This window comes from Falco punctatus (assembly GCF_963210335.1).
Source record: "Falco punctatus genome assembly, chromosome: 1".
In the NCBI taxonomy this organism is placed as follows: Eukaryota; Metazoa; Chordata; class Aves; order Falconiformes; family Falconidae; genus Falco; species Falco punctatus.
The window spans coordinates 18428025-18488972 of NC_137580.1; the positions used below are offsets into that span (position 1 = coordinate 18428025).

A 60948-nucleotide genomic window follows, 5' to 3' on the forward strand; every position below is an offset into this window, starting at 1 on the left:
TGTATTTCGTGTTTTCTTGGTGCCCCCGCAGTGTTGGCGTTGGTCTCTGCGCCGGCTCCTGCAGCGCTGCTCCCGAGGGGGGCCCCCCTGAGGGCTGTGCCCCCCGACGTGCCCCACTGCAGCTGCCATGGGGGCACCTTCCTCGGGGGGGGGGGGGCACCTTCCTCGAGGAGCGGGGCGTGGGCCGCGCGCGGGGCCCCCTGGCTGTCCCCGCGGCTGCCCCCGGCTTCCTCGGCGGCCGGGGCGGCTCCCAGCGGCGTTTCTGCGGTGGCCGCCGCCACCCTACGGGCAGCGCTGTCCCCCAGCGCGGGGGGCTGCTCCGGCCTGACCCAGCCCCCGCTGTGGGCGCCGGCTGTGGCTGTGGGCGCTCCGCAGCCTGGCGGGGCTCCGGCCTCCCTCTTCCTGTCGCCGCTGGGGAGCACCGTCCCGCCTCGGGTGAGTGTTGCTGGGGCCGGGACAGCGCGGGCTGCTGGCGGAGGCCGGGGGGTCCCGGGGCCGGGGGCAGCGGGGGCAGCCCCGTCCCGCCCTCGCGTGGCCCCGCTCCCGGCGCGGGTCGGGCAGCGGCGGCCCCCGAGGCTCCGGCGGCGATCGCGGCCGAGAGTCCCTGGAGGATTGGGGGGCGGGGGGGCTCTCTGGAGGGGGTCGCCTGGAGCGGGGCGTTCTGAGGGAGGGGGATGTCGCTGAAGGAGGTCTCTTCCCCTGAGGGATGTCCTGGAGAGGGGTCGGTGCCTTCCATGCCCGGCCGGGAACGTTGCTCCTGGGATGCCCAGCCACGGCTCCTCGCGGGAGGCTGCCCCAGTAAAGCCTGGCTTACGGTCCGGTAGAGACCCCCTACTCATGCTGTCCGGCAGCGGCTTGCGCAGGGCAGGGTGCCCCTCTCCAGCTCCCGGGGGCGGCGCGGGGGGGGGGGCTGCCCCTGCCCGGTGCCGCATCGCGCCCTGGGTGCTCGAACCGCACGGTGGCCGCGGGGGTTTCACCCTTCGCAATGGGGCTGGGCACTGCGGGGCTCGGAACCGGAGCGGGAGTCCTGCGGTTCTGGGACTTAAAACCAGATTAAGTCCTGCATTTTCAGACCCTGAAAATGGACCAAGTCCTGTGGGTTTGGGCCTTGGGGAGGGGGGAACCCCCAAACCCCTACATGCTGTGTTTTGGGAACTAGAAATGCAAACTGCGTCTGGTGAGTCTGTTGTTGAAAACAGAAAAATGCTGCGGGTTTAGGGCCTTGAAAAGGAGCTCTAGGGGCTGGTCACGGGTCTCCATAGCAGCGGCAGAGCCCTGTTTCTGAAACTCGGGAAGTCCTGCCTTCTCAGCACTTGAAAAGGGAGGCTAAGTACTTGCTGAAACTTAGATGCGTGATACACGCTGCGGGTTTGGTTTTGGTTGTTTTTTTCTGAGTCCACAAAAAACAGCTGAATTCCTCTGTTTTTCAAGGCTCAGAGCCACAGGGTGAACACTGCATTTCTGAAGCTCAGAGAAAGACTACATTCTGTGTTTTCAGTGCTTGAAAATGCAGGCTAAGTCATGTGTTTCTGGGACACAGGAAAAAAAACCCCAAATCGGCCAAGTGCTGTATTTTTGGCACTTGGAAATGGAGGCTTAGTTGGCCGTTTTCAGCCCCCAAAATGGAGGCTCAGGGAAGGACTTTTGGCAGGCAGGTACAAGACAGAGGAGGGCGGTGGGGAGGGTGTTAGGGCCAGGAAGAAGTGGGGCAGGGTTTATGGATCTGTGCTAGAGGTGAGGGTCTGGTCGCGTTGTTCCCCAAATTTAGGGATGCCGGCATGTATGAGGCCAAACTCAATGTCTGAGATAGGAAAGATGTGCTTTTCCCAGCTCTTTATTCGAGGTTTGTACCACCACTGGAACAGTTATAAAGTTAATATTTAGACGATGTAGAATTGTGACAGTGATTGATTTATGACCTTGCCAAAAGCTCAGATTGCTGGTAACAAGAGGGAGCATCAATTAAAAAGAGCATCTAGCAGCTGGAGTGTTTGGGCTGGAGCTGCAGTGTCAAGTTGTCTCGGAACTGCAGCTGAAATTACCTGTAACTGAAACAAGCCTGAACATCCATTGACTGGAAGTTCTTGCAGCTGGAGCCGCTCTGTGCAGTTGAAGCTTCTATGAGCTGTAACAACCTGAAACCAAAACAAGCCCAAGTGTCCACCAGCCAGAGCTGTAAGAAGCAGAAGCACTAGGACAACGCTAGTGTTGTCATGGTTTAACTCCAGCTGGCAGCCAAGTACCATGCAGCTGCTTGTTCATTCCTCCCCTGCCCCCAGTGGGATGGGGAGGAGAGTCAGGAAAAAGGTAAAATGGGTTGAGATAAGAACAATTTAATAATTGACATGAAATATAATTGTGATGAGAAGGAAAGAGAGGAATAAACAAAACAAGTGATGCACAATACAATTGCTTACCACCTGCTGACCGATGCCCAGCCAGTCCCTAAGCAGCAATCAGCCCACCCTGGCCAACATCCTGGTTTATATACTGAACATGATGTTCCATGGCCTGGAATACCCCTTTGGCCAGTTCAGGCCAGCTGTCCTGGCTGTGTCCCCTCCCAATTTCTTGTGCCCCTCCAGCTCTTGCTGGCAGGGACTGAGAAACTGAAAAGTCCTTGACTTAGTATGAACACTACTTAGCAGTAACTAAAAACATCAGTGTGCTATCAATGTTATTCTCATACTAAACCCAAACCACAGCATCGTACCAGCTAGTGAGAAGAAAATTAAGTTTATCATGGCTGAAACAAAGACAAGCATCTACTAGCTAGGGTGACAATCAGCCAGATCCATATTGAGGCAGGTGTAAGCAGGGTTGTCCCCAACAAGGAATCAGGAGCAGCAGGGAGCTTTTTGGGGGGTTATATCCATGCTACATGTCTGTCTCCTCCCAGTCCCATTCCCCAGGGCAGAAGCGAGGTTGGGGTCCTCATGTAAACCGCGGGGTTTAACATGTCTACACAAAAAAGGTGTAGAAGTAACAACTACCCAAGATGAGTTTCTCTGCCAGAGCTGCTCTGCAGATCTCCTGGACAGATAGACCCTTGCTGGGGACACCCGAATTACTCCCAACTTTGTGACGTGGATTGTCTGTGACAACAGGCTTTTCCATTGTTCCCACTCCTGGCAGCTGTTCAGTGAGTTTCAACACCTCAAATAATACATAGAGGTGTGCATATAGATAAGTGATCATAATAGTGGTCATTTATAGTAACTTGTAATAAATTCACAGAAACAAAGCCCAGCATGTCCTTATGTACTATAGCATCCTGCAAGCCCGGTGCCATGACCTTCACATACCCACAGACCACGTCCCCCTCATCGGTTGTGGCAGTGACACCTGCACAGCCTGAGCAGCAGGGACAGGGAAACATACCCCAGGCTGGTGTCACCCAGTTTGACCCAGCCTATCTGTGCCCACCCCACAGCTCCTGCACAGAGGGGGTCCCCGGCAGGGCTAGTCGTGTGCCCCAAAACCACCCCCAGAGAAAGGGAAAACAGCCCGGGGCAGCTCCACACAGTGCTCAGCACCAGCCAGCCCAGGGGGATTCATCTGCAGACACCCACAGTGACACCCCATGCCAGTGCGGCGGACCTCCTGCCACCCCATGCAGCCCAGGGGCAGGCACCACAGCCCCCAGCAGCACTCAGGCCTGCTGCCCAGCCGTGCCAGCAGCAACAACAAATGCCGCCACTGATGGCAGGGTTTTCCTGAGCAACAGCCAGGCAGCCCCAGCGTGCCTGATCCTGCTGGACGTGGCTGTGGGTGCAGCACAACCAGCCTCCCACCCCAACAGCACAGCACGGCACCTCTCCGGTGGTGTGTCCTTGGAGACCTCCATGCCCTGGGTTGTGCTGGGCATCTCCCGCCCTAGCCAGCAGCAAGGGACCTGTGGCGCCCAGCCCTGATGGTACAGGCAGGTGTGGAGCTCTTTGGCTGCCGCTTGAGGTGCTCACTGGGCATTGCCTGCAGCTCCTGTGCCCCCTGATGCTCCTTGCACAAGGTGGGTACTGGTGGCCCTCACCCAGGCTGAAGGGTGGCTGTACCATCACAGCATCACCTGCATGGACAAGAGCCCTGTCATGACACAAGGGCAAAGCTGTGGCAAGAAGGACCCAGCTCAGCACCAGGATGGTTTCCCTAGTGGAGAAACCCCCAGCTTGGGGTCCATCCCTACCCCACACAGCCTCACTGCTCCTTGTAGTGTCCCTGGCTGGCCACAGGGCTTAGGGGACAAAGACACCCATTGGAAGGGGATGGGGTGACTTGAGGTGCAGGTCTCCAATGCGGGGCAAAGAAAAAAGAGGAAGATAATAGTAAAAGCCTCTGCATAAGTGTAAGAACTGTTGATCTCAGTTAAAAAGTTAAAATACAAATCTTGAGTTTGTTTTAAAAGAAAAAAATACACCTGGCAGGTAACAAGCATGGGCAGAGGACTGGGGAAGAGTTGTCCGCAGTATCTTAGCTAAAGGATTGCATCAACTCAAGGAAAAAAATTGGTTACCACAGGCTGTTAACATCACCCCAAAGGGCTCAGGACCAGGGACCCTCTCCTGGCCATTGCTTACTCCGCATGCAGCTGCAGGGCACAGGGACTGCTGCTGGGGCAGGCCCAGCTCTGACAGGGGCTTCATGCCACCGAGGTGCCTCACTTGGGGGGTGTCATGGGGCACGTCCATGTCCCTCGACTTCCCTGGGACATGCTGCTGCCCTGATCGGTCCCAGTGGTGCACAGCCCGAGGGATGCAGTGCTCCTGGGGCAGGGCAGCTGCAGAGCCCTGGCACGCAGCACTGGAACAGCGAGCAGCCAGTGTCTCCTCCTGCTCTACCCTGCAGGGATCCCATGGGAGAAAGATCCCTGTGGAAAAATAAGCGTGTCATACATCTCCTTGACGTGAAGTGGGTGAAAAACCTGGAGCGTTTCCCCGAGCCATGCCCCAGCGACTGCCTGGCAGGGACAGGCTCTGCCGGGAGCGGCACAGGGTGGCCTGTCCCCCAGCCCGCAGGGCAAGCAGCCCGGTGCCCTTGAAACAGAGCAAGGTCTTAAAAAGCTTAGTCAGGATGAGTTTGGTACAGTGCTCTGGGTGATGCTCCGTTTGTGTTGAGAAAGGAATGTACTCTGAATAATTAGAAAAGATATGGTGGGCACCTGAAGGAGATAAGGAGACCATGAGTCAGGAAATTGTTGAGCGAAGAAAGTTGAAGGGTTTACTCCACCTAGATCCCACCTATTATGAATAGAACGATTAGGTGTCAGAATCAAATGAATATGTATGTAAAGATGTAACCTCTCACGAAAACTCTAAATTCCCTAACTTTTCACTGAAAACGTTGGAGCTAGTTTGTCCGGTGCGAATCGGCTAGCTCCCCAACGTTGCACGAAGTAAGTGCCTTTGCTGCTTAAAGACAAAATTCGTCTCTGAGCAGTTACTCTGTGCCGTTTTGGCATCCCCCTGGGCAGCCCCGGCCAGGGCCGCTCACCCCATGCCATTGCTGGGGGTGTCCCCAGCCGGCAGCCAGGCGTACGCCAGCACCGCTGCCACCGAGGCTTCCCAGGGTGGCCTCAGCACCCCCGGCCCCGGCGGTGCCACGGCCACCTGCCCGCCTGCAGCGGTGCCCAGCGGGGTGGTGCTGGGGGCTGCGGCAGCGCCAGTGACAGCAGAGCAGGAGCCGCAGGAGCCCAGAAGCCCCCTGCCCATTGACGTGCGGAGTCGAACCTTACAACTGGAGGAGAGTTACAAAGCAGGTATGTTTATTGCGGCGCCGGGTGCCCGGGGGATCGCTCCGGGTATTTATTATACAAAATCATGGATATACATAAGGTTTCCGAAAATTCAGGATCTCCTCCCTCTGGCGCCTTTTCAAGATGTACTTTTCACCTTCTTGGGCAGTTGCCTGAAGCTCCTGTTTATCTTTGCATATATTAGCAGTCGTTGTTGTTTAGTTTCTGCTATCTTAAAACATCTGCCAGCTAACGATTGCTTCCTTATTGCCCACTCTAAACATGTCAAGCTGATACGCGCCCGCTGGGCTGGTTTTAATCTGTATCAGCATGATCCCCGAGCGGGGATCCACCCTTTTTCGGGGTAGGATCTTTTGAGTAGGAAGTCACTGATCTACTACTACCACCATTATTTTACCCTAAGTTTGTTTTCTTTTAGCAGTTAGCACGTCCTGGTCAGAAGGCTCGTTATGTGTATTGTTGTTGAGCTCATCTACATCGGTACTAACCGTCCCTTCTCGAAGCGCAGTGCTAAGCTCGCACCTCTCTCACTCTTTCTCAGGTCTTAATGTTTCTGTTATCTGTGCAGCTTGTCTGCAGCAGTTTTAGGTTTTTTCACTATATCACCATGCGTGTCCCATGGCAGGGGACACCCAGGAGATGCGGCCCAGCCTCCTGTCCCCCGTCTCTTGTGCCCCCTCAGCCCGCACCGTCCGGACGTGTATCCCCAGCTCCAACATCACGCACCCTCGGGCAGCATGCGGCCCTCTAGGCTTGGGGAGATCCCCCCCCATACCCGTGTCCCCAGGGCAGGGCAGGGCAACGAAGAGGACTTCTGTGGCGGCGGTGGGATAGCAGCCCCGGCACTGGTGCCCTGCGGGCTGGACGCGGCCGGGAACGGCTCCGCCCGGCCAGGGGAGACAAAACCGAGCGGAGCTGCTGGGGAGGGAGAACTGGAACGCGACCCCCGCACAGGCAGAGCGCTGCGGGCGGCGCTTCAATGACCAGGGCGGGGCGGAGCCCCCCGCTGCCGGCGCTGCGCACCCGCGGGGCCGGGCCGCCCGCTCCCGCCGGGGCCGCTCGGGCGCTGCCGGGGGGCTCCTGCCTCACGCTCGGGGGCGGCGGGCGCGCCTGTAGGTAGCTTCCCAGCAGCCGGGGGGGGGGGCTGGGTGCGCTGGGGGGGGGGCGGGCGGCGCGGGGTGTGTGTGTGTGTGGGGGGCGCGTGTGAGTGTGGGGGGGCCCGGGCGGCGCGTGGGTGTGTGTGAGAGAGTGTGAGTGTGAGGGCGCGTGTTATAGTTGAATTGAAATAACTAGAGCCCGAAATAAATTCTAAGTACTCATTTAAGGCAGGAAAGCAAAACCGGCGCTGGGCGGCCGGGGAGTCGCAGCTCCATCCAGGCTCGCAAGTTCCGACAAGTAACACAGCGCTTTTATGCTCAGCTTCAAGGCCGGTTTTAAGCAAACAGTTGTGCTCAGGCCCGTAGCAAGAAGCTGTATATTACAAAACTAAACTATTTTTGCACTAAGGTCTAAACAAAGGCAAAAGTTGTCATAGTAACATGAGATTATGGTTTAACATTTGCCTTGGAGAAAGTACGTCTTGCAATCTCATGGTTAAGTCTTTTCTCGCCAGACAGAACGTTCTCAAGTCTGTTGCAGCAAGATCATTCTTTTTGTTAAAACCCCATTTGATCAGCAAATTACCCTTAGTTACACTGTGGGGGTGTGTGTGTGTGTGTGTGGGTGTGTGTGAGTACGTGAGTGAGTGGGGGGGGCGTGGGCGGTGTGTGGGGCAGCCCGGGCGGCGTGCGTGTGTGTGAGTGTGAGGGCACGCGTGCGTCTGTGAGGGGGGGCCCGGGCGGCGTGTGTGTCTCTGTGTGTGTGTGGGGGGGAGCCCGGGTGCTGCGTGTGAGGGACCCTCGGTGCCGTCGGGGCTGCTGCAAGGAGACGCAGGCGCGTGTGGTGCGGACCTCGGCGCTCTCAGGCGTGGTGAGTCCTGCGGTGGTTCTGGGGCTTCGTGAGCTGGACAATTCAATAATTACCTGGGTAGGGTGGGATGGTCGTGAAGTTCTGGTGGCTGTAAGGTAATGACTACAAAGCGGGGGTGGGGTGGGTGTCGCGAGGCTGGGAGCTCCTGGAAGCACTGCTGTGCCCGCGGGAGCCGTGCCCAGAGGGGTGGGGGCGCTTCAGGCAGGGGACGTGGGGCTCCGGGCAGCGCTGAGTCAGGGTGCTGCAGTGCCCTCAGCAGAAGAGCAGGCCTGGTGCCTGAGGAAAGCGGGTGCTTCCAAAAGGCAGTAGGGCAGCAGTGGTTGACGTGCATTTTGGTAGCTCCTTGCCAGGGTCCCCTTGCCCCTTCCTAGCTATGGAGGCCTCGGTGGGGCTGTAGTGCTGGCTGGGGAGGGCTGCAGGGGGCTGTTCTGCCCCGTAACTCCAGAGCAGAGTGACGAGCCGTCCTGCCCTGCAAGCCTTGGGGTGGCTGCTTTGGCTTTGTATTGGCAAGCACATGGCCAGCTCTGAATCATCTGGGCAACAGTGCTGGGGGACCCAGAGCCTCCTGCAAAGCAGATGTCCTCCTTGGCAGGTGCAGGGCTCCCTGCTCACAGGCCTAGAAAACAGAGTGAGATGGCATCTCAGCCAGGTGTGGTGTGGCACGGCAGTGCTGGTACCTGCACATCAACTGCTATCAAGGTGTCCCCTCCTCCAGACTGTTGCCATCAGTGAAGTTTCTGGTGCTTTGTGGGAGCAGGGCTGTAGGGGGTTACGGTTTAGCATTGGTTAGTGCTGGAGCCACGGGTTACTGGGTTGCCTGGCCATCAAGACGTACAGGCCAAAGCACAGCTGGGTTTTAGTCCTGTTGGGCATGTGCACAGGGGTGTGTGCGCGCGTGTGTGTGCTGGCGGTGTCGGCTGCAGGAGCACAGCCTGGCATAAACTTGCTGGGACACAGCTTCCTCCTTCAAAAATAAACAAATTCTTAGGCACGTCTGGGTCAGCAGAGTGAACTTATGGGCTCTGTGTTTTAGGGTGGTGTGGTACCTGCAACTTGGTAGCAGACACCCTCTCGGGGCCTGCATGTGAGCTTCCAGTCCCACTGGGAGTTGGCCATTTTGCTCTTAATGCTGAGGCTCTCCAGGGAAGGTACTTCATGATGGAGCTGTGGGTTCCTGCTGAGCCTTGCTGGGGCTGTGGTGAAGGCTCCTGGCTATTGACAGCCCAAGCCTGGGGTCCCCTGGAGCAGACGTTTCTGGATAGGTCCCCACTTTGCCTGTCAGACTTAGAGCCCATTTTGCTCTGCCCTCGGGCTGCTGCAGTCAGTTGGGTCTTCAGAGTCTCTGTGCAACCCGTTTCCCACCTGCTGTGCTGAGAGGGATGATGGTGACGCACATGCATACTCAAATGCCACCTTGGTATTGAAATTTTACTCTGACTGAAGGCTTGGAGGAAGTTTTCCCTCCTGTGGTCACTCACCTGAGTGAGCCAAAGGGCACAGTCAGCAGCCAGCCTTGGGGGGTCAGAGGCTCCTGCGAATGTTTTGGAGGGAGAGATGGTTTAGTCCGGTGCCTGTGCTGGCCAGGGCTGCTGGGGCTGGGCTCCCGCAGCTTTCCCCACCTGTGGCAGCCCACGGCGGGGGAGCAGGTGGGACCTCGGGGTGACCCGCAGGCACGTAATCTGACCTGGATTAAGGGAAAATGTGCGCTTTCCTTCTACTGATGGCAGCCCCTGTCCAGCTCGAAAGGTATGCAAGATCTGTGAACTAAATGCTTAAAAACACGCAGGGAAGAGCCTTATTTCCTTCACTTTCTCATAGCTCCTTGCTTGTTCCTATGCAGGATAGGGCGCTGCTGCAGAGGAACGATGGTGCTAGAGTGCTTGGCCTGTGAACTGGCAAGGTGAATGTAAGAAAAATTAAATGGGGTGTTTTTATGTAAAAATCGCCTTGAGTGGATGCATGTGGTTGAAACCCTGGGGAAATCACATCAGAACACAGAACACTTGTGTCGATTTAAAAAAGAAGACAATTAAAGGAAATGAGGGGGCCTCTGGCCTTAAGCTGGGTTCCGGGAGGCTGTAGGCTTCCTGGTGCGGCAGAGGTGCCCAGCACTGTTGGGTGCTGAAGCTAGGTAGGCAGCAGGGGGACAGGATGGGCATCAGGCAAGAAGCTGTGGTACATGCCTGGCAGCTGTGGGTGGGAGAGCCCTGGGGAGCTTGGGGCCCCATGTGTGCTTCATGCTTTACCATGGCGTTTTGGGTATCCTGGGTGTCACTGAGGAGGCTTTTGGGTGAGCCGTTTGTCACTGAGGGGGGTTGTGGATACCCTCTGTGTCATTTGGGGAAGCTATGGATGCTCTGCCTGTCGCTGAGGGGCGTGCTCAGCATCACTCCTGTCGCTAGGGTGGTTTGGGGATGTCCCATGTGTCACTTATGGGGATGTCATGGGCATGTGTCATGGCATTTGCCCTTTGGCCACCTGTGAAGTCCTTTGGCACGTTGAGCGCTGAGTGCTCTGGCCTCGGGGCAGCCTGGGGCAAGTCTGAGGCTCCTTCCATGCTCACAGCTAGGACTGCGTCCCTGGGTGGGGGCTGCATCCCCGGGTGAGCGCTGCACTGAGCTAGCTCTCTTTGTTCTCTGGAAAGTCATCATTGTCCCTGCCTTTGCCTTTGTACATGTTAGTGTGAGCGAGTGAGCTCGTCCTTTCGGCCTCCGATCAAGTTGCCGTAGCTTAGTTTGAGTTTCCCAGGAGAGGAAGAAGGGCTCTGCAGCCACAGGGGCGAGTGGAGGGTGAGTCTGGGCTTGTCCCTTCTTTCCCTGGAGAGAGTGAAGCCACCCAACAGGAGTGTGGGAGCAGTGACCTGCCTGTAGTCAGGGCCTGGGTCTCCATCTGTGTGGCCACCTGCCCCATCTTTGGGGGGTGTGTTGCTTGCTTGGCAGGGGGTGCTTGGAGGGACCCCATGTGATCGGGTGGGTATCTTTGGCCTCAGTGTTCACAGGCATGGGGCCAAGATGTGTGGGACTGGGTGAGCCCTCCCTGTCATCGGGGCTGGGGTTCTGGCTGGCTGCTGGGGGGTGTTCCTGTCACTGGGGGGGAAGGATGAGCTCTTTGGCCCCTTGTGTGTCTACCTGTAGGCAGGCTGTGGGTCTGGGAGCCTTGGTGCTCTACCGGCAGCTCTTGTGGGGTGATTGCCGTGTTTGTGGGCGTCCAGGTCAGGGTGCCCCCAAAGTGGAGAGAAGGAGCCTTTGGGATGAGTGCTGCCCGTAACGCGGGGCCCAGCCAGTGCCCTACGGTCCTGGGCATTTGCAGTCCTGTAAGCAGGGGTGCAGCCTCTGTGGCCGCTGCCTTGCAGCTGCAGCTCCGTTTGCCCAGGCTGCCTGCCTCAGAGCCCAGCCAGTTCCAGTGCGGTCCAGAACACTGCCGTGCATCGCTTCGGTGAGAAAAGCTGATGGGTACGGGGGTGGGCTGGTGGCTTGTAATGCTGTGGGGGTCAGAGTCCTGCTGTCCTTCACGCAGAGGCACAGAGCTCTGCGTCCTGTGCAGCAGCTGTTGCAAGAGAAGGAAAGGTCATTGCATGGAACTGTGAGGCAAGGGTGAGCACGACATGTTCTTCATGGGTACCCAGTAAAATGCTGTGGGTTTGGAGCTCAGAAAAAAACCCTGAAGTGCTGTGGTTTTGGGCTAAAAATGTAGACCAAGTCTTGCATTGTCATTGTTTGAAAACAGAGATTAAGCGCTGTGTGTTGGGAGCCCTAAAACAAGCTCTGGGAGCTGGTTTGGGGGCTCAAAAGCACAGCCCTGTGTTTCTGAAGCTCTGAAGGCCGAGTCCTGCATTTTCACTGCTTGAAAACAGACCAAGTGCTGTGTTTTGGGGGCTCAAAACCAGGTAGCGAGCATTACATTTCTGAAGCTTAGAGAAAGACTACATCATGTGTTTTCATAACTTGAAAATGCAGACCAAGTTTTGCTTTTCTGGGACTCAGGGAAAAAAACCTAGAAGTGCTGCATTTTTGGGACTTGGAAATGGAGGTTGTGTGCTGTTTTCAGCCCCCAAAATGGAAGCCTGGGGGGAACTTTGGGCAGGCGGGTGGGTGGGAGACAAGAGTGTGGGAGGGCACTGGGGGACAGGTGGGCAGGGTACATGGAGGGGGTGGGAGTATGGTTGCATTGGTCCCTGAAGTTAAGGAGGCCGGTGCGCACAAGGCACCGCTCAACATCTGAGCTAGTGTCTGGGAGGAAAGATGCTTTTTTCTAACTCTTTATTCAAGGTTTGTACAATGACTGGAATAGTTATTAAATAATTAGTCAATATTTAGACAACATACAATTATGACCATTAATATTTTAAGTTACGACAGTGACTGATTTACAACCTTGCCAAAAGCCCAGATTGCTGCAATTAGCTTGTAACAAGAAGGAGCAGCAATTAACACGCCAGAATATCCAACAGTAAGAGTGTATATGAGCTTGAGCTGAAGCACCCATCAGCTGGAGCTGTAAGGTGCAGAAGCACCTCTTCCTGGAGCATCCAGTAGCCAGAGTTGCTGTGTAGAGCTGGAGTTTCAAGAAGCAGGAGTTGAAATAACCTAGGGCTTCAAATAACATGAGCAGTAACGTGCTGGAGCATCCATCAGCATGAACTGTAAGAAGCAGGAGCATCTCTTATTCCAAGTGTCCAGTGGCTGGAGGCGGAGCTTCAACAAAGTGGAGGTGGAATGAGCTGGAGCTGAAACTAAAACAAGCTGAGCAGCCATCAGCTAGAGTGATAAGATGCAGGCCCTGAAATGACTTGGAGCTTCACGTTATTTGAGCTGGTGTCCATCATTTGGAGCTGGAGCAAACTGGAGGATCTTATAGCTGAAGCTGCTGTATAGAGCTGGAGCTGAAATTATCTGAAACTGATACAAGCCCGAGTGTCCATCGGCCAGAGCTGTGATGAGCAGCAGCAGTTAAGAAGCAGAAGCATCTCTTATGCCAACTGTGCAGTACCCAAGCTGGAATGTAGAGCTGGAGCTTCAAGAAAACAGCTGTAAGAAGCGGGAGCTGAAGTAAGTTGGAGCTTCAAATAACGTGAGCTGGAACAAGCTGCAATATAGAGCTGGAATTACCTGAAACCGAAACAAGCTAGAGCATCCATCAGCCAGAACTGGATGAAGCAGGAGCATCTCTTACCCTGAGGGTCCAGTAGCCAGTGCTGGAATGAACTGGAGCTGAAGCTGAAACAAGCCCGAGCAGCCATCAGCTGGGGCTGTAAGGCGGCAGAACTGCCATGCAAAAGCTGGAGCTTCAACAACCTGGACCTGAAATTACCTTAAACTGAAAGAAGCCAGAGCTACAGGCAACTGAAGTGTCCAGTAGCTGAAATTGAAATTACCTGAACCTGAAATGAGCAGCGGCAGCATCCTCATTACAAAACATGTAGAAGCCGGAACCAAAACTGCAAGAAGCAGGAATTGAAATTAGTTTGGGCTTTGTGAGTAATAATATGCTGGACTGTCCATCAACAAGAGCTGTAACAAGCAGGAGCATCTCTTATCTGGAGTGTCCAGTTGTGCTAGAGCTGCCGTACAGCTGCAGTGCCCACTAGCTGGGGCTGCAACAAGCTGTGGCACCCATCAGCCGCAACTGCACTCTCAGCATGTTAGAGCAGAGGAGTATCTGCTCTCCGCAGCCTCTAATAGCCAGAGCTGAGGTAACCAGCAGCTGTAACAGGAAGGAGTGCCTATAAGCAGGAATGTCTCCTGCCTGGAGCTGAAATTACCTGGAGTCAGGGTGTCCATCAACCAGATCCATACTTTGAGGTGGGTGCAGGTAGGAGCTCTTCACAGCCAGGAGCAGCAGGGAGGTGAGTTGTCCTTCTGCAAGCGAGGAGCCTGGCCTGGCCTCTTCCCCCCAGCTCTCCCAGGCAGCCATGCTGTGAGGGGGCACAGGCTGGAGCGCACAGGTAAGGCGGTGTCATTGATACCGAAAAATCGGAGACAGTGTTAGAAAGCAGGCATGCTTTATTTTTGGTGCTGGGTGCGCAGGGGATAAGTTCCACCCAATGTGCATACAGACTTTGCTCTTTATCTTTATATGGCCGATCTATACAGATTAATGCCATATCTGAGACGCTATTGGCATACTCATTATAGTTCCAAGAACTATACTTATCATATCTAGACTCTTACTACACATGTGGCCTAATGGGTCAGAGGTCCTTTGGTGGTTATTTGGGACATCTTCATCCTTTCTTCATCCTCTTCTTCATCTTCCTCTTCTTCTTCCCCTTTTGATGACTTTGTGTCTGGCCCTGCATCAGCACTCTTGGCTCATGTCTTGGTTTTGGACTAGTTCTTATCTACATAGCGAACTACAGAATGCATCATTCTACTAGTAGCTAAAGTACATAATATGCTGTTGTACAGCTCAGCCATGTCATGAATACATTAATTGCAACATTTACAGTTAAGCACACTGATAAAATTCCTCTGGTATCAATCCCCCCCTTTTCTTTTGATGATTTGTGTAAAACAAAACATCCTCCTTGTAACACTTATTCTGTTTTAAACTATTCATTTATACTGGCATCTTCAACACAATTCTGTCATAAAATTAACAGCACTGAATCATAACACGAGAGAAGGCAAATTCCCAATACTGCCCTAATTACGATAAATTTTTCAACCAGGGCAAATTAGGTAGCTGTGAGGTGAGTTTGTGCCAAATTTCTTTGAATCCCCAATTAGTCTCATCGTTGCCTGTTCATGTAAAATTTTAGTTTTTTCCCAGTCTGTCTGTAAATCGGTAGAAATTCTGCCACTTTAATCCACATACGTACAACAACTTGTATTAATAACTGTACAAACACCTTCCTGTGAGGCTAATAATAAACCAAGAATCATTTGATTCTGCAGAGCTACCTTTGATAAACTAGACACTTCATCTTGCAGTGCCTGTATTGCATCCATGGTCCTGTTCCCAGTATTTTGTATTACTGCTGATATATTCACGATTGTCTTCTCTAGGTCACTTACTCCTAACTATCTAGCAAAGCTATGGAAGGCTGTGGGTCTGTCTGCAATAGCATTTAGTCATCTTCTGGTTCATTTGAAAAAGATTCTAATCCAATTATTGAGCTATTATTGTGAGATTAGGAACTAAGGCTCCACGGGCACATGCTCCTTGCCAGCTGGGGGTAATGCTTTATAAGCAGTTTCTCCACATGGCCAGTACCAACCACTTCCTGCCAGGACCGGGAGACCAAGTTAATTTTTTCTGTCCCTGTGGCTTAATGTAGGTCTCCAAAATGACTTGGTTCTATTACACTGAGGGAAGCAGCCTATAAAGGCTTCATAGTTTCTGTTAGCTACATGGTTATTACACCCATCATCTCCAGATTTTAAGTCGCTAGCACTTACAGAATTGTTGCCTGGACCGTATAAACAAAGGGTCGAGTTTTGACTGTAGCAACATTGTAACCTGTGTTTCCCTGCTCTCTTTTGAAAGGTACTCTGCCACCAAGGATTCTTAGGGTGTCCTTTGCCATACTCTGGATTGTTAATTTCATTGTGGTTGGTATGGGCACTCCCATTAAAGGTAGGCCTTGCCCCCTCCCTGAAGTTGGCAGTTGAGTACAAATCCAGCAATCGCTTCTGTTTTAGACATCAGTAACATTTTGGACCAACATTAGGTACAAATTTTCATCCCACCCTACATCAAGATCACTTGAGTTACAAGTTCTATAGTTAATAATATCTGATTATACATTTGGTCTACTAAATTTTAACTTCATTGGTGATTGTTGTTCTACAATTCAGGGTGTAGGGGCCTTTTTTACTCTAGAGTAATGGATCCAAGGCCCTTTTCCATCTAATTTTACTGCTGTGTTCATGGTCAGCAATACCTGATATGGTCCTTTCGGTGTTTTTTTCCAGTCGTTCCGGCATCCAGCTTTTTAAGCAGCCCCAGTTTCCTGACAGGAAGGGGAGTATTGGAGAATCCAGTCCTGTCTCAGGTACCTGTAACAGATTTCTGAAATTAAAAAATTATTTTTCCTAAAGTTATCAGACAATTTTTCAAATAGAATTCCCCTTCCATTACTGCATTTGTTGGTACATCTGGGACCTGACAGTATTTTCCATACATCATTTCAAAGGGGTTTATTTTAATTTCCTACCTAGTTGTACTCTTAATTTTTAATAGAGCTATTGGTAAGGCCTAAACCCAATTTAAATCTGTTTCTTGACAAATTTTTCAAAGTTGCAATTTTAGTGTATGATTCATTCTTTCTACCCTTCCACTTGATTATGGTATGGGATATGACGTTTTCAAGTAATTCTTATAACATTTGCTTACTTGCTCTACAGTTTTTGCAAAAAAGTGTGGTCCTGTATCTGATGATAAGCTTTGTGGAACTCCAAATCAAGGAATAATTTATTTTAATAATACCTTAACTACTTTACTAGCTTTATTGGTGCGACAGGGAAAGGCTTCTGGTCACCCAGAAAAGGTATCCACTAAAGCCAGTAAATATCTATGATTTTCCTTTCAGGGTACCTCAGTAAAATTGATTTGCCAGCAGTCCCCAGGAGAGTGTCCTTGTCTGGTAACTTCAAATCGAATCCCATTCTCTGTCTTTGGGTTGTTTCTTTGGCATATTTTACATTGTTTGGTGATTGACCTTACAATTTTCTACATATTTTTACTCAAAACTGATCTTTGTAGACGTTTAACTAAATTTTCAGTTCCCAAGTGAGTGTGTTTTCTCTGGGCTAATTCAGTCATTATTATGTGGAAGAACAATTCTATTATCTTCAGTAATGGCCCACCTGTTTTCTTTTATTGTGCCCCTTTGGGTATCAATCACTTTTTGATCTTCTGTCATACACTGGGGTTTCAGGTAATTGTGGAGACTGTAAGGGAACCAGGGCTAACAAGGGCAGATTATTCTCTTCTGCTGCAATCCATGCTGCTAGATCTGTTTTCCAATTTCCCCTTTCTGTCATGTTGTACATAAACTGTGATTCTTTGTCCCAAAGTAAATTTTTGAGTTTCCTGGATAATCAGAGTGGTGGCAGCCACGGCCCTCAAACATCTGGGCCATTCTTTGCTTGTGTTGTCTAGTTGTTTAGAAAAATACGCCACAGGTTTTTTGAAGGAGCCTAATTTCTATGTCAGTACTCCCAGTGCAATGGCTTCTTTCTCATAAACAGTTCAAAAGGTTTTTCTAGGTCTGGAAGCCCAAGGACTAGAGCATTCATGAGGGACTGCGTAGCTTCTTTGAAGGCTGTCCTTCCTGCTGCATTCCCATCGATCTATTTAAGAGTCCATATAAATGGTTTACTAATAGTCCATAGTCAGTCATCTGTAATTAGCATCATCCCAGGATTCCCAGAAACATTCTCAATTTATGAACAGTCCGTTGTTCTGGGAGTTGGCAAATTGTTTCTTTTTGCCCAACATTGGGAGCTTGTTGTCTTTGGGAAATATCAAACCCCAGGTACTTCATGGTCTGCTTTCCAGTCTGGGTTGTGTTTCTTGACACTGTATCCAGCTAGCCCGGCTTGGCCTCGTATCTCTCCAGCCCAGCCCAGAGGGAATCACTGTGTCCTCCACTTCCATCGGGATTTCCCCATTCTCTTTTCTATCCTCCTGTAAAAATAGTACCAGCACATGAACATAGTTACCTTCAGGAGTCATCATTTTAACGTCTTTACCCTTAAATTTGATTGTTGCTTGTAAAAGTTTGGGGGCTCCTGGCAAATACAAAACCTGATGAGTTACCCATTGTTTTCCTATTTTAGATTATATTGGTGTAAAGAACGATGCTGCTTTGGCTTTCCCTGTTGCACCAACAATTCAAATACCATTGTTTACTGAATATGTTGCCCTGGTATCTACCAAAAACTTAATTTCTGTCTGATCTTCCTCCAGCTTATACTCGGCATGACACCACATGGTAAGGAATAGCCCTTTGGCTAGTTTGGGTCAGCTGTCTTGACCATGTCCCCTCCAAAATTCTCATGCCCCTCCAGTCATTTCGCTGGCAGGGCCCGAGAAACTGAGAAGTCCTTGACTTTATATTGTTAATCTTGTTTTCACACTAAATCCAAAACTCAGCACTGCACCAGCTAAAATCAACTCTTAGTTGAAACCGGGACAGACATTCTATACCATTTACATCATGTCACAATTTCTAAGACAACCTCATTAACAACCACCACCTTTCCCATCTTTTGATGTTATACACAGATATCATTCCCCTAGAAAAATGTCTATCCACAGATGCCGTTTAGTTCATGACTTTGGGCTCTGTCTGTTACAGGGGTCACTCAGAAGCAGAGAGGTGGTGTGTTCTATGGGGTTATTGGGTACCAAAGTCAGCTCCAGTCAGGTCACTGATACACTTGCACTGTTTCTTGTAAGAAGCTCCAGTGGCTCAGGTGGTTTCTGTCACACTGGGGTTCAAGTCTGTCCAGTACAGCAGCATGGACACAGCAGCCATGTCCTGGCTGTTTGCCAGCCCAGGTGCATCACCACTGCTGTTATCAAAACGTTCCTGGGCACAGCACTGTGAGGTGATAAGCAGTACAGCAAGCAGCGAAAGCAAAAAGCAGCCACAAATAGCGCTAGACTCTACAGCAGGCGAGCCCCATGGCAAGCACAGAAACCACACAAATGAACAGCAATAACAGCTATAAATTCAAACTAGCACATTCCAATCAAATCTGTCCTTATCTCACACACTTCATGCCCCACACTGGGTTCCAAAAAGGACTGTTGTAATTGAATCCTGGCCAGCGACTAAGCACTGTGAAGCCGTTTGCTTGCTCCCCCCACAGTGGGATGGGGGAGAGGATCAGAAGAGAAAAAGTGAGAAAACTTGTGGGTTTGGATAAAGACAGTTTAATAGGTAAAGCAAAGCCACACATGCAAGCACAGCAAAACAAGGAATTCATTCACCATTTCCCATGGCAGGCAGATGCTCAGCCATCTCTGGGAAAGCCGGGCTCCATTATGCATAATGGTTACTTGGGAAGGCAGACATTATAATGCTGAACATCCCCCCCTTCCTTTTTCTTCCCCCAGTTTCCAATTTCAAACACCTCTATCCTATATTACAAGACAAACAACATCTCCTTGGAGGTCTCCTGACAAATTAACTCATAATTCTCTAATGACAGCACTAAAGGATCACCCGGTGCCAAATTAATTCCACACTCTTTCTGCCTCTTGGGATGATTATGTAAGGTAAAAACCATATCAGAGTATATAGCCTCGTGCCATTTTACTTCCCTTCTTAAAAAACCCACCAATTATAACAAAGGATCGTAATCTAAAGTTCCACCTATAGCTGTTCTCTAACTTATAAAGTGGCCACCGCTGATTACAGTATTTAATCAAGTCCACTCACCTGGTGCTACCTCTCAGTGGACCTATAATATTTCTCCAGTGCTGTAAAATACACCCCAAAGGGGATTTCCTTATTATATCATTCTCCAGCTTAGACATGTTGCATCCCATTCTTAGTATATTACATCCAACCGAAATTCACAAATACAAATATCACAAATAATAATGTAACAGCCAAGTAATAATAACAGAACGCAGGCACAGACTCAAACAAACAGACAAAGAGTCTTAATTCAGGTGCCCGTGTCACCCATGTGAACACAGGTACAGACCCTGCCAAATTCAGAGGTGCACCTAACACACTCTGTGGGACATCTTACAACACCAGGAACACGTCTCAACTTATGAGTAGGACTTCAAATCAAAATTCAAAATCAAAATAATGCCTTTATCTTACCGGTGAGGTTCCACTCATGAGACTGGCAGAGCCAGGATGGCGTTGTCCCTGAGAATTCCTCAGTGCCGGCTGGGCATCCTGTGATCCCGTACTCGGTCCGAGCTCAGAAGCAGGAGAAGCAGGGCCCCATCCTTATTGCCGATTTGATACCAAAAAATCTGAGACAGAACTCCCTAATACCTGGTTTGGAGTGTTAGAAAGCAGTCATGCTTTATTTTGTATGGCTGCTCTATACATATTAATGAAATTTCTGAGAAACTTAGCATAGTCATTACATTCCAAGAACTACTTATCATATTTACACTCTTACTATGCATCTGTGGCCTAATGGGTCAGGGCTTCTTTGGTGGTTGTTTGGGACATCTTCATCCTTTCTTCATCCTCTTCTTCATCTTTCTCTTTTTTCCCTTTTGATGACTTTCTCTTCTTCTGGCCCTGTTTCAACACTCTTGGCTCATGTCTTGGTTTTGGACCGCTTCTTACCTACATAGTAGCTAAACTATACAACGCAGCCTTCTGCTACATAATGTGGCATTGTACAGGTCGGCCTGTATGCCTGTAACGGATACATTAGTTGCAACGTTTACAGTTAAACACACTGATAAAATTCCTACGGTATCAGCATGAGGCAGCGGTGTCTCCTCTGTACCTGTGAAAGGGGAGAGAAACTGGCTGATCAGGGCTCCTGGAGTGCCCTGCACAGCCCCACAACACCCACTGGAGATGCCCGGCATGGGCATGGGCAAGGACGGCTCTTCCCTCCTGCCCACGCCTGGCTTTCGGCAGAGGCTGCCCTCACTGGGGAGGGCAGGGAGAGGTGACGACAGGAGAGTCTGGGGCTCAGCCTGAGAAAACACGTTTCTCCCCAGAAAAGCAGCCAAGAGCGAGCGCTGTGCTAGACCCCCCTGCTCAGCGAGGGGCATTTTGGGCACAGGATGACACAGAGCCACGCTGGGGCTGGGGTGGCTGATTCCCACCCAGGGCTGGGCCTGGCAAAGCCAAGAGCTGTACATCAGACAGAGCTGAACCAAGCCAGGAGGACTTCAGGAGGGGCCCAGAACAACCAGAAGCCCCGCAGGGATGCAGGACGGGGCTGTCCCTGGCCCAGCCGTGGCTGAGAGCCATACCGGCGCTCGCCAGGGAGGGGCTGGGTGGTGGCTGATGGCACTGGGGGCAGCTGCCCTGGGACAGCTCTGGCACCAGAGCTTCCCTCAGCCTCCTCCCACAGCAACCAGTCCCAGGACCACGGGGCACCTGGCCCCACCACCGCCAGGACCCCTGCCCAGCGGTGCTGCTGGCGCAGCCCCAAACCACCCTGCAGCAGGACATGCAACGCAGACAGAAGCCACAGGCGAAGTCATTTCCCTCCCGAGCAACAGCCAGGCGCAACAGAGACGTGAGGTCGAGGTGATGGCCATGGCTGTGCCTCACTGCAGCCAGGGCTGCTTCCTGGGAGCGGTGCCAGCCCCAAACCACCCTGCAACAGCCAGGACTGGCACCAGCACCAGAAGGCACAAGCAAGGCACGTACTTCTCAGCCACAGCCAGGCACAGGTTCCTCAGCTCACATGTGTTTGAGGTGCTCCTGTGTGCCTGACCCTGCCAGATGGCCCTGGAGCATGGCCTGCCTGCCTCAGAGTGCTCACCTGACATTTCCTACTGTGTCAGTGTCCCCTGGTGCTGCCTGTTGGGGCCGCACTCTTCACACAGGCTCGGACTGATCCTTTCTGCCTCGGACTGATCCTTTCTGCCGCTTGCCTGCTCCCTTGCACCATTGTCTGCACTGAAAAAGCCCCTTGTGAGGAAGCCAGGGTGTCACAGCCAGGAGGATGCAACTGACCCTGGTGCCTGGCCATCACCATGGCAAACCGAGTCTCAACACTGCATGCTCTGCATCCAGAAAGCGGTTTATATGACCCTCATCATCAGCCAAAATATCTAAGCACCTACCAAGAGATATGTTATAGCATGGGTATAGTGTTCCCTCAGTAGCACAGAAGGTTCAGTGATCCCTTGCAGTAGAAAGGGTATTTTTAGCTTTATGTTGCATATGTTTGATTCAACTGTTTTCATTACAATCTATATGAAAAGGAAAGACAGAACCCCTTATTCTTGTAAAAAAAAATAAAATTACAGGTGAACAACCGTGGCTGAAGGGTTAAGGTAAAAAGAAAATCATGGGTAAAGCAAGTTAACAACTAGTGAATCCTATTGCAGATAAAAACTTACTTCTCTTGATGAGGGATGGTGAATCTCCTGTTAGACCTTGTGCTTATTGAACATGAGTGCATCTGCTTCCCCCATGAGGATTCACAAGTCGGTAATATTTGTGCTGCCACAGTCAGCGGATGCATCTCTTCCAGTGTTCCCAATCTCACAGCTTCTTGCCTGGTGTGGGAGAGAAATGATCCTGACCTGTCTCTCTCCAGTGGGACAGACATGGGCGTAACCCAAACAGTTTAAGGGGAAATAAATTCTGACGTGATTGAAAACATAGCTTTTTCACATCATAGAAGAAACAGCATCACTAAGGTAGGCAGGCCAGTCATGGTGATGAAAGACACCACAAAAGTGGTTCTACCTGCTTTCTGGGCTGAGATGGGGAATCGCTGACTTTTGGAGTCGGCTGGTGACAAAATATTCCAAAGACACCCCATGCACAACTCCACCGGGGAAGGTGCCAGAAAGGAGTTCTGTTGGTAGTTCTTACACTGCCCCGGTAGCCAGATGAAAGACACCACAAAAGTGGTTCTACCTGCTTTCTGGGCTGAGATGGGGAATCCAGCATTTACACATTTTTTTGAAAAGCATTACTAGTATGGACACAGCTTGTCCCCATTTTAGTCCAAGGAAAGAGGTGATGTTGCATATACAGCTGCAGTCTTGCAATGGACAGCCAACAAGAAAAAACTAAGTCATGATTAATCAAAAGAAGGATCTTAACAACTGTTAAATGCAAGTATCTCTTTCCATGGCTCAGTCCTCTGAGGGGATAGGATGAGAGCTTCACCCAGAAGTACCAGACTTCATAACTAGGCTGGATTATTAGTGGTTTGTTGTTTGGACTGATGTTTTTGGCCTTGGATTTTGATTCATGTGCTTGTCTAGTCAGGCAAATTTTTTTTCCATTAATCTTGCTAAATTATCTCGAAACATAAACATTCAGAGTCACTCAAAAAAGTAACCTTTCATGCCCGTGACAAAGCTGAAAGAAATCCCAGGCTCCAAAACCATTACAAGTGAAGTAAAGATGCATATCATTCACGGTATATCTAGTTATGTTCCAGCACTGTTCTCCCTCACTGACTTAACCACTCTGATTTTTTTTTTCTATGTATTTGAGTCAAAGGATGTTCAGCCTGTGATTTCTGTGACAGCTGTGTCATTGTTGGGGGATGTTTCTGGGATGGCAGCCCTTGTCTTAGGCCAGGCCTCACAGTGAGCTCTGCTTCAATAAAAATCCTAAAGACGGAGACTTTGTGAGTACCACAACAGTGAGTGGTTTTCTATTCCTTGTGATTCTAAGAAGAAAGATAGCGAGAAGGTCAGATGGTACCCGAGTTACAGGCAAACACTGACAAATCTGGCAAGTGTACTCTTAAACTACACCTGAGTCTGTGCATCTGTTTCTGTATACAACCATTCTTCTCTACTGCCAGTGAGCAAAACAGTGACCAGACCTCCAGCTGATACAGATCTACTTACCTTCAGTGCTTCCTGTAGAGGTGTGCTGATCTGCAGCTTCTGAGGCTCCAGGTCTGGAGGAAAGATACAAGCCAGAATAAATAAAAGAGATTGGAAAGAGTAAAGCCCTGAATGCAAGCCTTTTGGTTTGCTTTTGAAAGCACTTCTAATCATAGCATTGCTAAAGGAACATCTTGCAAATGAGTAATTTAAAAAACTTTAATTGGAGGGTCCCTCTAATGACATTATACTGAAACTATACAGTCAGAAATTATTTTAAACTCTCTCTGATTGACTGAATTTCAAGTAATTGTAGGTATTAGACCTGCCCCTAGGGCAGTTCTTGTGGTTTAAGAACTATGCTCTTTTCCTTTTCAAAATGTTTTTCTTTCCTTTGTTGCAGCAGGCAAATGGGTAACCAAGTACCACACAGGGAAACCAGCGAGTCACCGGCTGCCATCAGCCTGTGAAACCTGGGACAGGCCAAATTCTGGCCTCTGAGCTCTAGTAACATTAAGGGCCTTTTTAAGGATAGCTTTAAAAACATTCAGATAGGATACAGTGAGAATATGGTTGGGTTTTTTTTTTTTTTTGTTTGTTTTCTCTGCCTCTATAAATAAAATACAAACGGCAGCATCCTGGTAGTTTTTAAGCTGAAGGAACCTGAAAACCATTGAGCTATTATTTGGGCAGGCTGGGCCCAAATCTGCAAGCTTCCTCTAATGCCAGTGGGCAGGAGAAAGTTGGACACTGTGCAAATCATATGGACTTAAAAAATGGAAGACAAAAGCTGAGATAATGCTAGTGGCCCTGCCTGAAAAGACAGACGATTGCAGAAAACACAGAGCTTTTTTACTGCTGTTACTTGGTAATGACAACAGCCTGTGTCTCTGGTGCGAGGCTGTGTGGGCTCCTGTCTTGACTTTTAGGACCATCAGAAGTAGTGATGTGCACAGGCTGACCGTACCGTAGGGTTCACCTTTTAATCCACTGGTCCATTCCTGGGCCTGGTGTCATTAGGACACATGGGGGATGCCACCTGCTAAGCTGGAAGCGGGCTTGGATTTTCAGTAGACATCAAGCTCACATTTGGGAGTTCTGCCAAAAGATGCACCTCAACACTTGTGTAAATATTAGAATCATAGAATCATTTATGTTGGAAAAAAATTTTGAGATCATCAGTGTCCAACCATTAACCCAGCACTGCCAAGTCCACCAGTAAACCATGTCCCTAAGCACCGCATCTACATGTTTTTTAAATACCTCCAGGGATGGTGATTCCACCGCCTCCCTGGGCAGCCTGTTCCAATGCCTGACCACCCTTTCTTGCTGCTGTCTTGTTGCTGTCCCCAAAATAGATCACCAGGTAATTTTGTGTGGCAAACAATGGATCACAGATTTGAGAGAAAATAATTACTCACCTTCTCTGTGGCTGGTGTGCAAACTGATTTGCTTTGAACCTGTTAACTCCCTGTGTAGTACCATCTTGCACACCAATGTACAGAAGAACCAGGTCCTTACCTCTTGCCTCTGATTACAAGAGGGTGACAAGAGCAGAGACGCTGACTCCTGAGGGGAAAAGATGCTTCTGACTGTTCAATCATTCCCTACTGGTCCCACCTCAGTAGGTGATTCAGTAGTGAATTTGTGGTGAGTCTCAGAGTAACACCAGGCCCTCTCGCCTGGAAGTAACACAGGTTCCCAAGCCAGAAGGGACATAAAGGTTTGAGGAAGACCAGTTGTGGCTGTGCACGATTATGATGTGTTTAATTTCACATCATCACATATGCTCTCTGTACAACCTCCTCCTTGCTTTCCACCTTTGGGAGGAATTACCTGGGTTTTCTGATGGTGCATTCTATGACTTTAGCACTGCCTCCCCTCTCCCTAAAACTGCACCGCATGCAAAATATGTTAAACACATGGTGCAAATCCATTTTCCTTGGCCTTTCCCCTCAACAGTTACACACCTGAAGAGCACCAAGTCCATAGGAACCATTTATCTGGGTGTGGATGTGCAGCCACTTCAGTGGAGAGAAACAAACTGGGGAACAGCATTCTGTAACACGCATATTCAGGTGTGTGTGCCTGTCCATATCACTTGATCTACCCCTGTTTGTTTAGTCCTAGATCAACAAGTAAAATGAATTAGAAATGCTCAACCCTTGCCAGGAAACAAAATAACTGTGCTAGAACATTCAAGCACAAGGATCTCAAGAGCCAGTCTTGCTCTTGAGCTGCCTTGCAAAAAAATGGGAAGGGAGGATGAATTCTGGACAGTGTGCTACGCTACAGTTGAGAAGGCTGGCTTTCATGGTCTCTTCTTTCCCTCACTTTCTACGTAGCCTTGAGGAAGCCAAATTGTCAAACTGTCAAAGGTGTCTAAACCTAAAAAGCATACACAGCTCTCTAGAGGGACTTCACAAATCACCAAGGGGCTTGAATCTCTCAGGATTTCAGCTTCCACTTTGTCAAATAAAGACAAAAGTTCTCACCACTACACCGCAAGGTCCTTGGGGGACCACAGCAGGGGGAAGCTGTCTGTTCAGAGACAGCTTATTGAGTAGTGGGGGGAGAAAGGGATCTCAGATGCTTTTCATTGCAAGCGAGACCCGTTACATCCTGCCTGGAAATCACAGATTCTCTAAATGTCAGGACAGCAGTTTCCTCTCGTTCAAAGCAAAATCTTACAGGCTTACACTCTTTTAACATCCATCCCACACCCCTTTATACACGAAGTCAAATAATTGAGGCACTGAGTTTACTTTTTTCCCTTTCTTTTAACAGATGATACATTCAGGCGTTGGGGTGGCCAAACTCACCTTTCTCAGCCTGAAGGGGCAGCTGTGAGGACATGGTGAAAATTCATCACTTGGACTAAAAAAATGGATAAAACTATCGTATATCTGGGAATTTTCTTTTTCACACTGCTGCTGCTGCTTCTGCCTACATGTCTCTCTGAGGTGCTCACCAGCACCTCCACTCTGATGTGGTAGTTGGGGAAAAGTGCTTCCATCTACCCAGCCCAGGCTAACTGCTCCTCATCTCTGTCTTCCATCAAGAGTTGTCATTCCTCCTGTCTCCTGAGGCACCTTCTGTTGTGGCAGAAGTACAGGGGAAAAAGCACAACTGTAGCTGGGTTCTTTAGGGAGCCACACAATAAAAGCAAAGCTGACAAGACAGAAAGGCAAAACACAGGTAAGAACACCAAGGACAGAACATTACTAACATCCACAACATGCTCCAAACCTGAATGTCAAAATCTGTTTTTCACTAACCTTAAATTAGAAAATGCAACAATAAGAATAATCTTATCATCATCATAACTGTCCATTCAATTCTCCTATGACCTCCTGCACTGTCGAACTACTTGAGCCTGAATCGCTTATTTATCATCTTGTTTTACAACAGCACAACTCCACTGGTGCTGAGCCGAAGTCTGAAGTACATCTGTCTGTTAAAGACAGTTTGTGTTAGTTCAAGTAATGTTTAGCCTGTAGTGTAACAGCTTCTGTTTCTGGAGAACTTTAGCTCAGTCAACTGCATACATGCCAGAAATAAAATGAATCAAATGTACGTGGGAACTCTATATAAATACAAAATGATCTGTGACCTCATTTGTTGTAGCATCTTACACATTCATTTTCTTGACATCCACTAGGGAAAACATAGTCTGAGTGGGGGAACATGCTGCAAGAAATGACATCAGTAACTTTTCAGGGTAGTCTTTTTCTGCCTCTGTCTTCTGAATCATGTGGACAAGAAGTTTAATTCAGGGCTAAGAATCTGGACTGCTGCATGGAACGTGATTGTAAAAAATTTATGTCCTGCCCATTGCACTGTAAGCTTACTTTATTTGCACACACTGCAAGTTAAACAAGCTTTATAAAGAAAACATCCTACAGTTGCACAGACGATGCTAACTGCACTAAACTTACCATATGGCGATTTCCTCACTTAAAAATCATATATATATATATATATATATATATATATAATTTATATTTATATGTGTATAGAAGAAAACTACCTATAAATACAATGGAAAAATACATTCAAAAGCTTTTTATAAAACTTGCTGCAATATTATTTTGACTGTAATAAAAATATTTATGAGAGAAAGACAAAGACACACATATCTAATACCTAGTGCTTGTCTAAATCCTGAAAAGAAAATCTGGTCTTTGGTATTGCTAAACGGTTAGTCACAAGTGTCTAAAGCATCTACAGTCCCAGCTTACAGCCTCTGCCCCACGCTCTCTGGCTGTGTGTGCTTACCACTGTTTGGCACAGGCTTTGCTGGCTGCCAGTTTCTACAGTAGTTTACAACCAAGCAGGGAAACAAAACCCGTTAAACATTTAGTGTCTTCCTCCAAGGGCTCAATCTAATCTTCATTCAATTAAACGGAAAATACTCTACTGCCTTTATTTGGACTGAATGCTATATAAAATATTTAAATTGATTTGCTGTCAAAGCAATGCCTACCCAGCAGTAAAAAATAATTGTAACCATGGAACTTTTGGGTAAGCCATGACCAGCAGCTAGGAATTCTAACCAGCAGTTGTGGGTAACTAAACCCTGAGCACACATCACAAGTTGCCTGGGAGGTTTTCCATCCAGCATGTGACATGCAATGTGCTGTGGCAGCTTCAATATAAAAATTTAGATTGGATTTTGCCTCAGCGGGAGCTGAAACAGGTCCTAGCAGGGGCTGCAGATGCATCGAACCCATAAGCCCAGCATGACACCAGAAACATCCTTGTTTGTACATTAGTTGTGGTTCATAACAGATCAACAGAATGTTTCTGTATAAACCATGAAGGTACAACATTCAACTGCACTTATCCAATCAACATTTCAAACTAATTCCCCTGTTCTAACACTTTAAAGGTTAAGTGGCAAAGCCCAGGCATATATAAACTCATACGGGAACATGCATTGTGCTGTATTCTGATTATACAAAACAGCTGACAGAAAACCAATTCCTAGAATCACAGAATCACTCAGACTGGGGTGGACCTTGGGAGGTCTCTAGTCCAACCTGCTCAAAGCAGGGCCAACACTGAATTCAGATTTGGTTGCTCAAGGCTCTGTCTGGTCCTGTCTTGAAAACCTGCAGAGAAGGAAATTGCAGAACCTGTCTGGGATCCTGCTTTACTGGGGAAACACTTGCCTTCCTCTTGTCGAGTCAGCACCTCTCCTGTTCCAGTTTATGATCCCTGTTTCCTGTGCAGCTCCATAAAGGGCCCGTCTCTGTCTCCGCAGTGACCTCCCTGTAGGCACTGGGAGGCTGCTCTAAGGGCCCCACAAAGCCTGCCCTGCTCCAGGCTGAACAAGCTCAGGTCTCAGCCTTCCCTCACGGGGCACGTGCTCCAGCCTCCTATCTTAGCTGCTTGCTGGACTCCCTCGCTCAGGCTGTTTGACGGTTCTTGTTAGCAATTTGCTTACTTGTACCAAAGTAGGTGAAGACAGAGCTTAAAAAATTGGGCTACAAATCACAATTATATTTTTATGGGTTTTTTTGACAGGAGCTTGGAATTTCTTGCCTTACTAAACCTCATTAGTAGCCTTTAGAGAGAAGGGAAGGTGGTCAAAAGAAAACAGAGTATTTAAACTGATTCATTAATAGAATGAATTAGTTCAACAAGAAAAAAAAATCACGTTTTTGCTCTCTTAATCTCCCCTCCTATATAAGCAGAACTCGTGTATATCAACAAGGTATCTGATGAAATACGATTTGAACTGGTAAGTTCATATCTAGTGATACCACCTGGAACATTGAAATGGGTGGGAGTTTTAGCACTGATGTGAACAGATGCAGCCTTTCAGTAAAATACCAATGAAAGCAATCTGAAAATATACTTGAAGCAAAAAATATGATTCTGTACTTACATTTTTTTCCCCTGCAAGGTAAATGCTTTTTGTCCTCTTTTTTATCCATCTATTTTATCTTTCCACTATGTAAAAGCAAAATATTTTAAGAAAAGGACATGACGCTTTGAAGCAGTACAGCAAATACATACCACAGTCTGCTTCTCCAGGCAACTTGTATTATGTATATACATTGTTTCTTACTGGATTTTCATTTGACCTGTTATACCCTGTTCCACATATACAACCTGTGCAAAACTAGACTGACAGAGAGGCAGCTTCCACAGTGATACCCTGTTTCCTGCAGCATCAGATCAAATCAACCTTTCAGTAAAAGTCTCTTTTGTACACGCTTCTAGATCAAGGTAATACTGGCTATTATGAGAAAAAGTGAAACACACAGCAGACTGAAGATAAAGTGGAAAATAAATGCCTATAGTGTCAGCTGTTGACAAATGTCACTGAGTTATTGGGTCTTCAATACTCATCCTCTCTGTTCAAAATAAAAACATGGCAACCTTATTAATATCAAAATACTAGCTAGTGATGTTTCCAACAGCAAGACCATACATCCGATCCCTAGTGTCTGAAAATGTTCATAGAGACATTATCAAAACCCCTTCAGGTTACATCTGCTGATGGAATGCATGCTCTTGTAATAGAGATGCACACATCTTGGTGCATTATCCAAACAAGTTCTGGTTGCTGTACTGTCTTCTGTCCTTTAAGGAACACTGTGTTTGTCACAAACCTTGCGTAATTTGATTTTAAGCAGGAAAAGAGAGCAGGTTTAGGATTGATGCCTATGAGTCTCTATGAATGTCCTGGAAGAAAAAAGTATCAGAAATCCTTGTCCCAGCCTGAAAGTTCATCTGGAGGGGTTCCCTCTTCAGGTGGATAGCTGTCAAAGTAGCTGTAATCAGTTGGTCCAGATAACTAGGACATTAAAAACACAAACAAATGGTTGTTTCAGAAGGTACCTTTTGAAAATAGTCTCCATTTATTATGCATCATTTTTATTGCTACCAGTGGAGGAATGAAAGGCTAGCACGATATGGATTACTTCTTTCAATGTTCATTATGTTCTTTCCTTGTTCATTAAAAGACAAACCACCAGTAATTAAAATGTAAAACAGAACAATGGCATTAGCCTCCTTATATGAAAACACTCCCCAAATACTATAAAATCCTAGATTTCACCCAAAGCCCTACAAAGTCAGTAAAAACCTGGGCCACACTGTGTACAATGTTGATTCAAATTCGTTTAAGACCAAATCTACACTCATGGGGTAGCTACTCAAAGCAGAACTCAGAATTATTTTTTGTTTCAAACTGAATCCAAGAGAGTTCAAATTCTTTACCCTTAATCTTTTTTCATTTTAGGGCAGAGAAATGGGCTGTTAAAAACAGAAAGCCTGTTCAAGGATGTGCTGTAACTCAATAGTAAGAGAATACAGGAATTTATACTCCACACAGTAATGTGAACAGTGCATCTTAATAATGTGCTCATTACCAAGGAAAATACATTTTTTCAGTATTCATTTCTGACTGAACACCATTTATTCTACTAATGGTGAAAATCTAATGCAAAGTACACAGGCAGTATAATATTTCCATTATTAAGTTATGTATTACTTGCAGTCTCTCTTTCATTCTGTTTTCACCAATTCAAATGCATCTTTGGGAAATTTCACTCTTGTCCTGTTTCATTGTAGTCAAGCACCTTTGTATTAGTAAAGCACTACAATAGCAAAAGTCAAATTCAATACCTCTCTTTTTAAAGGTGATGCTAATTTCCTCACTTTCAGACCATCCCAGTTAAAACCACTCAACCACCTGATAAAAAGAAATGAGAGACAGACAGGGAGAGACCAAGAGAGAAAGCCAGGCTGTTTTCTGTCATTATACTATTAACAGCTGAAAAACATGTGAACAAGGGCTGTAAGACATTTTTTCATGACGACCTCTGTCCGTGTGACAACACAGCAGTTAGAAGGAGGAACCCTGAGCCTGTCATTGCCATACAAGGGAGCAGTAGCAGGGGGAGCTTCAGGACTACCAGACACATTGCATCGCCTCCGCGTAGAAGTGTCCAAGTGACAGGCAGGTTAATACATGCATAAGCACAGTCATGCAAAGATGTGTGTGTCCCCTTGGAATCCCATCTTCTTTGAACCACATGAGAAAAGGGAGACAAGCAGAAAACCCAAAGCACTTCTTTTTCCAAGCACAAACCGCTGGGCTTAGATAAAAAGAAAAAGCAGGAAATATTTAATCCACAGAGGACTTTCTTCATCAGAAGAAAGAGGACAAAACCCTAATATTGCTTTGGAGCTCTTAACTACCATTCTTAAAAAATGACTGTTTAAGGGGAGGTCTGAAAGGCAGATGCTGAACTGGCATTGATTTCTTGAGAATCGAATTTAACTCGTACATTAGCAACCTGTGACGAAACCAGTAAACAACAGGATGTTTCTAGATAATCTTGCTGAGGATTTATGTTTATATTGTTGCTTGCTATAGTTGCAAATATACTCAATAGCAACAGAGATCTCCCTTATGCAATCTGCCTTGAAGTGCCTGGAGTTTTATGGGTTTACTGGACCAGGTTCTAAAATACTAAGATTATTTTCAAATTAAAACCCGATTTCTTACTGGCAGTCTCCTTCACTTACCTGTGCTTCTTGATGTCATTAATTCCATTCCTCAGATTGCCTAATCTTTCTGTAGGGTTTTGCCTTAAAAAAGAGAAAAAGAATAAGGATGAGAATTTTTAAAATATTCTTTTTTTTTTCAAAGAGTATTTATAGGTCTAACTGCTTCCAGTTATCGGTTATACAGGGATGGAGCTTGCATACATCATGTGGTCTTATAAGGAGGCGTGATGAGGTGTTACTGTTCCTTTCTTTTGAGGACAGCAAAACCCTTCCAGGAAGCCAAACCAGTGTCACTGCTGCGAGAAGCAGCAGAGGGAAATCAACTGGTTGAATTTTAGTTGCACACCAATTTTTTTCTTGGCCACAGGTCTGGGTAGTAGTTACAAAAGGAGGCAGATCAAAATTTGCAGCTACAAAGATCCTTTCAATCCTACTGCACAAACATGAACTAATGAAATCCCACTGGCACTGGGAGGTTCCAAGTCAGCAGTGTCACCAGGCAGCGGCTGTGCATGTCATTGTGCACTAATGCTTCTGAGTTGTGCCGGTCCTTTTGAAATACCGCTTTTTTGCACATTTTCAAGTGGCCTTAAGGCAGTCTGTAGGTGCCCTATGCTTTCGCTAGGAGCTATGTGCCTAAGTAATTTTGGAAGCATTTTTTAAAACACTGCACTTCATAATAAAATTAAATTATTTAGCTCTTTCCTCAGCCCACACTTAGTAAGTTTTCCCTAACATTCAGAAAAAATTCACAGCTACAGAGAACGCCCAGAGCCTGCATTTGTAGATGGTACCTCTGCAGACTCAGAGGTGTGACACACACTCAGAGGCGTGCATGTGTCCTGAATATAATCAGAACAGACCATGCTAGGCATAACAATTTTAAATTGTCTGGAATTCAACACTCTAGTCTGGATCTTAAGTAGCTACATCTACCTACACCCAGGCTTTGCCACAAACTGCCCCTCCTACCTGCAGAGTCTGCGGATCAAATCCTCAGGCCGCCTTGTTATTATTTTAGGAAAATCCAGCTTTTCAATGCCTTTGAGAATCAAATTATATGTCATCATTTGATCAGCTCCAGAGAATGGTGGGCTAGAAAAAGAAAGCAATGCTGATAAATGGACTGGCTGGCAAGAGCAGATGTGTCCATTTCTTATCAAAGCAAATATTTGAGAACATGGAAAACCCCCCACTTTCCTCGTTTCACAGCCTTTCAGTCTGTTTAAGATACTAGAAAGGTTTGAAGCTGAGAAGCTAGCTACCTGTAGGAACCAGGGAAAACGCATGATCATACGTGTCCCTCTAAGCTAGCTCTGCCTCCAGCCTAACTCAGTGAAGCTTCCTTGTACTACCACTGAGCATACACAAAGAGTTGTCACGAAGTATGCACGGAGGTAAAGAACAGGGACTGCTTACAGTTCACCCACCCCACTGTATCCTGTCACCCACTAAAGGGCAAAAGAACAGTCTGTTGTCAGCTGTGCCTCAGGGAACATCACCATCAGTTAAAGGAGCTCTACACCAGCCACTCAGAGCCGGTATCTGGCCCTTTCCATGGATGGATAAACCAGAATCGAAAATGTGGCCCACACTTTGTCTATGGCATTTCTGAAATGGTGGAAGATAAGACATGCACAAGAGGCAAAAATCAGTACTGTTTTGCAAGTCATTCCTGTTTACTGACGGGAAAACCCCCCAAACTGTTTATTTTAAAAATAACGTTGAAAATGTTTCTAAAACCAAGCAAAGTAAGGACTTGGAGTAGGAAGCACTCACCTGCCAGTAAGGAGTTCATACACAAGAATCCCGAGGGACCAAAAATCCACACTGAAGTCATGACCTTTACTCAGAATGACTTCAGGAGCAACATACTCAGGGGTTCCACAAAACGTCCAGGTTTTCTGCCCTGATCCAATCTTCTTTGCAAATCCAAAATCAACCTGATCAAAATCAACATATGATGCATAATGCAAAGCATTTAGCACTGGGAAGCCTTAAGGTCTTAACTGCTTCCTCAACTCCTGCAAAGATCTCAGAGTTGCCAATTTACAGCTAAAACAATTACACAGTGGTGTCGTGAAGGAGAAAGTATTAATTCCACTGGATTACCAAATGTTATAGAACAGGGCCATTTATTTTCCTTTTGGACAGAACAACCATGCTTTCCTTGAGGGCACAATATTTACAGCCTATGGAAAATGGTGGATTGCTCATTGTCCTCAGAGTGGGTATTTCAAGCGCTTTGAAGGGTATTATCTTTGCACTTTTCATGGTCACAGTCAAGTATGGCAGGAGCTCTTTATTGTGTTCCCTCTCTACAGAGATAATGTGAACCTGTGATCGTGTGAGGCTGGACAGGGAGGTAATTCTGCACCTGAGGAATGTGGTTCCTACCTTTACATTAAGATTGGCTGCTGGGAGAAATTATTTTTGCTACCTGTGCTGTGGCAAGAGCTCCCCAGAGGCTGTAAATCCTGGGTCTGTCTGTGGCTTGTAATGCCTTTGTTTCTCAGTGTGCAACGAGTAGCCTGTCCTCTTTTCTACTAAGCATAAGGGTTATTAAACTCTGGGATTCTGGTACTATAATTACATGCTGCCTATTTATCTCCCCCCTGCAAGGAAACAGGATACAGGCACAAAAGGATAATGTTATAAAAGGATTACATCTTACCAGTTTTATATATCCTTCAGCATCCAAAATTAAATTTTCTGGCTTCAAGTCTCTGTAGACAATTCCTATGTGATGTAGATAGTCAAAAGCCTCTGTCACACACCCAACACAGAACTTGGTAGTGGCTTCATCAAAGCTGCCTCTGTAACAAAAATCACTATCCTTGCAGACATTAACTTCTAAAACTGCCTTGCTTATTAACCAGATAACATATAACACCCAGAATATTGACAACTTTTTTGCACTGACATTCAGTACATCACTCATACGGTTGAAAACTGAACCAAACGTCTTTTCATGGGCCAGCCCTTGAGTAGAAAACCTTCTCAGCAGACATATGGAGCTGACTGGTGATTTTAAAGGACAAAGTTCTGCTTCATTTGCTGTTACCTGTCTCTCAGCAAGCTCCACAATTCCCCTCCAAGGCAAGCCTCCAGTAGCATGTATACATACTTACTATCTTTGAATGTGCGATATAGTCTGCGGAGACAAACAGCAGCAATTTAGGAAAAGCAAAATAAAATACAAGACTTGCAATGTATTTTCTCCAGAATTCATATATGCCAAACCTCATTATAATAATGCTGTCCAGTGGGTCAACTGGGGGTCGATTTTCCAGGAAACCTTTATGGTCAACTTACTTTACAATGAATGGAGAACATATCTGCTCAAGGATCTTCTTCTCAGAATAGATATGCTCTTGTTGTTTGGTGTCCACTACGTGTTTCTTCTTTATACACTTCATAGCAAAAGCCATGTTCTCATTTTTCACTTTAACCTGGGAATAAAAATGATGAGTTCTGCTAGCCAAAGAAAGGACATTTTACCAGTGTGTTCTTAAGACATACACTGATACCCATCTTTTTCAACACAGCACAGGACTGAAATTGATGACTGTCATGAGGGACAAATTCCAGATTTTCTGCAGAACTGTTCTGTATGATTTTAAGTCAAGCATCAGATCTTTTTAGTGTCCCAGTCCTCATTTGTAAAATGAAAAGAAACATTCCCTGTGTTCATTTTATGTATACAAAATGGCAGCAGTTTGGATAGGTACTCCATGTTACAACGAGTTTATACCACAATGGGTCCTAATTTCAATTTAAGATTTCTAAAGACTAGCATAATACAAAAGAACAAAAAGCAGAGGCAGTTTATGAAGAACAGTTTTGCATTTCACTGGATTATTATCCAATATGCAATAAAAAGATGGAAGTTAAAACAGGGCTTCCAGGAAACCAAGGAAGCAGCTATGGGTGTTCTACAGCTGGCTGAGAATTCAGTTTTCAGCTTATTGTTCAGGTGATGCTGTACAACATCCAAGCTGGCAGTCAACCAGTGTGGAAATTTGTTTTGTGAAGCATGAATTGGAATAAAACAATTGATGGTCTAACTACTGTAGTGGATTATTGACTTCACTAAAATCACATAGTCTCCTTTAATTTACCATTACCTTCAGCAGCCTGCACAAGAAGCCTTCACATCTTTTTTCAGATGTTTGCTACTCAGCCAGAGGAGAGCGGAATTTAAGACTTTAGTCTAATGAGGCTCTTTGCATCCCAGAAACACAGCTGCTCATGCTACTGAATATGACTCAAAAGGGACATTACAAGTTGTTGGAAATATCAGAGTCAACACAGATCAGAGCTAGATCATACTGGTTATAGTTGCTGTGGGGCATACCGAAGCAGTTCTAGCAACACAGACTATGTGATGCTGGAGATTAGTTTAGATCCAGGCAGCATCTTGGGAAAAGGCCTACAATTCAGGGAACACAATGCAGGTAGGCACATCTGTAAACTCCACATGGATAAACAGATTAATATATGTCTAGTGACCAGGAAGATATTTCTTAACAGCAGGAGATAAAGGCACACAAGAATGGATTTTTTTCTTTGAATATCCAAGCTCTGAAAATATTTTTTAACTATGCATTACTTTATATAGAATTACCTCTGCGTGAGAGGCACAAGCATGCAGAATATTAAAATCTTTCATATTCAGCAGTTAAATCAATCATCTGAGACACAGAACTACTTGAGTATGTTTAAAACAAACTCTTACAAGCTCAACCCTTCCGAACCCACCAACACCCAGAGTTGTGACAACTTCTAAATTCTGGAATGGGGAAGGAGGGAACTGGGATACTTTCTCCTTCAGCTCTATCATCTCCAAAGACACCTCTTTGGTCAACTGTCCACAGAAGGATCTTCCTCTGCATTAAGGAAATTAACATTGGTTAGTGCTTTCCTTGCCAGCAAACTGTATCACAGTACTCTGATATCCCTATAAAAAAGTTAAAGAAAAGCCTTCTTATTTCCTAACAGAATCTTTATATTATGCAGAAGCACCTTCTTTCTGGATATCCTATGGAAGTAAATTAAAAGTGAAATACTACTGAAATTCAGTGAGTATAATCAATGGTATTTTTACCAAGAGCTGATCCATGATGAGGTTACTTATTATGCAGTCAGCTGCAAAACTTTAGGCACTCCAAGTTGGAGAACCAATTTCTGAAGGGGCTGTGTACCATTTCCAGTAGCATGTTCAGAAATAAAAATGCAGCTATTTTTCTAAACAGGAAAACATACTCTGCTAATCTTCCAATAGTGCTTAGGCTGAAATCAGTCAGATAAAGTAATAATGCAGTTCACAGCTAAAAGCAAACTCTTTAATAGTAGCAGTGCTACACTGAAACATTCAAAATAAACTGTTTCTTTTGTACAGTTATACAGTTTCATTAACTCAATTAGGGGTTAAAGTTGGCTTTAGGGGTTTTACCAGTCAAAGAATTTACCACCAGAACCCAAAAAAATTATATGAGCACACTTTCCCTGCTTTTCTATGCTCAGTTTTCTTGGGATAGAGTGAATTCTTGGTTGCAAGTCAATATACTGAGATTCTATGTAATTTTTGTTTCAGAAAAAAAATCCTTGGACTCCATAAGCATATCCAGACAGTTTTATTATAGTGATTGCTATCATTTCTAGGGGCCCATCTCCATTAACTACCACCCATGATTTCACTTACATATCTATCACCCTTTTTTATGATTACCTACTGAAGATGTGCCTAACAAATGATCCAACTTACTTTGCATGTCGCTTTTCATCAGCCTGCGCCAGATTAGCCACGTAACCTTCGAGGTAAGTTTGAAGCTCCTCGTAAGTTCCAACAGTTTGGTTAAATGTCCTAAAAACATGAATGAAATGGTATAAACTACTCGGCGTACAATGGAAAGAGAAAGAAACCATTATTTGTGCTGCTGCACCAAGGCTTTACATTGTCTCTAAGTCATGACCCAGACTGAGCTTTACACTATCGCTTTGAGAGTACAAATTTTAAGAGCTTTGGAGAAGCAGTAACCAGCTGAAGTACCAGACTTTGTTTGCCAGAGGGTAGGGGGACATGGTGCCTGACCTGGTCAGGTCATTTCATGTTATGTTTAAATAAAGTACACCTGGCCTGCTCCAAATTGTTTCCCAAGTGCACTATGGCTATTAAGTGTGGTTCCACCATGCCTATCACAGGAACCAGCTTGGCATGAGTCCAGGCTATCAGTCCTTCTGTCCCAAAGAACAGAGTCCTTGGTACGCAGTGCCAAAGCGATTGAGACCACTTTTCCTGTTTCACAGGTAAGCAACAGCACTGTGGAAAGAACAGACTTAGAAAAGACTATGTCAGTTGGAAGGGACCTACAACAATCATCCAGTCCAAGTGCCTGACCACTTCAGGGCTGACCAAAAGTTAAAGCACGTTATTAAAGGCATTGTTCAAACGCCTCTGAAACACTGACAGGCCTGGGGCATCGCCCACCCCCCCAGGAAGCCTGTTCCAGTGTTTGACCATGCTCTCAGTAAAGAAATGCTTCCCAATGTCTGGTCTAAACCTCCTCAGATGCAGCTTCGAACCATTCCCACATGTCCTGTCACTGGATCCCAGGGAGAAATGCTCAGCACCTCCCTCTCCACTTCCCCTCCTCAGGAAGCTGGAGAGGGCAATGAGGTCACCCCTCAGCTTCCTTTGCTCCAAAGTGGACAAACCCAAAGTCCTCAGCTGTTCCTCACAGGACATGTCTTCAGCCCTTCCACCAGCTGCGTTACCCTCTTCTGGATGCGCTCAAGTACCTTCACATCCGTGTCAGATTGTCAATAGCAAAAGGAGGTCTGAAGGAGACAGTGGGCTGATACTTACTGAAGATGGCCAGCTGACTGATAGGGATGGAGGTAGAGGAGGGACACACAGGGGATTTTCTTGTTCCCTGAGCCAATGAATAGCAATAAATATGAAACATCACCACCACAAAGAGAGAAAGAAAAGAGTAACTGAACTACTCTTAAGCTTCTGTGCTCCTGCAGCTTCTGTCAGCCTCTCTTTAGGTCTTTGTCTAAAGCATGCTTTTAGCTCAGGGTATTTTTAGCATAACCACTCGTGCACTTAAGAAAACATTGCAATTGTGCCTACAGTGAAGTCACATATTACTGTTAACCTACTGAAAAGAGGATGTAAATCTTTCATTACACTGTAGCGTTGTACTTACTCTCTGTCTATAACGAGGCACTCCACGTCGTATTCATCTGCAATAACGTTTGCGGATCTGACATCATCACTAAGAATTGAAACAGATTAGAAGAATTCAGAAGCATATCAATATCCGCAAAGCACCTCACACTGTACTAATGGAGGGTCACAGCTGCTATAGGTGAAACTCCTTGAAGGCCTCTGCAGCCTGTATCTGGACTAATATTGCTGAACCAAACACAAAATTATAGCATTTTACTAGTCATTATTATTGCCTAGCACAGTATTTTTTCCAGTTTCAATAGGGTTTTGATCCTGACTTCCTTTAGCAACCTTCCAAGAAACTAGGATGAAACATAATTAGCATTTCATCAGGATTTGCTACTTATTTCTGAAATGATCCTCAGGTAGAAAATATTCCAGAGGCCAAACAATCCCTACCCACCCCATAAACATGTGTTATATGAACTATTTGGCTCACAGGTCGTATCTGGTGTGCACTTGTTTTCCCTGTTTCTTACTGTCATGGGCACTGGCACAGAAACAACAGTTAAGTCCAGTAATGATGGAACTTATCCATGCTAGGAGTCATACAGAGCCTGACACCATTCTTCATCACAGCTTTTACTGAAATATAAACAATAAGCAACAATACAGAGAGGGCCAGCGCTTGGTTTTTTCAATGAAAACCAAGGGTAGATGACAGTATATACTTTCAAATTCTTTCTGCAAAAACCAAAACATTATGACTAATTCAGCCATTGCCTGCATCTGCTGACTTTACAATCAAAACAAAGATTATATTCAAAACAGCTGTGAGTTGTATAATCCAACACATAGCGATAGGTCAACTGAAATACTATACATTGTGAATCAGACAATGCAGACTAACCTAATGAGAGCCTTTTCTCCAAAGTAATCTCCTTTTTGTAGATTTTTAATCAGCTGAGGCTGTGAGTGATCTGCAGTACTCTGGGTAACTATCACCTGGAAAATACAGGAACCAAAATTTAGCAAGGTAGAGTTTCAAAGTATTGCATGGTTTCCCATTCTTTTCTGTCTATTTCATAAATGTCTTAAACTCATAATGCTGCAGAAAGAGTTATAAATACATGTAATTTTACTCCCTCCTCTGAAAGATCGAAACCATTAGACATTCCCTGACACTTCCGATTTTTGCCGAGATGGAAAAATGAATATGTTCATTAATGCCCACCCCCCAACATTTCCCCCCTCACACCTTTTAAAACAGAGCAAAATAAATGGCATTCTAATGAAAAACTGAAAAATACTTCGTGTGCAGGCATCAAATGAGCTGTCTTCTCAGCTAAACAGATAGCCTCCAGAAACATTAACTAACATCTCCCCCCTCATGAAACCGCTTTCACAGTAGCACACATTCTGCTGCTGCCCACACCCTTTAGCAAAAAACAAACCAGAATATCTTCAGACATAGACACATTTTGGAAACTTGAAACCCCTAGGGAAGTTTATTGAAGAAAATTCTCCTGATTTGGTTCTTTAGAGTCCTGTGTCAGCCTCCAATGTAACAGCTGAATGGTAAAAGCTGCTGCTTTACTCCTCTGGGACTAACAAATGAAAGGAATAGACCCTGAGTCACCAAGAAAGCCATTCTCCATTAAACCTAGGACTCCATTATTTCTTAGATATTTCACAAGCCTATGTTTTGCCCATCAGATATTGAAACATCCAGGAGAAGACATAGGATCAAACCTCATTTACAAAAAAAATTGACTTTATATCTCTACTACAGTGTCAAGAGGCTTCAGGACATACCTTAATTACACTGCAATTAGAACAGTATAACACGGGTTCATTGTGAATGAAAATTAGGCTCCCTAAGTCTCCAGAATGCTGCTTCAGGCTTTTATCACAGTACTGTGAACTTAACAGCATCCTCAAAAACTCTCTGCACAGATTTTACTGAAGACCACATCCCTCAAAGTAGCTTTTGAAATACAGGTGTTTTTATATGTTACTTTATAAGTTAGATTTATTATACCTTACCTTTCCTTTTGCTATTATGAAGAAGGTATTTCCCTCTTCTCCTTCCCGAATAACATAATCTCCCTTGTCATAGTACTCCTGTTGGGGGGCAGGGGGCCACGGAGAGAGACAATATTGACCAATACATCATTAGCCTCTTTGAAAATTCTGATAACTATGCAGAGTTCTTAACACATCTGGGTGTTCAATTGATGTTTAACTTCCTATCTCCTGCATATGTTGCACTCCATAATAATATGCAAGCATTCTACTATATAAGGCATGGTGGCCAATCTGTAATGTATTTTAATGCAGCAATGCATTATTTGTTAAAAAAAAATATTAACACTGGTATCATCCCTATGAAGCAGGGAGAAATGAGGTAGAAAAAAAAATCAAAAGCTCTTAAAAGAGTTCTAAATCAAAATCCCATTTCCATAAGTCATTTTGGGCTTGGCACCTCAGTGGGAATGCCCAAATCATCAATTGCAAGCCACCAAAGCACCAACTTCTCTGTGTCTGCTAAGGAACCCTGCCTTTATTACCTCATTGTTCAACTTTCAATCAAGCATTTTTTCCATGTTAACCTTCAGCTTTGTGATCTGTTCCTCAGAAATAACCATCTTTTCTTCCTTTCTCCAAGCATTTCCTAAAAGTTCTCCATTGCCAGGAATCCCACAAAAAAAAAGACTCGCTACTTAGGATACTGTGTGCTAAGGCCATTTGCTGTTTTGCATAATCGGCACCATGATCTGTCTCCTCATCCCCTTGTGCTATGGCCATCACTCTACCTGCCTCTTCCAACTTGTTGGGACCCAGGCTGTTTCCTGAGGAACATTTGTTCTCCATCTGCAGAACTCTTCCAAGACTGGAGTTCCTACAGACTTTCCCTATACAAAAAAGGATTGTTACCACTGCTTTTGGAAAGTGTCACAGCTATGACTATATACCAAGCCTTTACCTCCAAAGGCTGCTGGCAGGTGAGCCCTAAGACACAGATGTTTCGATGGTTTTGTATGTTGAAGTCCTAAGGCCTTTTTTCCCTTATATTTTGCAGTGTTATGTAGTCCAAGGCATATGAAAGTATTACATATCCACATTGCAAACAGGTAAAGCGTGATTACAAAAAAAAAAAAAAAAAAAAATCAGAGACTTGGACAGCAACTTTGTGCTTAATCTATTTTAATAAAGGCTAGATTATAGATCCTCTTATCTACTTGCTTGACCTACTTGCTTGACTCCTTTGATGCCAAAAGTGTAACTTATGCCACTAAATGTTATTATTTGCTGCCAGTCTGGAATTCCACTCTGACCACTCCAAAAAAACTGCCATGTTAAAAAAAAGCTTAGTTGTTTTTTCGGTGTTTTGGTTTTGTACTTATTTATTCATCTTTATTATTTTGAAAGCTTACTGAATACTATTTAGAAAAACTTAACAGTATCTTACCACCTCCAGGCAGTCCATGATCTTGGTTAATTTATCTTCAGGTAAGTTTTTGAGCAGGGACACACTTCCAGAAAAGAGGAGGGGGGGAGGGGGAAGTAGTTATCATTAACACTTTTTTCATGATCTCTTCTCATCCATACATTTGTACAACCACATTTTACAACTAGCTAAACTTTGTAAGGTTCAAACATTCTCACCTTGTTCCTTAGATAAATTGAATTCGCACAACTTGCAGCTTAGAAATGTGGGAAATGTTGGTCAGTTTGTAAATCAACTTTGTATTTCAGCAGGGGAAAAAACTCTAGCGGGTACATGGCCTAATTTCAAAATTCAGTCATATAGAAGCCATTAACTGCAAACCCAAGACATTACAGTAGTCCAATAATGTATTTTCAAATGCACTGCAGAGACTTCAGTATTACTTGGACAGCCATTAAAAGAGACTCCAACTACAGTGATGACTTGATGAACTTGCTGGTAAGAATGAAAAAACTTCCCATCCGGAGCACTTGGACTTGTACAAGTTAGGAAATCATAGAGGTCTCTAGCTGCTCAGGCTCAGCAAAGAAGTATTTATAGAATCAAAGATGGAGATGGATGCAAAAATACACAGGACATTCTATGCATGGCCAGGCTTGAGATCTAAATTTGAAGCTGTAACAGAATGGTCATTCTTTGTTAAAGACAGAAAAATAGGAAATCAGCTAACTATGGTTTGGAACCTCTAATTTGACCTTGTTCCCAAGGAAAAGCACTGTACAGCTCTCAGTGTTCCCTGCAGGAGAGAGCATTGTTGTACTCTGCAGATTTCCTAGTAATTTATGTTGGAATTAGTTCATAAACTGAGATGTGCAGTTCTCATATTCAAGTCTCCAAGGGATGAGGAATATTCCTTAATCTACTCCAGCAGCAAATTAACTTCTAGTTGGAGGATTTATTTAACATATTGTTTTAACATCTAGCCATGTAATCCTTCCTATATATTTGTTCCATTACTTGAAAGCATTCAAGCACCTATCACTGTTTCCTAACGTAATACAGGAGAAAAACAATCAAAATGGGAAAAATAGTTTTGTGAATCCTAAAAAACCCAAGAGGTAAATATTCAGGCTTTTGAGGATCTTTGCATTGAGTGCCTCTCCCTCTCTCTAAGACAGGTGCAGTATTGCTGTGCACCTTAGGAGCAGCCCAAACCAGTATTAGAAATGCGTTATTTTTACCTTCTAAGGAAGTTTCTGTATTGCTCTTGTCTTGTTTGTGCGGTCACTCTCATGATATTTTGAAACACTTCTCTGTCCAGCGCCCATGTTTTAACATTGGTGATCGCTTTAAGAAAACAACAAAATCAACAATATTTCTGTATGATTTGATGGAAGATATTACAGTATCAGGTCACGGTACAAGACAGACCAGCTCTTTCAAAGTGTCCAAGGCCAGACTTTAAAATATCCAGCACTTTCTGCAGTCAGACTTTTAAAAGGATTCAGCTCCCACTTAAACAATGCTCACTAAAGTAAGACATAGCTTTCCAAATGGTTCCTCGACAGAACACTTTCCATGCAACTCTGCAGGCTGAGTAACTTTGAAATCCTAGCCACAAACGGGGCTGAACGCTCGTGAAGATCTACTCCTCATTGTGAGCAGTCATTGCACTCAAAGGCTGCAATGTAATCAGCAAAGGAGCTGATTTCAAAGAAACAAAAACTTGGCTGAAGTTTTCCAAAATCTATGAGGTAAATGTTGAATACTATGGCTTGGATCCATCTCTAATTCAGATTACATGCAAATGTTTGTGAGAGAAATAACAGAGGTCAATAAATACATTTTACTTCATTTAATCCTGTGATCCTCAGACAGTTTTCCTCCAGTGTAGCCATTTTATAAGAGAATAAAGTGTAATCAAAACATTAATGATTATCTTTCAAAAGGTAATCGAAATATTAGTACAGTTAGTATTTATAAGATTCACCATCAAAGGTGCAAACCACTAAGCAGCCTCTGTGTGCAATCAATGACACAGCAGAACACACTGCACTTCTTATTTTTTTAAGCAAAATAAGGTGATTCTATTTAATTTAATCTCTTCTTCTAAAAGATGCTACACTATATTCAGCATTTTTCCTTCTGTCATAAGAAGGAACAAAACTGTTTTCTCTGGGATAAAGGAAAGCTACAGAAAAAATTACAGCAATTTATTTCCTCGATTTATTATAAACATAGAATCAGTTTTGCAGGAAAACAACCTGCCAGGTTTAGAATCACGCAGTCATTGGTCTTTGTACTTAAACCTGATATACACATATGCTCTTAACTGCCATTTATCAAATTAGCTCAAAAAATATTTTTGGATGCTGGAAGGAAGAACAAAGGTATTGCTTTGGTTTTGTTTTCTCCTAAATAACACTTTTCGGTTTACTTTGCATGAAGAAAATATGGCAAGTATCCAAACTATCGCGATGCTTTTCCTGTACCTTGCACCTTAACCAAATAAAGCAATTATATAGCTAGGAAAAAAAGCTTGTAATCTTAAAGATGAGACAGAGAAATTCAGAAACATAGGAGTAAATCATGTTCCCAGTTTCAAATACAGCTACTGCATGTAAAGATGCTGCTGGGTAGCAGCAGCCTTTGAAATGCTGTCTGGCTTAAGACCTTCACTTGTCAGTTTTCAAAGGCCGCAGGTAAAGGAAATCACTAGATCGAGCATCAAGAAGGGGTTTTCACATATGTATTTACTAGTCATGCTCAGTTATGGCATTGTACTGCTCTTCCTCTACAAGCAGCAGCACAAGAAAGCTATTGGGAGTGGGGAGGGTTTCCGCAGTGATTTTAAGCATTCAGACACCTTTTCTTGTCCGTAATCGGATGATTCTTGTCCTATCACAAAACCAATTAATGTTAACAAAGGTCTAAAGCAGCATGACATCCTACTATGCAGAAATACTATAACACTAATACTATACACCAGGCAAAAAAGAAAAATAGGGAAGTAGAACAGTGTGCCAGTGAAAAAAATAATCACATTATCGATGCAGTTCTGTTTATCAAGCAGCAACAAAAATAGATTACATGTAATAACTTCCATCTGCACATCTAGCAATGATTAAGTGCTTAAACTGGGTGCAGGAAGAAAGACCAGAAGCTTTTGAAGCAAACAACTCATTTTATTGCATTTGCTCCTTTTTCATGAACTCTTCGTACTTACTAGTGGTTCAAAGTTCCTGCAGATTTAGACAGGAACAGAAATTAGCCTGCAGACATAAGTAATACTTACAGAATGGTGGAAAGTGGAAAAATGGTTAATTTAATCCTATTTGGTCACTTACTGGTCTGTCACAGAATAATTACGGCAGGTTAAAAAAGGAATTAAGGGGTATTTGACAAATGAATTCTGAGTCTTATGCAGGAATAGGGATATTTGTATCAGAGCAACACTAAACTCTATCCTGGTCAGCTGGTAAACATAAACCAAGAGCCAGTGTTTGCCTCAGAGAAGCAGCACGTCTCACCTAGAAGTTTCATCTCTCCCACATTTGAGATCAAACTCAGAGCTTCTCCTGAGTACCAGTCGCAAATGCCAAGTGCAAATGGATCTTGGCAAGACTCAGTAGCTTAATGACATCGAACTAAAAGAAGTACAAAAGCAACTAATTTCTACATATTTTATTTCCTCTTGAATTATGCTTTACCTGCTCTATTAAAAATGCCATGGTTTAATATCTTTCCAAACTCCCTGTAATTTCAGCCTCAGGGTTATGTTTGACAAGAACATAAGAGCCAAAGGACCATTGCTGCTACTAAATCGTTCAACATTAAAACATAATCCTTCCTTACACAGTTAGTTTAGTCCAGGTGTGGCTAACCAGCATACTTTGGAGATGCCTAATTTTTTATCAAAAGTCATGCTACAGATGGAATTATATTCATGGTATAGCATTATTAGAGTTCCCAAGCAGAAAGAATTCAAGGAATGAAATGTGAGCTTACTGTAGATAATCAGGACATGCATACATCTATTAAATGAAAACTTCACAGAAAATCTGGATATAACAGGGACCTCACAAAAGTATATAGTTTTCATTTTGAGCAATGTTGTTATAATAAACCTTAGGTACCTTTCACAGAGGCTGTCCGTGTGCAGTTGTATAAAATGGCTAGTTCACCAAATGCTGTCCAGGCAGGTATTGAAGAGAGTAGTTTATTCTGTTGAAAGACTTCCAGACTGCCCTCTGTCAAAAATCATCATGATAACAGGTATTAAAACTGAGCTCAACTGCACAGAGTGAGGGGAAAACACATCAATATATTTCTGGCTTTGCACTACCTGGAGCACAGGAATGGGAGCAACGACGCAAACAGTGCTTTGAAACACATGTTAAACCAGTAGAGATTATTTTTTTTCCTCTCCCCAAATGTCTTGCTCATCTACAAATCTGGTCTGGAAGGGAAGGAAAGCTGAGAAAAACTTATCAACACTAAAAAGGCCATGGAAAAGTGCTGTTTTAAATCCCGATGGGATAAATCTTTTCTACAGCAAACTGTCAGTACTGGTTCAGATGGTGTGATGTAGACAAGCAAGTCTTAAAATAATGATCACAGGAGAAATTACTCATAAGGTTTGTTTGTTCATATACATGTTTATGTATTTATGTGCAGAATGCAAAGGAGAAGGCAGACAAATGAAAAGCACATTGAATCTTCCTTTAAGAAATTGTCCTTGAGCCTTACTATGAACCTAGCAAAAGTCAAAGCAAATCTGAATTTCTTCATGGGTTATGGCCCCAAAGAGCCCTCCCCTAAACATGTTCAGAAAGTTTGTCCGTCTTCTCTCAAAGACACCTACTGACTCCTCAAAAAAGGTCTAATGTGCCAGAAAAATTTCCAGGTGCACAACTTCTTCCTCATATTTAATCTGTTTTTCAAAATATTTTCATTTTGCCTAGCAAGAATATAGCTACCCCATTGCAAATCTGACTCCCTCTTTCTCCCTGCACCATCTATGTTAACCTAACACAGCTACCATCAATTTTTCAAACTAACCCATCCATATGAAGCCAGAAATCAGAAGATGTGCTTTCCAATCTATACCAGCATGCTCCTGGCTTAAATATTCCTGCCCTAACAGAACATACTCTTTACAGCACGAACTCTGATTTATATGAGCCTCTGAGCCTTCTAATTGTCCAGAACTGATGAAGTATGCAAATTAATCACAAATACTATTTTTTTTTTTTTTATAGTGAGATGATGAAAGAGAGTCTTGCTGCTAGGAGCAACTTTCAGTTGTTCCTAAAACTTGGGCTCCACTATGGCTGATCTGAGATTTGAGTGTAAGCACAGTAGCAATCAGTGCAGATGAATGGATGACTGCAGTGAGATTACTTCAGACCTGTCGGCATTATTTTAGGAAAGTCTTCTTATCCTACAGCTTGTTTTTTGTTTTGTTGTATTGTGAGTTTTTTCCAGGAAAAAGCAGCAGCTGTTTTTTTTAACAAAAAAAATCTAAGCTTTGAGATTGGTAAACTCAGACTTCATCTCTCAGTTTCCCATACACAGAAAACTGGTATAAGCTCTCATGAATGTTGAAAAGTAAGTTTTATTTCAGAAGTGGCTGCACTGTTGAGCAGGTTTCTGTATTTTAAATTATACCTCCTCTTCCTTCAGAGAAGAAAGGGTTGGCTATACCTACAACAGAAAAGATTTGCTGGCCTCTAGGCTTTCAGAAATGGAAGAGGTCACACAATAGCATTAAATCAAGGTTCAAGTTTCTAAGGTGCTTTTTGTTGCTCTCACTGTTTCAAAAAGTCACAGGTAAAACGTGCATTGCCCTCAGCAGGGCCAGCATAAATGATTTAAGAGCACAAACATCATCATTGTGGTTTCCTGCAAAGAATTCTAAATTACTTTCCTGTTTCTTGTGCTTGTGCATTGTATGAGTAAGCAGTATTCACCTTTGAGCACAAAAATGTGATTGCCCGGCTCTCCCTGTCTGATGACATAGCTCCCTTGCTGGAAAGTCCTTTCATACATACATTCCACCATATCCCGGATCTGGTGAGGCTCCAGTCTCTTCAAGAACTGATTTTTATTCAGGGCATCCGTGATAAGCTTCTTCTCACTGGTTTCAAATAAAAAACCAAAGTTTAAAAGATGTGGCATGGTTGGGGTATATCATTCACCAGGTATTCATTCCTCTCAGGATGCTCCCTCTCAATTCTAACACATTTGTGACCAGTACCACTAACAAACGTTACAATTCTTGCAGTTAATACACATCCCATTAGCTGTGCCATGCTATGGCCTCTTTCTTCCTGTGTGACCCTGCCTGCAGAAAGCATCAGGTCAGATGTAAAAAGGCCCCCAGTAGAAGACATGCTCCCCAGAAAGTGTTGCACTGCTTCTCACCACATTCTTTCCCCATTGCACAACTAAGGTATATAGCCTTGCTTACCTGAAAGTAAGAAACATGAAAGGTATGACTTTACATATCACTGCCCGTACAGGAATGGCAACCCGTTACAAAATCAGGTCCACTTTTCCGACATTCTAATACATTTTTTATAATATCCAGCAAAAACATAATACCAATGATAAGAACAAGGTTAAAGTCAACACAGATGGTACTAAGACCTCATGAAGAGTTTCTCCCTTGTGGTGAGGAAAGATGCAAGGAAAGAAAAGTATGCAAAAACAGGATTCACAGGTGCTGCTGTTAGGAAAATGTTAGAAGACATTGGTAGTGGAAAAAATGAAGCAAGTTGTAAACAAATGTGATCAAGAAAACGACTACAGAAAACTTCCCTTGCCACCTGCAAAATAACATTGATCCTGTGGCATTCCCCGTTCATAGTTGCTAAGCAAATTTATGATCAGGACATGATCGCAAGGTCAGCTTGCAATGTACCTGTTGAATGTTGTCCCAAAACTCACATAGTAAGTCCAGGATCCAGGAAAGGTGTGTGTGGAGGTGGAGGGTTCATGCTGATACCTCCCATATTGCTTCTTGCCCTCCATCCACTGCCCCGTAAAATTCTTTCCACCTCTCCTTTGCCCGCTTCCTTTGCCCAGATGACAACAAACAGCATAAATGGTCTTACCTGAGTAAAAATCCTGTAGTAGTCTGCTCATGTGGGATGCCAAATATACTGTCTCCTGAAGGATGACTAAACATAAGGGAACCTTCCCAAAGCAGGCCCTTTAGTGCTTTTAGGAGTTTTTAGGGCATAATCAGAAGTAAAAATATAACACAAAGGCTTGTGGATATAGGTATGCAGCCATTAATGCTGGACCTCTTTGCTTTCTAAAATTCAGCATTCAAGACAATAAACTTACACGATACACACTTTGTGATACTGTAACAAACTATACCCATCCCAAGCTGTTTTGTTAAAAAGTCTTTGGAAATGCTTCAGGGCACCTATAAAAGTCAGACAAAAGGCAGGTAAATCAGTGACCAAGGACTGGCCTGTCGGGGCCCTGAGGGCAGTAAAAGGCCTTAATTACCCTGATCAGCCTCACATGGGACCACCACCCATGCACCCTCTGCCCATCTGTCTTTATAACCTAAGCTTACGTCTGGGCATTCACTTCTTGCCTGAGCTATATTATAGAAATAATTGATTTGGTTTTGTCCTCTGGATGGGTATTGGCCTAGTTATTGTAAGTACTTTGTTTTAGTCTCTTGGTTACAGCTCACATCTGAGTGGTCTCTTCTTCTGCCAGACTCCTGGTGGACCCTGTTCTCACCACCCTGCTCTGCCTGTCCTGTCCACGCCTGGTGGGATGGTGCCTTGGTTAGTGAGGGCTTTGCCTGTGCTGCAGTCACCGCTGATTCACACACTCTTGCAGAGAAACTCTGTTCTTGCTGCTCCCCGAGACAGAGCCTCTGCACCACTTCCTGCAGCAGGCAATACACATAAATGGGGGAGTTGTAAAGGCAAGAACAGTCTATCTGAGCCACCGGTGGATGAGCCCAGTGGTTGGATTTTAAGAAGATGTGGAAAAATCAACAGTGGATGAATCCACTAATAATGACTAACTATCAGAGAGAAAGCTGGCTTACATCTGTACCAGGCAATCTATGAGCTCTGATTGACTTGTCTATGTTCTGGGTCAAGGGCTTCCTATAAAGCAGTGCCTTGAATCCATGCCAGAAATGAATGCAATTAAGCAACTACTGCACTGATGGAGCTTTTATGGACCTACTGAGTACTTTTCCTTTACTGCTGAAATGAAAGATAAATTCTGCCTTGAAGTCCCTGTGTTCTTAATATGTCTGTGTAAGGAAGCTATGCAACAAAATAAACACCCTAACAGCTTTCTGAGGCATTTAAGGCTCGCTCTTGCTTGTATTCATAGAACAATGCAAGGTTATCATCAAAACTAGATTATGTGGGGAAATCTCCTGAAGAAAATCCAGGAACAAACAATTAGTTAAAGCAAGTAAGCAGACTTACAATGTTACTAGCTGCATAATGAATGAAAATAAGTAAAGGTGATGAGATGAGGCAAGAAAAATAAAATCAGGTAGCTATGGTAAGGATTGTGTTTAGAAACAGAGATCATAACTTTGTTTCTGCTGAAAGCAACAGGGTTTTTAGAATATAATCTCTAACTTTGTTTTCTGCTAAAACCAACCTTGCTTATTTAATTCACCCTGGACTGCATCATGCATACAATACTACAATAAAATACAGTAATGGTTCATAAACTCATACGCAAAATGAGCACTAATACAGGACAGGAGGCTTTGCTGTTTTCAGAAAGTGCTGCTGCCCACAGAGTGAAGGACACATGAGTACAACAGCCACGGCTCAGGCTCCTGAATCAGCTGCTTAGTCATTTCATGTGCATCCAGCACAGTATCTATCTAACAGTTCTCTCTCCATTGTTTTCCTCAGCTTCCCCTATACCTGCCCCACTTTTGAGAACTGCTGCTGGAAATAACTAGATGTCCTGAAAGGACAGAAGACGTTTAATCCTGTATTGGTGCCAGTCACTGTCCTGATGACTACTACTGCATGGCTAAAAAGGGGGCGCACAGCTCCACAGAACTGTACTGGTGTTGAGATATTTCTTGGTCTTGCCACTAGCAGGACTTTCCTTCACTGCCCAGGGCCAGCTTTGCCATAGCACCCTCCTCCTGGTTTTGTTCCCCTCCCTGCTTTCAGCTCTTGTGAAAATGTTTCCCCTGCCTCTTTCAATGCATTCCCAGTCAATCATATGAAATAGCACTTGACACTTTAAGAAAGGCTTTTTTGTGAACAGGATTAGGTATTTATTCCTATCATAAGACAGATGTCATCTCATAGGTACAAGGGTACAAGATATACTTTGCAGAGCATTGCTTTCTCTTAATATACCCGTCTGCTACAATAAGAGATTTTTGGTTATCTGCTGTCATTGACTGGTAAAAGATATCAATGTCAAGTGTCAGAATAGTTTCTCCCCAAACAATAACGGCTGATAAGAGAACTGGGTCATGATCCTGAGCCCATAATGAAAAGGGACTTGATATAGACAACTTAAAGGCTGCTGATGGTGATAGCATGCTCTGGAAGGACACAGAAAAACGGAGAATCAAGTCCTATGGATACTGAGACACCCAGATACTTAACACAGCAAAGGATAAGAGATTAATTTTTTTTCCATTTGAAAGACTTGTTCGAGAGATCTGCTTTCATATACTGTGTTCAAGCTCAAATCTTTAGGCTTCAGTTAAATGTTCAATGCTCAAACTTCCATTAAGGAAAAACTCTTATTTTTGGAAATTGAGAGGATTTATCCAACTAGTTCAAGAGATGACATATATACATGAGAAAATATCCACTCATAGAGGATAGATCAAGAACGATTGAAAACTTCTAAAACTTTCATGAAAATTATTCATGCTGGGATACTCCACACAAAAGTATGGCACTTAAAATTCTGCTAAATGCATAGCATAAAATTGTGCCATTTGTTTTACAAATGTTTCTAAAAGGAACTAGTAACGCTCTGGACTCAATGCAAATTTAAGAATGTAGCATGGAGCTTCCCCTCCTTTTGAAACAGCTCTTCTCACAACTGCAGAACAACACTGTGCAATTGCCTTATGCAGAAGTGGGGCTGCACTAAGTCCTCTCTCTGTAAAGGGGAGGCAGCTACCTATACCAGTAACTCTGAGCACTGCTATGGACACTGTTAGGCTAAAGGATCAGTATTTTTTAATTACAGTAGACAGAATTCTGTAGACAGTGAAGGTGAGACATTGTCCTTACATGTATGCCAACTGTCTGACTTTGACCTGCTACAGTATTTACAGCCGAGGTAAGGAAGCGCAGTGTGTGCGCCTTCCAGCATTTGGTTGTCTCGTTAGCAAGGTGATGGTGGCTTAAACAAGTGTATGTGTATCATAGGCTTATCTAACGGAGGGGCACAGTAGTGCTACGTCTAAAACAGTTTTGTGGTGTTTTTTTTCACATCTGTTTGCTTCCAAACTGTTTCAAAATCAAACGATACTTTGGCCACTATTGCATCCAAAGATAATGTGCCCCCACCCCAGAAGTCTGAGCCAAGACCTTTCACTATTACTTGATTTATTGGAGAAAGCATAAATTCTTCGCTCTGTGACTACAATATATGTTGGTCTATGAAATACATCTTCTATAAGGGTAATTTAAAAAAGCATTCTGTCCAGGTCTAAGAATTGACACAGAGCAGAAGCTAACATTAAGCTGGCTGTGGCAGGAAAAAAATGTTAACTTGCAAATGAGAAATACTTTGGTATTCTGGTTTTGACTGTGATAGAGTTAATTTTCTTCTCAGAATCTGGTGCAGTGCTGTGTTTTGGATTGGGTGTAGGACGAATGTTGATAACATACTGATGTTTTTAGTTGTTGCTGGGTAACGTTTATACTAAGTCAAGGGCTTTTCAGTTTCTCAGGTCCAGCCAGCGAGAGGGCTGGAGGGGCACAAGAAATTGGGAGGGGACACAGCCAGGACAGCTGGCCTGAACTAGCCAAAGGGGTATTCCAGGCCATAGAATGTCAGGCTCAGTACATAAAGCTGGGGGAAGAAAGAGGAAAGTAGGGCGATGTTTGGAGTGATAGTATTTGTCTTCCCAAGTAACTGTTCTGTGGGATGGAGCCCAGCTTTCCTGGAGATGGCTGAGCACCTGCCTGCCCATGGGAAGTATTAAATGAATTCTTTGTTTCGCTTTGCTTGCGTGCACGGGTCTTGCTTTACTTATTAAACTGTCTTTATATCAACCCACAAGTTTTCTCACTTTTACTCTTCTGATTCTCTCCCCATCCCACTGTAGGAGGAAGTGAGCAAGTGGCTCTGTGGTACTTAGTTGCCAGTTGGGGTTAAACCACGACATTTGGGTATGAGTTCCAAGTTTTTTTTAAATTGATCACATCACAGGAACTGAGGGTTCATTAGTGTCTTGCATATGTATTAACTCATCACCCATACTTGCTGTACATAATCCAAGACGTCTAGTCTTTCAAAGCCTAAGGTATTTGAACAAAGTCACTTTGATCACTGCAAAGCAGATGACATGTACCCATTAATAAGGCAGATTTAAGTTTCAGAACCACAGCCAAAGGTTTCAAAGACATGAACTCCTGGAGATGGTCTAAACTGTATATAAACCCAAAACTAGTCTGAATTGTCTTTTACCTAACTACTTCAGGCAAAAAGAACGTTAATAGAAAGCATCACTAAAAAAATCCCAACAACAAGAAAACCCCCACCTGCTGAAACGCCAATAACACAAGACCATATTTCACTATTTAATTGTCTTCCTGACTACTGGACCACACTTGGACCTATATGTAAAACACAGAAAGATTACCACTTCATTTCTCACCAAGAGCTAAAGCTAGAAAATGGTCACTTGCAGAAAATGAAGTTTAAAAACACTGGGTAAAATATGAAGTTGAAGTTTAACAGTCCAAGAAAATATATTTGTAATGTCTGGAATGATCTACTGAATACTTAAGATACCCTAGAAATTACTTTTTCTAATGCCTCATGTTGAATTTAGCATCCACCAGTATTCCCAAGTCCTTTCCTGCAGGGCTGCTGCAAGGTATGTTTTTATTCAGTCATAATCCTGACTCCCATGAAAGATGCTGACATAAGTTCTTTAGTCAGTTACAAGTCACATATTTATGTTAAATTAATATTTTAGTATTAAAAATTGAAGATTTGGTTGTATGTCCAAAATGTTTTTACTTAGTTTCACACTGAAGCTTGAGAAGCAACTCCTTTTTTTGTATAGAACACATGGCAACTCTCTAATTCTAATTGCTCTGGCCAGGTTTGTACACTTCCTAGTGCTAGATAATCAAACAAATAAGGAGTTCCACTTCACTCTCAAATTACTTACTTTAAGGACAATAATTAGCAGACAAATCCAAGTTTAATGACCATTGTGGAAGACAAGAATTTAAATGAAAATTCAAGAGTGTGCAAGTACTAAGAAGAAGAAAGCAAAGCAGAATCACAGAAAAGCTGGAATGGGGAGAAGGGAGGAATGGTGTGCTCTTACTGCCAATGCAGTGCATGCTTAAGCGGTCAGTTGTTTCCAGAGGAGTATGCATCAGAATAAATTTAGGAATGGTGTGTTCTAAGTTGTTATAAATCTATGGGAGCCCTAGCAGTAACGATGACCATCTCTGAACCAGACTATAAGAGATGAAAGGAGGGGAGAGGAAGAGAACTGCTCCTTTACCCTGTTATGTTACACTAAATCTTTTAGAAAGACAAGAAAATAGAGACGGCATACAACAAAAAAGGAAATGTTTTTAGAAGTGCTGAGCCACTGAATCAAGAAGGAAAATTTCTAGGTCTGCTTCTATCACATGATCAGCATTACATTCAGATTATTTAAGCTACAATATGTGTTTTTCTTCTGAAAGGCAAAGTCTGTGCTGCACTTGGCTAATCAACTGGCTCTTCCCTTTGGTTCACTCCTCAATGCTGTTACAATTCTGCCTCTGAAAGCACTCCAGAAAAACAATCTGGTGGACTGCAGCACAAGGATCATGCCAAGAAGACAGGTAATTACAACAGAACACTTCTAAACCAAACAATTATTTAAACTGCTCAGGTACTTGTGATAAAAAATACAGTTCCCTTACTCTGGGAAAACACTGCTAGACAAAGTTTTCAGCTCCTTATGGTGACTCAGGCAGCCTTTCTAGTTCACAAGACAGCCTCTAATGTGCAGTGCTGGACATGACGGATGAGAAATCAAGTCTGCCAGCTCTCAGGTCTACTACAGTACAGCCTCAAACAAGCCATTAATTCTTAACAGAGTAATAAAGCTCCTCACAAGTCTGAGACACTGAAGCTGCTGGTTGAAGTGCAGATAGATTCTGGCTACCACTGTGTTAAAACAAATACTCAGGTTATGTCTACACTGCAAGGCAACAGAGGGTCTAAGGTATGTTTAAGGATACCAGTCTCATACCTCTGTCCACAAGGTCAGCTGCGACCATGGGTATTTTTGGCTCTTGTAGAGGCCAGAAGTATAATTGGATTCAAAGAGGAACAAGTAAATTTAGGTTCCTACACCATGACCATCAGAAGCTGGAGGGCAGGAGGAAGCTGCGAAGAGAATAATTGTACCATACAAAACATTTCCTCATATTTTGCACTAGACTGAGTCGAAACTGGGCTGAAAAACTTTGTATACAGCTCAGAGTTGGTGTCCATGCTGCATTTGGGAGAGCTAAGTTGGAGCCACCTGCTCCTTCCCAAGCCATCCATGCTATCAGAATAAGAATCCGAACCCACGTGAAGGCATCCAGCCTTCTGTTCATCAGTGCTCCAGAGTATAGCTTAAGCTGCAAGCACTAGTCAAACCTAGACCTGAGAAGAGGCTTATGTCCTGCTTAGCTGGCAGTAAAGATAAATCCCAAAGAGACTAACTAATTTCCTCAACTAAAATGCAGAGGCTACCCACCGCTCTCCATCTTCAAGTCTGCGGGACACAGATGATTCTTGGTTAAAGTTACACACAAACTCAACCAGCATCTAACTAACACAGTAACAAAGTCTGTTTAAAAAAGATGAATACTTGAATCTTGATTTATCACGAGGACAGGGTATCATTGTGATAAAAGTGGACCCTGTAACACAAGCATATAACCCCCCTGAAATGAGCTCACCTGGAATCCTTTCGGACTCTTGCTTTTTCAAACGAAAACGTAGCTTGCCTGTTCAAATCATATAGCTGTGTTGTCGGCTCTGCAGATACACCTTCCTTGGCTCCTCTCCTCCTATCAGCAGAGGCTTGAATCCTTGAAGCCACTTTAAATGGAGAAGGCTGAAGAGAGTGCTCTCCTTGAGTGCTAACAACATCCTGCAGCTTGTTCAACTGTATACACTTGCTCTGAAGTTCCTTGGTGAGTTCTGCTATCACCTTAGTCTGCATAGCCAAGTGCTCCTGAAGCTCAGCAACATGACTTTGACCCTCTTGCAACTCTTGATCTTTTCTCTTCAGCTCCTTTTCCAGTTCAAGCACCCTGCTGTAAAGAACATCAGCCTGCCCACTGATCACATTGATGCCTAGACCTGGGTCCTTCAAAAACTTATTGTTGCCAGCACAGCCAATAGAGAGGTTTGCTACATGTCTATCTGTCCGCCTCAAATGCTTGGGTTTCACTGATCCATTCCCCATTTTGTCCAGAAACCTAGGTGAGAAAATAAATTTGTGGTTTTATTTCATTCCCCAACAAGAAGAAAAAAAAAAAAATGAATGCAAATTAATGAATTTAGTATTTAACTGGCAGCTGACTTTGAGATAGACAACTATAGTAAACATAGTTGATTGTTTTCATCCTTTCCAGTACTGAAAGTCAGAGGAGTAAAAGGCAATGAGTAGGCTGGTGGAAACAAAGCAAAAGACTTGATGGCAACCAGTTCTTTTTTGTGAGTTGAAGAGATGTGTAAGCTCCTATCAGCCTTAGGAAGACAAACAAACAGCAGACAGACGACAAGCTTATGCTTTACTACTGAAGCAAGAGAACTTTTAGAAGAAAAAAAAGTTTGGGTCACTTCCCCAGTGAAGAATAATTATTGAGCACACAAACTAATTTGGCCAGTGGGGTGGGCGCATATGTGCCTCGCATAAAGGATATGTGATTGTCAAGCATACGTGTTAATAATTTTTTTAAATGACTTTAAGGGTTATGACCATAAAAGGACAGTCATACTGATCAGAACGGGAGTCTGGCTAGCTTGTAGACTATCTCCGGCCATGGCCATAAGCAGATGCCCGGGAAAGGGTATCAACAGGATGAGCATACAGGCTGCTTGACTGACATTTCAGATTTCCTGAGCCTGATATGCTTCATTTAATCCTCAAGGGATCTCTAACCCTAGTACTTGTCCCATTTCCCTACTTAACCCCTGTAAACTTCCTATCTGCAGACCCTGGCAGGACCCTAGCAAGAGTTGCACAGGTCTGCTTCTTGCATGAAGAACTACCTCCTTTTATTTGTTTCTTCAAGTACAACCAGGGATATCAAAGTCAGGAAAAGTAGTTTCACAAAGACTTACCTCTATTAACCTTTTCCATAGTATTTTGTAAATTCCTGTCCTACCTCTGTACCTGAACGTATGCCTGAATTCTTTCCCAGAATGACAGCTCCTAGCTTATTCAGTCCTTCCTTATACAGACATCACTCCAAAAGTTTGACTAATCTTGCTGTCTTTTTGCTGATGACAAATTCAGGGCAGCACAAAGTTAGACCTAATTTACTCCTACCAAGAACAGGCAGCTGGCACTGTTCCTGTAGCTCTCTTAATCATTTCAAACTGGCTCACATTTGTTAGCATTAACAGCAGCTACTGCTGTCAAGGAACAATTACCTTTCACAGAAAACTCCCCCCTTCCATGGTCTACTCGTGAAAAGTGACCAGAAAAAAAAGTTTCAACTTCTGTCAGAATACCTATGCTTCAAGCACTTGCTGCAATTAGCAGCCTTCAGCAGATTTGCAGTGACCCTACCTCCTTCCCTGGACACTATCTTTCGTAAATTTTATTGTATAATTTCAAGATGAGCAAGGAAGTATGTGCTGCTTAGGTCAGGCTGTATTAACTGCATAAGCTGAGGAGGGAAATACTCATGCATTGCTTTTGGGAGTCTAGTGTTCAACAATCACTAACTCCAAAATTAGTCTTGGGGAGTAATGCCTGCCTATAAATCCCATCAGTGGGCCACAACAGTGCTGGGTTACAGTTTGGTTTATTCAAGCCTAACGAGAGCTCCACCAGGAGAGGAGGAATGAGATGTACTGTCCCATCGAGCTTTTCCCAAAACCCCTGCTCAGGCTCTTGATGAACTCTGTTCAACTGTATCTTGCTGTTGCAAAAGACCACAGCACAGGAAATACCTGCCTTAGAACAGCAAATTGTTTCCTTGCACTCTGATTTTTGCCTCATCAAAAAGCTATTTTAATAACTTTTATAAAAGTTCTGTTGCACTAACTAGGCAATCATGCTGCTAGTGCCAATAGTAGGCTACAAAGTAGCTGTGAGTCTGCCTCATAAATGAAGTCCAACTTTTTCAGGTTGAACCCCAAGTGATGTGGCTTAAGTGAATCTATTTTACCATTTTATTGGACCCAGATAAGAATGTGCCCCTGACAAGGTACACTGATCAGGCAACAAGAAATAAATTGGGAAGCTTCAGCAATTTGCTATTACTAGCTAGTATAACCATAGTTTTAACAGATGCACAATTCGATTCTGGTTTGCGGCCTTCAGTGGGTTGGAATTGAAATACTTGACAAGGTAGCTCACACTGCAAATCTAGTTTTCCTTTCTTCCCAACTCTGTTTTGCTTATTGTGACTTTGCATAATATTTTTCTTTTGCTCCCATTTCCTGGATACACTTTGACAGCTGGTGCTTCAGCTTGATAACTAACAGGGTAGTATGTCAGAAATAAATTTGTATGGCACAGGAGAACGTAAACAAATTTCTGTGCCCCAGGGCACTGAAAACCCTACTATTTAGATGGCTTCCAGAAACAGGTTTACTGCATAAAGAGATGATGATCAAAGTTCATAATATAGCAACTGCACTGGAGAGAAAACATTAGGAACTTCTGCCTTCCCATTGTATATGTGCAATTAATCGTCAACATACAATGGAACCAGCAGTCAGATCTGACAGATCCCTATTTCCACACGGTGACCTTCGTTGGCTCCTAACATAGGAAACTCATGGCCAAGCATACAGCAGGAATCAAGGATTAAGACTGACAGGCACTCTAGCATTACAGTAGTTAATTCCAACAGAAAACTTAAAACCTTTTGCCCCCAGGGTCTGACCAATCCTTAGCCATAAGTAATGAGAAAAGGCAAAACCAGAGCATGCTCTGTGTTTGCTACCGGGCACCGCACACGCTCCTTCGAGGGGTCTGCCAGAGGCAGAGCGAGGCCAGCAGCCGGGTAGCCCCAAGCCCCACCGCAGACGAAGAGGATGCCCCCGCCCTCCCGCCGGGGTCCAGCGCCAGCGGCCGCCGAGCGCCGCCCGGACACCGGGAGCCCCTCGGGGCTGCGGGGTGCCGGTACCGCCGGGCCAGCACCGCCGCCGCGCCCCGCTGGAGCCCGGCGCCACCCCGGGGAGGCCGCGGCCGCCCCCCGGCTCCCCGCCCGCTGCGGCGCGGTCCCGGCCTCCCCAGGTCCCCGCCCGCACCCGCCGGCGCCTTCTCCGCGGTGGCGGCCCCGGGGCCGCCCTCACCTGCGCGCCGTGCTGGGCCGGGGCCCCGAGCCGAGCCGGGCCGGGCGGGCTGACGCTCCCGCGCTCGCTGCGGAGCCGGGGCGGGCGCCAACGCCGCTGCCCGCCGCGGGCGGTCGGGAGGTGCGGCGGGGGCGGGGGCGGCCGCGGCAGTGCCCGCCCGTCCCTCCCTCGGCGGTGCGGGGCTGCGGGGGCGCCGGGCTGCGCTCCGCCCGGGGAGAGGCAGCGGCGGGCAGCGTGCGCGGAGCCGCCGGTGCGGGGTCGGGCTCGGCAGGGAGGCGGATACCCCGTCCCAGGCGGCCAGGGACGAGGCGAGCTCCTCAGCCCGTTCTGCTTCCCACGGAGGTGACTGCGGTGCCCAGCTGACAGCGAGCTTGCTCTCCCCTACCCTTTGAAGTGGCCCTGGCGGGACCGCCTGCCACAGGGAGCCTGCAGCCCTGCTCTCTGGAGCTGACCCCCGGCACCACCGCCCAGCCCTCCTGCGTGGTCCCTCGCGTGTCCCGGGGTCTGTCCTCACCCAGACTGGAGAGCTCAGCTCCCCCGGAACGCAGCGCTGCCTCTGTTCAGCAGTGACTCTTGGCAGAGTACAGGTTTCACAAGGGCTGCTCTCTCCTGGCACATCTCCTTATGGTGATCCAAAACAGCTGTCTTCAAATCAAGGATTGTTAGGCCCAAGCGGCCTGCCATGAGTGAAAAGATTTTACAACAGCTGAAGATGGCATGCACACCTCTCTGACTGATGCTGTCACGCAGACTCAGTCTGACCCCAACCTGTAGCTAATGGCTTTCCAATTTTCTCCTCTACACTTGCCCTCTCCTTCTAAGACTGTCTCTACA

At 45.0% G+C, this 60948-nt stretch overlaps 1 protein-coding gene across 3 annotated transcripts; it reads right to left on the minus strand.

Annotated features, from left to right (window-relative positions):
- Positions 1-29864: 29864 nt before the first annotated feature.
- Positions 29865-60222, minus strand: PRKG2 (protein kinase cGMP-dependent 2). 3 transcript variants are annotated; one of them, XM_080399749.1, is made up of 19 exons: positions 60115-60222; positions 56532-57056; positions 48321-48487; positions 46485-46598; positions 43590-43695; positions 42370-42433; positions 40944-41021; positions 39808-39902; positions 38935-39003; positions 37488-37586; positions 36459-36609; positions 35036-35172; positions 34785-34874; positions 34395-34536; positions 33500-33663; positions 32693-32815; positions 31739-31801; positions 30833-30899; positions 29865-29999 (listed from the first exon to the last, which is right to left on the minus strand). In XM_080399749.1, exons 2-19 carry the CDS (start codon positions 57041-57043, stop codon positions 29904-29906), a joined length of 2337 nt encoding a protein of 778 aa, XP_080255875.1. In that variant the 5' UTR covers positions 57044-57056; positions 60115-60222; the 3' UTR covers positions 29865-29903. The 3 variants fall into 3 exon arrangements, with proteins under 3 accessions (XP_080255875.1, XP_080255877.1, XP_080255876.1); XM_080399751.1 differs by lacking the exon at positions 60115-60222 and having other exon boundaries at positions 49274-56607; XM_080399750.1 differs by lacking the exon at positions 30833-30899 and having other exon boundaries at positions 56532-60177.
- Positions 60223-60948: the final 726 nt, after the last annotated feature.

Excerpts from the sequence above, each read along its gene's own strand:
- PRKG2 (XM_080399749.1), bottom strand. The coding sequence starts at position 57,043 with ATGGGGAATGGATCAGTGAAACCCAAGCATTTGAGGCGGACAGATAGA. Across the intron at positions 43,696-46,484 it reads ACGGACAGCCTCTGTGAAAG|CGATCACCAATGTTAAAACA; the intron begins GTACCTAAGGTT and ends GTTTTCTTAAAG. Across the intron at positions 34,537-34,784 it reads TGGAGCTTGCTGAGAGACAG|AGGCAGCTTTGATGAAGCCA; the intron begins GTAACAGCAAAT and ends TTTTTGTTACAG.